Source organism: Callorhinchus milii, unplaced genomic scaffold (genome assembly GCF_018977255.1).
Source record: "Callorhinchus milii isolate IMCB2004 unplaced genomic scaffold, IMCB_Cmil_1.0 Scaffold4, whole genome shotgun sequence".
Taxonomy (NCBI): domain Eukaryota; kingdom Metazoa; phylum Chordata; class Chondrichthyes; order Chimaeriformes; family Callorhinchidae; genus Callorhinchus; species Callorhinchus milii.
The window spans coordinates 53,904,305-53,976,393 of record NW_024704745.1 but is presented as its reverse complement, the minus strand read 5'-3'; the positions used below and the strand labels follow the sequence as shown (position 1 = coordinate 53,976,393).

At 40.4% G+C, this 72,089-nt stretch overlaps 1 protein-coding gene across 2 annotated transcripts; it reads left to right on the top strand.

Moving 5' to 3' along the window:
* The first annotated feature begins 17,226 nt into the window (after positions 1–17,226).
* On the top strand, positions 17,227–71,479 carry amotl1 (angiomotin like 1). Of its 2 annotated transcripts, XM_007902043.2 has the most exons (13): positions 17,227–17,282; positions 26,923–27,078; positions 28,019–28,946; positions 33,246–33,528; positions 41,658–41,802; positions 42,627–42,719; positions 55,423–55,568; positions 59,092–59,241; positions 59,329–59,519; positions 61,272–61,388; positions 64,393–64,661; positions 65,484–65,723; positions 66,747–71,479. In XM_007902043.2, exons 3-13 carry the CDS (start codon positions 28,078–28,080, stop codon positions 66,851–66,853), a joined length of 2,610 nt encoding a protein of 869 aa, XP_007900234.1. In that variant the 5' UTR covers positions 17,227–17,282; positions 26,923–27,078; positions 28,019–28,077; the 3' UTR covers positions 66,854–71,479. The 2 variants fall into 2 exon arrangements, with proteins under 2 accessions (XP_007900234.1, XP_007900226.1); XM_007902035.2 differs by lacking the exons at positions 17,227–17,282; positions 26,923–27,078 and having other exon boundaries at positions 28,023–28,946; positions 64,396–64,661.
* The last annotated feature ends 610 nt before the right edge of the window (positions 71,480–72,089 follow it).

Below are 72,089 nucleotides of genomic sequence, written 5' to 3'. Positions count from 1 at the left end.
AAGGCTTGGAGACCCCAGAGTATGGCTGGGTACTGCTGGAGTCTAACCAGCTAAAATGCAAAGCTTGCTATTGAGAACACTACCTGGCAAGCTTTCCCGCTGCTTGTCCAGCTAGAATATAAAAGGATTTGTACAGAAACACTCCTTCAAAGGCAGAGCGGTTCCTATTTCCTATTTGTAGTTTCTCAGCAAGAACAGTACTTATAGCACTACTTTGGACTCTCTAAACATCAGCCAAGTTTCTAACTGTTATTAGGCACACGCCTAATAGTAATCCCTCCCAAAAAAACAATAATAAATTGGTCATTTTCAATCTACGACTGTTTGTGGGACATTGCTGTGCGCAATTGGCTGCCACGTTCGCCCACAAATATACAGTCAATTCACTTTACAGTATATTCTGTGAAGCGCTTTGAGACGTCTAGAAGATGTGAAAAGCGCTATATCAAATGCAAGGATTATTATATTGCTTTAAGACTTCATTGGCAATTGGACATTGACAATGAGAAGCAAGCAAGTATAAAAGGATTCTGGGACAGTGACTGGGCAGATTGTGGAAGAGTAGAAGTGAGAGGTTTAAATAAAGGAACTGGTGAATCAAAACTGTGTTCTGGATTAATAAACTATTACTAATAGACGTTAGCTGGAAGATGGAGGGATTTATCCCAGCTATGATAACACTCTCTCTCACATATACACACACCCACAGATTCTCACTAAACGCACATACAGCCAAACATCACATATCTGAGTAAACTATAATAATGAACTGTCTTCTAATAAGAATGAAATTGATACAATGGTCATTATAATGATTGACCCTTCCCTCTCACTGTTCTTGTATAAACTGGGGTAGATGCTGAATCTGAATGTGGTTAAAACTGATTTTCCAGAACTAACCTTTATTGCAAATAAGCACTTTTTAAAATTTTAATTTATGTATAATTTATTATACATTTATTACATAGAATTACATAGAATATACAGCACAGAAACAGGCAATTCGGCCCAACTGGTTTATGCCGGTATTTATGCTCCATATGAGCCTCCTCCTGCCCTTCCTCAACTAAGCCTATCAACATAACCTTCTATTCCTTTCTCCCTCATGGTGAGTATCTAGCTTACCCTTAAATGCATCCATGCTATTTGCCTCAACTACTCCTCGTGGCAGCAAGTTTCACATTCCCACCACTCTCTCGGTAAAGAAGATTCTTCTGACTTCCCTATTGGATTTATTGGTGACTATTTTATATTGAAGGCCTCTGGTTTTGGTCTCCCCCACAAATGGAAACATCTTCTCTCTGTCTACCCTATCAAAACCTTACATAATTTTAAAGACCTCTATTAGGTCACCCCTCATCGTTCTCTTTTCAAGTTTTCTCTTTTATTAGTTTTAATTTTTCCATTATGTTAAAAACAAGTGTGTGGGGGGGAGGGGGCAAACGTGACATGTGATGTGCTGTAATCACTGGTGTTGAGTATCACATCACATGTTACAGTCTCTCTCCCCTCCCCCCCATGTGTGTTTCCAACTTATTGGCCCAAGTCCATAAAAGTTGAGTCATATTGTGGATTCTAACAGTTCTCAGCCAATGTGAATTCTCCCATTTTGCTTGATTTGACACCATGCCACAGTGAAGACTTCGAGTATGTAATTTAAGGCTTGAAGCCACTTATGACATTCTGGGTGATCTGCCAAAGCCAGCTGTTAAAAGGTTTGACTAAACCAATGAATTGCCACCTTTTGACCTAATTGGTAATTTTTTGTTTGAAACAAGCTCGTTTCATGGAGTATTCTGTGTGAATGCCAAACATTCTGCCTAAGGAAGGGAAAAGCTGAAAGAAACAGACCCCCATTCACCTGAAAAACGCCTCCTATTAACTTCCCTTAGCATGGCTTTATTGTGACTGAGGACAAGGTGATAGTTGTACAGGAAATAATGGTACAGAGAAATATGAAAAAAAATGTAAATTCTGTTGCATCCCAACACCTATAATGATATGAATATTCTTAGCATTGCAAAATGTTCATGATAGCAAAAGACTGGAATAAATTAATGTTTTGTGATGTTAATATAGATTTGCTTAGATCTACAGGAGATGCAATGCTAAATGGGATAGAGAAAGTAAACCCAGAACAAAGCTGTAAATTCACCAGCAAAGCAGCAAGAAAAGTGGACACTAGCTCAAGATTGAGGGCAATTTTAAGACAGACATCAGGAAGCATTTCTCTACACAAGGAGCCAATGGATAGAACAGGTTACCAGGACAGGTGATGAAAGCCATAATGCTGGACTTAGATTCCTTTGTTGTAATGGAACAACTACAAGAAAATCCTACTTTCCTTTCTGGCAAGGCGGATAGATTTATTTTACTTCAATAAATAAAAACTCAAAATATAACATTAGTGGCCATTGCATGCCTTGCCACAAATGTATTGATTCCTCCTCTTGAAATAAGACATATTTAACTAAAGAAACCTCATACTAAATCAACATTTTGTTAAGCAAAACATTCCCAACCTTTTTTTCTGGTTTGAATATTTTTTTAAAATCCCAAACTGAATAAAATATTAGACACAACTATTTGCTTGAACTGAGTATTAGAGGATTGCAATTCCAGGATGTATTTTGTGTCCGATTGATGAGAGCAATGCCCATATTTTTTTGCTGACAGCCAGTACAACACTAGATTTACCTTATCTCAGGTTTTCTGGCTTTCTGTATACATTAGATATATGTTTCAGGAACTGTGAGAATTTTTGTCTATTTTAGAGGCTATCTTATTTAATTTTTCTCCTGTATCCTATATTCATTTACCAAGGCAAAAAACAAAACTTAAAAACTGTCCAACTGGTTGCAAGTACTTACTTATCCGGACCAAACTCCATACCTCCATCTCACCAGTTCTGGCCAGGCTCCAATGGTTTCCCATCACCGAACAGATCAACTTCAAGATCCTCACTCCCGTGTTCAAATCCATTCACTCCCTGGCACTTCCCTACCTCTCCGACCTCCTCACTCCCCAATCCACCACCTGACGCCTCCGCTCGACTGGCACCGACCCCCCCCCCCCTCGTCCCTCAGACCCTCCGCTCTACAATTGGAGGTCGAGCTTTCAGATACTATGCCTTGAAACTGTGGAACAGTCTCCTTCAATTCCTTTACCTTGCCCCCTCCCTCCCCTTTTTCAATTCTCATCTGAAAACCTTCCTTTTCGACTGTGATTACAGTCATCTTCCCCACCCAGGCTCCACCACTCTTAAGCGCTCTGAGACGTACCCTGCATGGATGGTGCTATATAAGTACAAGTTGTTGTAAGTAAGTAAGTAGCAAGAGCACATTTTTTAGTCTAGGTCCTGATGATCTAAAGACCAACAAGGTCACACAATCTGGGCAGTAACATTATAACTTGAAAAGTTATGTCTTTAAAAGAGCACCAAGGGTTAAAAAAAAAGAGCAATGTAATATTTAATAGTGCTAAAAGGACAAATATCAGTACAAAATTAAACGTGTATCATTGAACAAAGTGAGTCAGAAAAAACAGTCAGATGCATTCCTGAATCAAACATTACAAGTCTGGTCAAAGAATTGGAAAGTTATTACAATAGTGAATAAAATGTTGAGTCATGGAAGTAGAATTATGGAAAACAAGCCCACGTAAATGTAACTGACAACCAATCATACATGGAAAATGTACAACTAAAATTAACTTGAGGAGTAACTTCTTGAAAAGAAAATCACAAGGTGTGGGTGAAGAAAGAACTTATTTAGTTTTATCCCTCCAGAATACCAACCCCACCTTCCTCCCATTAAAGCTTCAAGTTGTTTTTAATCAGTATATTGTCCTGATATCAGCCGTCCTTCCTAGTAACAATCAGCACTTATGCCATTTTGGAGTATGTGACAGGTTCATTTTGAGTTTCCTTCTCTGTTCCACACAGTATCCCTCACCTACAAGTACTATACACTTTACCATAAAAATCCTGCGAAGCACATTGAAACATCTCAACAAAATGATAACGTCCCCTCTGAGGCTTTTCTTTTCAAGGACAGTCCTAATTTATCTAGCTGTGCTTCATAGATCATTCTCCAACACTGATGTTCAACAACAACTTGCACTTATATAGCACCCTCCATGCAGGGTAGCATTTCAGAGCACTTAACAGTGGCGGAGTCTGACTCTGAGCCGGGGGGGTGGGAGGGGAGGTGACCGTAAGCGCGGTCGACAAGGAAGGTTTTCAGGTGGGACTTGAAAAAGGGGAGAGAGGGGACAAGGCGGGGTATTGAGGGAGAATGTTCCAGAGATTCGGGATGCAGTGGCTGAATGCACGAACTCCAATGGTGGAACAGAGTGCATGAGGGATAAGCAGAAGGCAAATGCCAGTCGATCGGAGGTGCCGGGTGGTGGATTGGGAAGTGAGGAGGTCAGAGAGGCAGGGAAGTTCCAGGCAGTGAAGGGATTTCAAACGAGTGTGAGGATCTTGAAGTCGATCCGTTCTGTGAGATGTGCGTACAGAGTTTGGTCCGGGTCAGTATGTGGGCGGCAGAGTTCTGAATGAGCTGGATTTTTTGAATAGTGGAGCTGAGGAGACCGGCAAGAAGTGCATTTGAGTAATCCAGGCGGGAGGTGACAAACACATGCTTCCAGCATATATGTGGAAGGTTCAGCCTTTGTTGTTTTTCCTTTGAGCTGTGTTGTGAGCCAACACAGCCCCCTTATATTTAATTGATCAAAACAGTACACAGGAGTCTAACCAGAGGAACGTACAGTTTGAACATGACCTCAGGGTCTGAACTCGACTGATTTGACAATGCAGCCCAGTATCCTGTTTACTTTGTTTATGCTTTGACTCGATGCATGCCGCTGAACTCACCTCGCTCAAATCAAATTTAACGGTCCATTGGCAGATTTGGCTGGACCTTATCAAAACATACCCCTCCGCCCTCGCCACTGCTAAATCGTCCTTCTACTCCAAGACAATCTTGGAGCCCAAGGACAACCCCAGGCTCCTCTTCTCCATTACCAACCGGCTCCTCCGCCCACCCTCTCACACCTCGCCCATCCTCTCCTCCAACGCCGACTGCGAGGTGACGCTGGACTTCCTCGAAACCAAAGTTGAGGGAATCCGCTCAACTCTGCCCTTCTGTCTACTACCTCCTCCCCATCTCTCCATCATACCCCGGCTCCTACCCAAAATCCCCTCCACATCTTAAAACCTGTCTCCCCCTCCTCTCTCACTACCATTACAACGCACATGAAACTGACCACCTGCTCCTTCGATTCCATCCCTACCCCTCTCCTTACCTCCCAGCTCCACCTCCATGCCCCTCTACTCACAGACATCATAAATCTCTCCCTGTCCACTGGCACTGTTCCCACCCCTTTAAAAATGGCCGTGATCACCTGGACCCTCCCTGGACCCATCGCCGCTCACAAATTATCGCCCCATCTCCAACCTCCTTTTCCAAGGTCCTGGAACAAGTCATTGTTTCCCAGTTTCACTCCTTCCTCTCCCACCACTTCCTTCACAAACCCCTCCAATTAGGTTTCCGTGCCGCCCACAACACAGAAACAGCTTTGATCAAAGTGACAAATTACATTTTATCCATCTATGACCAGTGCTCCCTCTGCCTCCTCGTCCTCCTTGGCCTCTCTACTGCCTTTGATACCATTGACCACTCTATCCTCCTGCACCTCCTCTCCTCTCACCACAACCTTCATGGTTCTGACCTTGAATGGTTCAGATCCTACCTCTCACATCATCTCTACTTCATCTCCACAAACAGTTTGTCTACCATCTTGTGCAGTGTTCCTCAGGGCTCTGTCCTTGGTCGCCGCCTCTTCAATATCTATATGCTCCCTCTTGGTGACATTATCTGCAGACATGGGGTCAACTTCCACATGTATCCGTATGACACCCAACTCTCTCTCTCTGCCTCCACCCTCGACTCCAGGACCACAACTGTCCTGACAGAATGTCTGTCAGACATAAAGTCCTGGACGAGAGCTAACTTTCTTCAGTTGAATGTCAACAAGACCAAGGCCCTCCTGGTTGGCTCCTGTCAGCAGCTCCACACCTCAGGCGTTGACAGCATCAACCATCCATGGATGCACATTCCACCTCACTGAGCCAGTCCAGAACCTTGGTGTCCTGTTTGACCCTCAACTATCCTTTCTACCCCACATCTGTGCCATGACCTGCTCTGCCTTCCTCCACCTCCGCAACGTCACCCAGCTCCACCCCTGTCACCAAGACCCTCATACACATATTCATAATATCCAGGCTTGACTATGTAAACTCCTTGATTGTCAGCCTCCCCAACCCCTCCCTCAATAGGCTGCAGGTCATCCAGAACTCTGCAGCTTGTGTCCTCTCTCGCACCAGGCTCCGTGGCCCTATCACCCCCATCCTCAGCTGACTCCACTGGCTTCCCATCGTTCAGAGGATATAGTTAAGGTCCTGCTTTTCACCTTCAAAGCCCTCCCTGGCCTTGCACCTGCCTACCTCTGCGACCTCCTAATCCCCTATCAAACTGCCCGCTGTCTCCACTCAGCGGGCTCCGTCCTGTTTCACATGCCCCGCCTCGCCCACCCCATCATTGCCAGCCACTCTGGAACTCCATCCCGCAGTCCCTCTGATTCGCCCCTTCCCTTGCCCGCTTTAAGATCTGACTCAAAACCCTCCTCTTCGATCGTGCCTTCAATCACCCTTCTTCCCCCTTCTGCACTCCACCCTCCCAGATTCTGACCCCCAGCTCGAGTCCGAAACGAAACATTAATTGTCCAGTGCCTTGGAACATCCTCCCAATGTGAAAGAGTGTGAGTGAGTGTGTGAGTGTGAGAGAGTGTGTGTGAGTGAGTGTGAGAGTGAGTGAGTGTGAGCGAGTGTGAGCGAGGGAGTACCTGAGAGAAGCAGACCCTGCTGTCCAGGACACTGTGGGGACAGGTTCCACCCGGCTATACAAATGTCATTTTGTTGTTGTTCTTTTGTCACATTGAAAGATCTCCAAGAACTTTGCATTACTGTCAGGTGTAGTGACTGATTCTGTAGGCACCAATAGGGCTACACAAATAGCCATGAGGTGAATGGACAATTACTTTGGAGGAATATCGTCCAGGACTATTTTTGGTACGATGGACACTGAGCCAGCTGAACACTGAAGAGAGAAGTTGATTAAGTTTTGATACAACAAATAAATGAGGAGAAAGGTTTAAAACAGGAAACATTTTCTAAAAAGATCAGGTTAGATTGTGAAACAAGAGCTGGATTACCCAGTGAGCTGAATGGCTTTCTCTTAATCCCTTTCTTTTGGTCAGTTGGGTGTCTGACACATGTAGAAATCCATCATAATGTTTAACAGTAGCTAACCAAATGGGAATTATACACATCCCACATAAACATTGGAAATTCCAGGATTGTTGGAATGGAATGCACAGTATCTCCCTGGAGGGCTGCATCCTACTTACCTAAATCTGGAAAGTATTTGGCGCAAGAGCCAATGTTTGGAGATCCTAGAGCGTGCATCTATCCAGCTAAAACCGTCCAGCTTGTCATTGATATCGCTGTCTGGCAAGCTTTCCTGCTACTTGTCCAGTGAGGACCACCCTACTGGTTAGGGCTTTGGTTTGCAGGGTTAACAGGAACTGAGTGGGACAAATCTCTACCCCCACTGACTGGTCTACCCTTCCAGGTTCTGCTGATAAGCCATTAGCTGTCATTAGCTGTCCCTGTAATACTGTGGACCTGCCTGGCTCAGGAAGAGGACTACCAAGACTGCCATAGAAGGTGGACTTGATTCTGACATTCCGTTGCCAAACATGTCACCCTGGAGCCAGTTCAGCTCCAAGGAGACCCCGGTTACCTTCCGCTCAAGGAAAATAGTCACTAGTTGGTCATTTGACATCTGACAAGGCGGGTTTGAGACCTCACTAGGTACCAGGATCTCCCTGTGATCTTCCTGGTGTGCCACACAGCTCAGAATAAATGTGTGAAAGCATTGCCACCATCTTCCTGCCCACAGCTCGGATACATATGCTTCCCCATTGAGCGATAGATCCACCAGTTGGAGGTGTGGAGCTTGTGCAGCAACTTCTTACTACTTTGGAAAGCAAAGAAGATGGGTTCGAAGCCCTGCATATAAGAACACAAATTCAGATTCCATCATCTTTCACCTCAAGCCTGAGAGTTTCCTCATCAGCTATCTGACAGACATCTGCCTTCAGCGTGGTTGGAGGACCTTTGCAGGACAGCTTGTGACATGCTGAACACCTTGATGCTCTCGAGGTCCAAGTACAATGTCAGATACCAGGCTTACTCAGCACCAGCTGCATAATCCAGGTCCTTATGCGAAGGGCCTTGGCAAATAGACATGCCCGCTGAAGCAACTCCACCTCCAGGGTGCTTAAGTCAGTGTAGGCCACAGCCCTCCCTTCCTGTAGCCACTTCCATGATTGGCACAAATCCAGCTCACTGTTTGATCCTGGATTTCATAAATGGGCCAGAGGAAGCCTCTCTGCTGCATTTTATTCCTAATCATATGCTCTTATTGTGTCAAATTGTGTTCAAAACTCCAGTAACAGGTATGCCGCTAATTGATCTGATAAAATGTGTTTGAATGTTGGGATTACAGAACTAAGTCTGGAGCACGGCTGAAGTACTGATCAGTTCTCAAAATAGACTGGCATATTTTTACCAGACGGACTCTGCAATGCTGTCAAACATCTAAATATCCACTTACATTATTTAAAAACTGCTCAAACAATCTAACGTTTTGAACATGAGCTTGACAGGTTAAATAAACACGGTTAAATAACCAACAGCTCCTTACAGCAAAGCTGTCATCCTTTCGTTTCTTTGTTAGTACTGTCTGTAGGTTCATTAGGCTCATTCTGATTCCTGCCTTTTAGTTTGAATAATGGCAACTGGGTGAGGTGCTGTGCGTGACTGTGAAGGTAAGATGAGTAAAATGCCTCCAGGAGAAGGGACAGAGGGAGGAAAATTGGTCAAGTCACATTGTTATAAATAAATAGTTAAACCAGAAAGTAATACGTTTTCAGTGCTTCCACATTATCCTGCTGAAGAATAGACACTTAGCGCACATTACTTTGTTCCATAGTCTTGCCCCACACTATCTCTGTGATCTTCTAAATTCCTACCAACCTACCCCCTCCCTCGGCATGCACTGATCTCCTTCTCCATCGGCTGGCTGGTTTTCAGCCTTTTTGCCCCCATCCCCTGAAACTCTGTTCCAGTGTCCCTTCACTCTCGACTGTCCAGCACCTTGGGACATCCTCCTGATGTGAAAAACCCCATACAAATTTAATTTGTTGTTGTTACTGTGGCAGATTTCCACAGACTTCATGGCGTTTAACAAAACAATATTTTCCAGCAACTTCTTAATGTTCTGGGACCAACCTTGATAGAGCTATAAAGGGTGGATTGTGCATTAAGGTAAAGTAGAGGGAGTCATGAATGCTGGCTCCCATTCATATCCCATATCCGTTACTCCATCCCCATTCATCTCAGTGATCCAAAGAAAGGCAATTCAAAGAGTAAGAAACTAGCATTAGTTTGGCTGGTATTTTGCTTCATTCATCAAATGGCTTTTATCATACAGCCTGCAAAACATAAAATATAAACATGCAAACAAAGAATATGGATGTGATTCAATATAAAGGAAAAGGATCAAAAACACAGTTTAGCCACGGCATGTTTGCCTCAAAACTGATTACCAATAACATTGGTACTAATTAGTAATAATACTGATTGCTTACATCAATCTGTCTTATGTTTAGGTTGTTTTTGACATTTCAACAAAGGGCATGGACTCCTGTGAAGACTGGGCATCTGCAGCTGTGGTTAACTGGTTAAATCATGTTGGGATCCATCACATCGCTGACGTGATGAGGACGGAAGGTAAACTTTTAATCCTATCGTCCAACTCTACATTCACTCACACCCCTTTCGCCTAACTCACCATTCACACCACCTTCACACAGGTCACCCATTCATATTATCCGTAGTACCCACCAAGGTCACCGTCATTTACATCACCTACACACCATATTAATCTTTGGTGTGTGCACTTCTGGTCACTCTTTGGTGTGTGTGCTCTCCTCCTCTCCCTTCCCCCTTGTTCAGAGTCTAATCCCACCCCTGTACAGTGCTCTGAAATGTTATCCTACATGAAACGGGCTGCAAATATAATACAAGTGGTTGTTGTTGTGTGCACTTGGAATATAAATTTTATTTTGTTCTTTGCAAAGACAAAGACAAAAAGACAAAGAACAATACATTTACTGACAAGTGGAACACAGAAGGCACTTACAGCAAGGTTTGACATATTTACTGGGAAGAAGGAATAACCCCAAGAGTAATAGTTCTCCAATGAATTAATTCACCTCCATGTCGTACGCTTATTGCAGCAAATTATTCATAAGCTAACAGCAGGAAATTATTTTTGCAGAAATTATATGTTACATAATGCATACAGTATTTTGAAAAAGAGCTCTCGGTATTCAAAAGGGTAGGTTATCCCTATGCTTTTAAGATACAGTGTATTTACTGTGAAAGTGACACAAGAGAATGTATCAATATTACATGGAACAATCTTGTGTCAGAAAATAATTTGCCTCCATGATGGTTTTTCAATGTTCTCATAGCAACATAAAACACATGAAAGAAAACTCATGCAACTCTATTTTTCTCAACAGAACATGTCCTCTCTGAACCATTATCTCCTCAGCTGGATGACAGTCAAATAGGTGAGATGTTTTGCATCTAACAACCCTTTAGCTGCAATTCCCAGTAATACCTCTGAAGTTAACACTGAGTAATGGATATTTGTGCCAACTGTAGAACCACACAGAACATTATACTCAGATAAATATCTCCGGAATGTACAGAATTTACAGAATAAGTGAATTGAGTAACAAAGCAGCATTTGATTTGATCATAGAGTTGTCTTGCACTCTTTTTATCCTTTTTATTCTCTTTTTCAACCTATGCTTGGTATACAGAGCAATATTTCCTGAATTTCTAATTGTTACTCATGTGTGATGGCTGTAGGTGTTGTGCTGTAGGCTTTGAGGAACACAGCACATTTACTGTTGTGAAATTTACTCTAAAACACTGCTCACTCGGAGATTCCTGCATTCTTCCTACTAAACCTTACAGAAACATTCAGTCACCCTTTATTCTGAATTAAAGTTTATTTTAAGTTGTCCTTATTTACAAATTAATTATAAAAAATATTTGGCAATGAGCAAAGTTCTTGAGCCCCGTCCGTATATGTCTTTCAACCATTCTACCCAGTTCTCCAGAACTCCATCTGTATTGACCCTTCCCTCTCTGTCTTCAAAACATTATCTTTTCGACCAGGCTTTTGGCCACCTTCCTCCTGCCAACTCAGCTTCCCCCCTCCCCCCGTGAAAACTGAAAATATTACATACGATTAGCATCAGTTTCTGTTTCCACATGTTCATCTGTGCTACATATGGTAACCCAACCCAGTAGGCACTTTGATTCCCTGGTGAGAGACTGTCAGACAAAAATAGCCAAAGTATTCCTCATAATAGATATCTTTCCTTCTAAAGTTCATCCTTTCTTTAAAATAATTCTAAAAAGAAAATAAATCACGTATTTTGTTTGGTACAAGAATAGCTTATTCCTGAACCAACAAAGGCATTCAAAATGATGGGTATTTCAAATCACATATGACTGACTCATAGATTCAATTTGTTTACCTAAAGTAGTACTTGGTCCTTCAGATGAGATATTAAACTGAGGTCAAGTCTGCCTGTTCAAGTGGACATTAAAGATCCCATGGCACTATCAAAAACCAGAAAGGAGTTTCTCCCCGTGATCTGGCCATTAATTCACCAGTTAAAATTAATCATTCACTTCATGGCTGTTTTGGAGATACTGCTGTCGCATTTATCTACAAATACACAGTCACTACACTTTACATTGAAATTTTGTGAAGTTATTTGAGCCGTTTTTGAAGTGATAAACTACTATATCAGATTCAAAGATTAGTATTATTATAAGTAATATTATTGGAACTTTTTTTCAAAGATGGTTGCTGTTGTAAACATTTTTTGTTAACTTGATGGTAGCAGATAATGAATCTTCAAATGAACACTATTAAACAGGTAATGAAATAGATATTACTCCCATTGAGAAATAGCTTTAAATAGATTCATTATTGGGATGGAAGCATTGTCATCAGTCTGTGTGATACTTTAGAATCCACTAGGGGGCAGGATTCCCTATCTTTTTCACAATGGTTTCTGCCTAACACACCAGTCTGACAGTAATAATAACCCTTGCATTTGATACAGCGCCTTTTACATCAGGAGGACATCTCATGGTGCTTCAAACGATTTACTGAAAAGTGGAGCCACTGTGCATTTTGCAGGCAAATGTGACAGCCAATTTTGCATACAGCCATGAAGTGAATTACAAATTTTATCTGGGGGATCGTTGGCCAATTCACTGGGAAAAACTCCCTTCATTTTTTCAAATAGTACCATGGGATCTTTAACATCCACCTGAGCCTGACTGACACAGTACAGGATTTGTCATCATATGGATGCTTTGCATGGCACTCCAGAGTGGCTTTCTCTGTGACCAACCATAGTGTGAAGACCCCATGCAGCACCTCCTATCGCACCACAACAGGGATCTGAAGCTGCCTTGAACCTCCATCAAACTCCTAATGTGATGTCTTAACAATCCTTGTTTGATTCTGGCAAATTTTATAATCATCAAGGTATGAAATGTTATTTTGGTAAAGCAAGCAGTGTCCTACAGTTTGTACCCAGTGTCAGCCCCAAGCCCTCACAGGCCAGGTATTGGAAATCGCTCTCAACTCTCTCAATAATGAAAAGTAATTTTAGTCATTAAGAGCATTTGTCTCTTCATCTCCTCCTGGCCCATCTTCACCAGTTTGCCCTTTCCATTTCACACACAACAACAACTAGGTTAAGTCTAAAAGTACTTTACAATGGCAAAGGTGATCACTGAGCAGGAAGCGAAGAAGGGGAAGTTTGAGGGTGCTCAACAGACATGATCAAAGAAAACATTTTTATGAAGATTTTAAGGGCAAGGAGATTTTTGGAGAGCGGGGTATTAATTTATAGGGATCAAATGTGAGGGTGAGGATCTTTAAGTCAATTTACTGGGGTCTGGGAGACAAGGAGCCTGGTGAAATGGGTGTGATTGCCACTGCAGGATCTATTGTAGGAGAGGACTCCGGACTTCTGGAATTTATTATGGATAGAGGTAGGGAGCGAATGAGAAAAAGGTTGGAGAAATCTAAATTTTCACGTATGGATGATAGTCAAGTGTATTTCAATTCTGATTCACGCTCCCAAGTTTTCTTAAGAAGGTATTTGCTTTCAAAAATAATCATCTCTGCCTTAAAGTACATCCACTGAACCAAGTGCCTCAGAAATTACACCAAGAATTACCATTGAGATACAATGCAACACAGGAAATAATTTATCAACTGGCTTCAAGAAAACATTCAGGAAAACTCATGAGGCTGAAGAGCGGATAAATTATATTTCCAACATCATATGCTGCTCCCAATCTGTTTCCCAACCATACCAAATCATCAATTGTACTGATACTAGCAACATTCACTTTCATTTCTAATCAATGCTATTTTGTAAAGCATTTTGAGGAGTTTTTTTTACGTGAATAATAATCCCTACATTTTATATACATTGTATAATTCACTATATAATTGCACGTTATTATTACCACTTGTTTGCAAAGATATATAGATGAGGTACAACAACAACAAAATTACATTTATAGAGTGCCTTTCACATCGGGAGGACGTCCCAAGGCGCTGTAAATAGCCCATTAAAAATATTAATAAAGCTTTTGATCTAACATAATTCACATTCATTCAACAAAAACTATCACAAAATTGCATTTATATAGCACCCTTCACATTGGCAGGATGTCCCAATGTGTTGTATGGACAAGCATTTGCATCCAAGCTGGGGTTGGATTTGGGGTTGGGACCAAGGATGTGGGCGTGGTGGGGGAAAGATAAATGAAGGTACGGTCAAAAGGAAGGTCTTGAGATGGACGTTGAAGGAGGTGAGGGAAGGAGCGAGGCAGAGGGACTCCGTCATGGAGTTCCAGAGTATGTAGCCAGAAAGGCTGAAATTGAACATTGTCAGAATTAATTGTTCCACGTCAGGCCTTTGAACTCACAAATCCAATGTAGTGCTGAGGGTGTCCTGCATTGTTGGAGAGGCCATCCTTCAAATGAGCTTCTGTTCAGGTGGATATTAAAGATTCCATGGCCCTATTCGAAAACAGAAGAGGTTTCTCTCAGTATACTGGCCAACAATTCTCCAAACAAAAATAAAATATATAGATAATTCTTGCATTTGATATAATGCTTTTCATGTCTTCTAGACGTCTCAAAACTTTTCACAAAATATACTGTAAAGTGAACCCACTGAATATTTGTGGACGAAACATAGCAGCCAATTGTGCACAGCAGTGTCCCACAAACAGTCGTGAATTGAAGTGATCAATTTATTATTTGTTTTTTTCTTGAAGGATTATTATCAGGCGTGTGGAGTAGGGAAACTTGCCCAAGGTTTCAACCTGTCGGGAATCAAAGCCAGGTCTGTCGCTAACCACTGAACTATAAATAAAATTGATTACTCGCTTCATGGCTATTTGTGGGACATTGCTGTGAGCAAATTGGTACATTCATCTACAAAATACACAGTTGTTACACTTTACAGTAAATCCTGTGAAGTGCTTTGAGCTGTCCTCCCGAGATGAAAGGTACTATATCATACACAAGGATTATTGTTATTATTATTGATAAGATTCATGGGAACCTTTACATAATAGCCTATACCTGGCTTTCTCAGGGACTAAGTTTACATGAGTAAAAAAAATGCAATTTGATGTCAATATTCCTTTAAAACTTAAAACAAAAGAGACCATCCTGATGTTGGAGCCCACTGTTACTGTAATAATGCTATCACTGATAGTGTCCATGTGTGCTTCACAAAACCCTGTTAAACATTAGTGGCCCAGTGAAATAGTTTAGGAAGATAATAATAATCCTTGCATTTGATATAGCTCAAGATGTCTTGAAGTACTTTGCAAGATTTTACTGTGAAGTTTAGTGACTGCAAGTGATTGGAGCAACAAATTTGTGCATAGAAATGTTCCACAAACAGCCATGATGTCAGTTTTGTTTAGGGGATTGTTGATAGGACACCGGGAGAAGCTCCCTTCCTCTTTTTGAATAGTGCCAAGTCATCTTTAATGTCCACTCAAACAGGCCAACAGGATCTCGGTTTAGATATCGACTATCCCTTTTGGATGGTGTACATGTATAGAACAGGATCGAGCTCAGCTGTGCCCTAGCCACAACAACAATAACAACTTGCATTGATATCCCACCCTTCATGCAGTGTCTCAGAACACTGCAAAAAGGGAGGGCTGGATGCCGAGGAAGGGGGAGATGACAATCGGCATAAATAATCTGCAGGTGCTCACTGTTGTGGCTCACACATAAATAGTGGTCACTAGGATTACGTACTGGAAGTTGGAAGGAATAATACCCTCCATTACGAGCAATGTCTTCAGGAGAGGATAAGGGGAGTGGATAGCATCGGAAAAATATTGGCAGGAATTTTTATATTTCCGATATCTATAAAAATCTAAGTAGAGAGAAGATATTTTGTATGTTCTGTTTGGTCCAAATCCATGTTTTTGTTCCTGTGATTTAGTGAGGATTCAGTGAGGGGGAAATAGGAAGATTGTATGTACAGTTTAGCCTGAACTTGGACTCTAAAAGATTATTATTTGATTGTTGTGGGTAAATTGCTAGCCAGGCTGACACGAGATTGTGGTGAGAGCTTTGCTAACTAGCTTGTATCTGGACAAGCTGACAGGCTGTCATTAGGACTCAGGTGTTTTCCTGGGTTGGGGTTAGTAAATCTTGCCCTAGAAAGGCAAAATGATTTTGATGGATACTTTTTTTGTTGCAATAGATAGAAATTCAGACCTGGTGATATTAGGACCCAGAGATCTTGCTGAGTTGCAAAATGTAAAACCCTGATCACAATGACTCTAAGTGGCTCTTTTGGAGTCCTGTAGCTTCCCGGGAGGGTGAAACGTTGGGCAAATGTCCTTACTCGACATGTTCTGTTTACCTAACAGTAAGTAGGAACCTGGTTGTTAGTGGATTGGTGGATCGCTTTTCCGGTGGGTTGCAGGAGGTAAAGCAGTGACGGGGTTGCACTAGGACCTGGGGATGTGATGTGGGTTGCACATAGGACCTGGGATTGCAGTAGGACCTGGGGATGTGATGTGGGTTGCACATAGGACCTGGGATTGCAGTAGGACCTGGGGATGTGGTGTGGGTTGCACATAGGACCTGGGGTTGTGGTGTGGGTTGCACATAGGATCTGGGATTGCACTAGGACCTGGGGATGTGGTGAGGGTTGCACTAGGACCTGGGGATGTGGTGTGGGTTGCACTAGGACCTGGGGATGTGGTGAGGGTTGCACTAGGACCTGGGGATGTGGTGAGGGTTGCACTAGGACCTGGGGATGTGGTGTGGGTTGCACTAGGACCTGGGGATGTGGTGTGGGTTGCACTAGGACCTGGGGATGTGGTGTGGGTTGCACTAGGATCTGGGGATGTGGTGTGGGTTGCACTAGGACCTGGGGATGTGGTGTGGGTTGCACATAGGACCTGGGGATGTGGTGTGGGTTGCACTAGGACCTGGGGATGTGGTGTGGGTTGCACTAGGACCTGGGGATGCGGTGTGGGTTGCACTAGGACCTGGGGATGTGGTGAGGGTTGCACTAGGACCTGGGGATGTGGTGTGGGTTGCACTAGGACCTGGGGATGTGGTGAGGGTTGCACTAGGACCTGGGGATGTGGTGTGGGTTGCACTAGGACCTGGGGATGTGGTGTGGGTTGCACTAGGACCTGGGGATGCGGTGTGGGTTGCAGTAGGTAAAGCAGTGACATTCCTCTCATTCCGATGTGAATGGAGCTGATTGTTGAGCTGTGGCTGTGGCAGTGCTGGTGCTGGTCGCTGCTCTCCAGCTCAAAGCCATTTTCGCTGCACTATAGCCCTTATGTCGAGTCGGATTTATCTCCAGTCCATTTCTGCTCCGGATCTGTGGGAACGCAACTGCAAAGTAGACGGATGAATTGCAAATCCCTTTGTCCTGCAAACACCGAAAAAAAATACTTTGGGGACCAGACAGTGAAGGTAACAGAGTGGAGTGAGTGAGAGAGTGAGTGAGAGAGAGAGAGTGGGAGAGGAGGAGAGAGAGAGAGAGAGAGAGATTGCAAACTGGATAAGTTTTCGAAACTTTTCAGGAAGTTTGGAAGCAGTTGTATGGATTGAGGGCACTGCGGATCTGTGCAGTGTCGAAGGCTGTGTCAGGGATGGGGTTGAGTCACTCTGTTGGTTAGTGATGAAGACATCAGATGTCACAATGTTTCCACTCTTGAGTGAGTGAGTGAGTGAGTGAGTGAGATTGACATGATGTCTCCCTGAAAGGGTGGTGGGAGCAGACTCCATAGTAGCTTTCAAAAGGGAATTGGATAGGTATTTAAAAAGGAAACATTTGCAAGGCTGCGGGGTAAGAGCGGGGCAGTGGGACTAATTGGTAGCGCTTTTAAAGAACAGGCATGGGGCAGGATGGGCGGAATGGCCTCCTTCTGTGCTGTAAGATTCTATGATTCTGTGTCCCGGGGATGGGTGACTGCTTTTCCAGACTCTACACGCGTGTGCGCGCGCGTGTGTGCGTGTGGATATGTGGCCACTGAGGCAGAGAGGGCTTATCGAGCTCATCACTTGCAGGGGCAAATCCCCTTCAACATGTCAACTGTTAGTTTTCTATCTGGAAACTCCCATCCATTTATTTCAGCCACAGACTCTCCTTTCCAGCCTCCTGCACTCATAACAAAGCAGAACTTTGGGAAAGAATGAAGATTTCTGCAAGAATAAAGGTGGGGTGGGAAGAGAGTTTTAACATCTAATATTTTCGAGTGCAACTTTTCCTTTCTGCTACTATTGTTCTAATCATTAAAGCCTATTTTTCTTCATACAAAATACTCTTTTTAAGCAAAGCCCCTCGAGGTTAATTAGTGGTTGTGAATACATATCTTGTAATATTTTCATTTACATGTTGACTGAAAGTTTCTTTTTCTGATTTCGGAGAACCGTGGATGACCTTCGCAGAATTGGATTTAGTTTAAGTGAGACCTTGTACAGGATTGTGCTTGTCTGCATTCCCACCCTATCTGAACGTGCATATTTCCCCTAGTTTGGTCACTCTCTCCACAATAGCATGGTGAACAGCCTCTGATATATTTTTCAGTCTGTGTGTAGCTAACTAACTGACCAGATTATTTTTACAGTAAATTCAGTCAAATACGCATTTGTACAAATACTTTTTTTAAAAAAATTAGTTGCCCTCATCTACCAAAGGCCCTTAACAAGAATGAAGAGCTCAATCTATAACATGTTTTTTATTTGTTTAGAAGACTTTTTTATGTGTCAATCTTTTATTACTGTAATACTTTTACTACAATAATATAAAGGAGTAAATGCAATGAAATGTACTTTTTATTTATTTTTATATTGTTATTTCTCCCTATAGTGTTACTGTGTTATTTTGACTTTAGAAATACCTGTTGAAGTGCCACCCCCCCCCCCCCCACTATACACACAGATATACACACAAAATATAGAGGGTTACGTTATCTGTAAATACACACAGTTATACCACTTTCCAGTAAATACTGTGAAGCGCTTTGAGACGTCTCGATGATGTGATAAGGTGCTACATCAAATGTAAGGATTATTATTATATATCTTGATTCTCAGGTATTTATCTGTTAGGATTGCTCCTTTTCCTTTGGCATTTTCATGGTGCTCGTATTTGTTTTCCAGATAAATAAATTGCTCTATTGCCCACTTTCTGAAACATGATCAGTTCTATCTCCTGAGATGCTTCCTCAGGTTGGCATAGGGCTGGTGTAGGTTGATCTGCCTTCAGATTGTCCCCCAACCATCCCTGCCAGAAAGCACCTAACCTTTTTCCTGCTTGGTTATCCTGTCAGTTACATAATAATCCTCACATTTGATACAGCTCCTGTGTCTCCAAACATTTCCCAAGTAATTGCTATCAAACAAAGTTACTATTTTGTAGCCAAATTTGGTTTTCAGTTTGTGCACAGCAAAGTCCCACAAACAGCTATGAAATGAATGAAGAATTTATCTTCAAAGATTATTATCTGGGGAATTATTGGTCTAAGCACTGGGGGGTACTCCCTTCTCTTTTCAAATCATGTCATGGGACCTAAGCAGGCAGAAGCATCTTGGCAGAGATAGGAGACAACTACAGAAATAAACTTGTTTTCTTAAATCTCATGGTGCACTGTGTTTGGACACAACATTGCTTTACTATCCACTTAATTTGGGTGTCCACTTAATTTTTAATGTTCTTTTATAGCCCATGTTTACCACCATACATCCTCTACTGAATAGGACTGAGTCACAGGCCATGAGTCTGACCGCCAGCACTGCTGATGCTGATGCAAGATCAGTGAACAATGTACACTTGTTCTCCCTCAACCATGTTATAGATCTCCAGGATTCTAACAGAAAAGTTACTACAGAAACAGCTGTACAGTCAAAACCTGCTAAGATCATGCCATGTAATATTATAAATCATTTTAGAATGGAAATTAAATTAAAACTCTCATTGTTATCTTCCTATGGTGGCAGAGAAAGCTACCTTGTGAGACAAGACTATATTAGATTGCAACTGCATAATAATTTTACCAGGATTTCATTGTACTGTAATACTAAAGCACTGAATGAACAGTGCATAGTTCTTTTATAATTCATGTATTAATATAACTGAGACAATTTTTTCCACTCAGCTCCAGTTAATGCTGGAACCAACCAAAAGCCTTAGCCTATGATATTCCTAAGTGAACTAACAGCAGGAAGCTTGCCAGTCAGTACTTGCAATAGCATACTATGCTGTTTTAGCTTGTAAAACTCCAGCATTACCCCAGTATCCGTCTGGAGTCCCCAAGCCTTTGATCTTTCCTGCCTGCACATAATAATTTCAGAGATTAGGTGAGCAGGGTATGTCTCTTTGGCGAGGGAATGTGCTCTCTACTGCAGTCAAACAGAAATTCCCACACGTACATGGAACTCAGTCTGGTTTGCATACTCTTAGTCATGGTGACCATGTCTCAGACACCTACCTGATGGGGGGAATAAATGTATTAAATGAGGATTGTGTGCTTTTATTTCAGCAAAATAAGAGTGCTAAGATAGTCTTTTTTCCTGTCAGTTTTTTGCCCTCTGGTTCCTGTGAAAGTGACTGACTCCTTTATCCCTTTTGGTGGGGTATGAATACTCTGATACCACGCCCAAATCACCATTCTTTATAGGAACATAGGAACAGTAGTAGGCCAATCAGCCCTTTGAGCCTGTTCCACCATTTAATTAGATCATGGCTGATCTGTACCTCAACTAATTCTTTCAATTCAAATTTCGCGCTTTCTCCCCATATCCCTTAATACTCTGACCTACCAAAAATCTATCAACCTCACTCTTAAAGGTGTCGATGGATCCAGCATCGACGTCCTTTTGGGGAGAGAATTTCAGATTTCTATCACCCTTTGAGTGAAAAAATGCTTCCTGCTTTCATTCTTAAGTGGCCTGATTCTAATTGTAACACTATGTCCCCTTGTTTTGGATTCTGCCACCTAAGGAAATAGCTTCTCTGTATCTATGCTATCGAATCGCTTTATCATCATAAATATCTCAATAAAATCACATGGAATGTCTTCTAAACTCAAGGGAATACATTCCACGTTTCACAGTCTTTCCTCGTAACTTAACCCTTTTAGGCCTGGTAACATTCTAGTGAACTTGCGCCGCACCCCTGGGCAAATATATCTTTCCTGTGGTGTGGTGCCCAAAACTGAACGAAGTATTCCAGATGGGGTCTAACTAATGCTCTATACAACTGAAGCATCATTTCTTCCCCTTTGTATTCTAGGCCCTTGTGATTAAGGCCAATATTCCATTCGCCTTTTTGATTACATTTTGTAGCTGGGAACTAGTTCTTAGTAATTTGTGGATAAGGAGCAAAGAGACCCAAATCTCTTTGTGGAGGAACACAAAACCCAAATCCCTTTGCTCCTCCACAGTTCTTAGTCTCTCCCCATTAAGAAAATATTCTGCTTTAGGCTCATTGTTATCTTAACAAAGTCAGCTTTTCACTTGGAGAAGCACTCACTCTTATACTGTAAAATGATGCACCGTATGGGCAGAAAAATCATAAATTGGAAGTTGATTTTACACAGTTCGAATGTAAGGCCCCAGGCTGATTTTCTCCTCCCTAACCCAGAGGCAATAAGAACAATTATAGACCTCATGTGTTGCCGAATTGAGATCAACACGGATCCTACCGTGGGACTTTCTGGTCTTTGTAACTTAGTGTTTGACCGGGCCATGCACTTACCCAGTGACTAGACAATCATCAACAACCAATTGCATTTATATAGAGCCTTTCATGTCTGGAGGACATCCCAAGGCGCCAGACAGTCAAACTTGGCTCGATTATTTGAGTAGCAAAGTCATGAGTGAAATTCAGATCATATCCTACAGCTCGACACATATTTAGTAAGTAATGAAAAGAATCCAAATTAGCTCTGCATTTTAGTTTTAAATAGGAAGTAAATTAATACTGTGTACAGTTCTACTGTGAAATGTTTTTATAGCTTCATCTGTTCAATGCCATGTCATTAGTGGGAGCAGAATGTCATTAAAGTGTCAGCCTAGCTCAGTTGATAACTCTCTTGCTCAGGGTCAAAAGATTGTCAAATTTTGGGGCTTGAGATCATACACCAGAATGACATACCATTACAATTTTGGGTTAGTGCTGGGTTGTCAGAGATGGCTTCCTTTCTATGAGATGTTAAACTGAGGTTCCAACTGCTTGTTTGGCGGACATTAAGGATCCCATGACACTATCCTTCCAGTGTCCTGGACAACAACCCTCTCGTTAAATTGATCATTTGCCTCATGGTTGTTTCTGGGCCATTGCTGACTTCTATCTTCAAATACTCAGTGCAATTACCTGTAAAGTGCTTTGAAACATTTAAGTGCTATATCAAATATATTAACATTATTTAATCTGTCTCTGCAGCAGGCTGTAACTGGAAGGTTAAAAGCTGACCTGTTGATCTCCTTAAACCAATGTTCATTCCACGCCAATAGAATAATCTTATGCAAAATCAACTCAAACTATCTTTCTAATCACAGAGTTACTACATAGTTAATTGTATGTAAAGATAAGTTTAATATTAAGGTAATGTTAGTTAAAGCACTTGCATTTGCTAAGCCAATCATGGCTCAGTTACAAAGTGACTAAAGAATTGTGCTATATAATAGTATTAATAATCCGTGCATTTGATATAGCACCTTATCATGTCTTCAAGATGTCTCAAATAGCTCCAATCCAGGACTAAACTTTTCCTGTAATTTTGTTCACTTTAGTACACTGATTTGGGAATAAATCTTGAGAATGAACCAGAGGAAATATTCCCATTAACCAAATCTTATAGTACACCCGGTAAGCATGTTTACTGAGTATACTATAAAAAAGAACTAAGAGAATAGAACTTGGATTTTTATAGAGCCTCATCACATTGAAATATCTCAAACTTTGTTGTTAACTTTGTCCCTCTGGCTGTTCAGGTGGATGTTAAAGATCTCATGGCACTATTCGAGGGAAGGGAGTTTCTCTTTATGTCCTGGCAAACAATCCCCCAAATAAAATTGGTCACTCACTCCATGGCTGTTTGTGAGTCACTGCTCTGCGCTAACTGGCTGTTGTGTTTCGCCCCAAAATACACAGTGAATCCACTTCATGGTAAATTCTATGAAGCTCTTTGAGACATCTCAAAGACGTGATGAGATCTTACATGAAATGCAAATATTTTTCTTTATTATTTGTCAACAACTTTGTTGTCATTAAGTTGCACTGACGTTTTTGCAATATAAGTTGAACTTCATTATTTCACACAAAAATGGGCAGTATCAAAAAGGGGTGCCATTGAGGGCCCTCTGCTAAAATTAGGGTTGAGGATGTTTTTAGGGTCAGTGGAGGGAGACTTTAAATGTTTGTGTCTAACCATTTCTATATTTGACCTGGGAGTGTCTGATGGTGACACTGGGTGTCTAGAGTGGAAATGTATTCCATTCTCCAACACTGACATCAGTCACTGCATTGAGCATGAAAAAATTCATTGGAAATAAACAAGCAGTTCCTCTGTTTTCAATTAGAACAGTGTCTCATTCCTCTCAGGGCTTCTCTGTGAGGCTGAGTGCAGAAATTGACAAGGTGAGGAAATTGTGAGAGCAAGTCAAATTATTAACACTTTATCTACTCTTGTCTTCCAAAATTGTTTATTAGCCTGGCTTAGTTGGTAGCACTTTTGCTTCTATTCAGAAGGTTGTGGGTTCAAGCTCTACTTTAATAACAGTCTAGGCTAGCACTCCAATGCAAAATGCTGCATTATTGGAGATGCCACATCCTTCAGATAAGATGTTAAACCGAGATCCTATCTGCTTGTTCAGGTGGACATTAACAAATCCTCTGGCATTATTTGAAGAGAGAAGGGAATTTCTCCTGGTATTCTGGCCAACAATCCTACATTGTTGTGGAGTCCTGTAGCTCAGTGGTTAGAGCACTCGCTTTGCAAGTGAGACACCTGAGTTCAATTCCAGGCAGAGGGCGAAACCCTGGGCAAGTTTCCTTACTCCACACGTCTAATAATAATCCCTCCAAAAACCAAAAACAATAATAAATTGGTCATTTTCAATCTACGACTGTTTGTGGGACATTGCTGTGCACAATTGGCTGCCGCGTTCTCCCACAAATAATAATAATAAATAATAATAATCCTTGCATTTGATATAGCGCTTTTCACTTCGGGAGGACGTCCCAAAGCGCTTCACAGAACACACTGTAAAGTGAATTGACTGTATATTTGTGGGAGAACGCGGCAGCCAATTGCGCACAGCAATGTCCCACAAGCAGTCGTAGATTGAAAATGACCAATTTATTATTGTTTTTGGTTTTGGAGGGATTATTATTAGGCGTGTGGAGTATGGAAACTTGCCCAAGGTTTCGCCCTCTGCCTGGAACTGAACTCAGGTCTCTCACTTGCAAATCGAGTGCTCTAACCACTGAGCTACAGGACTCCACAAATATACAGTCAATTCACTTTACAGTGTGTTCTGTGAAGCGCTTTGGGACGTCCTCCTGACGTGAAAAGCGCTATATCAAATGCAAGGATTATTATTATTATTACATATTAAAAAATAATTGATCATTCACTTGACGGCTATTAGAAGGCTATGTGTTCTGTCTGGCATGTTTTCCCATAGCTTTTCCAACTTGGACCATTCTATCCAGTATGACTTTGGTTTGCAGGGTTAACAGGAGCTGAGTGCAAAGAATCCCTGCCCTTCCATGTCCTGCCGTTGAGCCAGGCTGAGTGTACTGTCATCAGCAGTGCCTTGGAATACTGCCTGGCTCAGGAACCAGGATTACCGAGACCTCCACAGAGGATTGGCTCAATTCTGACTTTCTGCTGCCAAACATAGTTATTATTTTCATTATTATCAAACATGTTGTTCGGATCTGGAATCCATTGCCTGAAAGGGTGGTGGCAGCCGATTCAATAACAACTTTCAAGAGAGAAGTAGATAGATATTTATGGGGAGAGAGCGGGGCAGTGGAACTAATTTGGACAGCTCTTTTAAAGAGCCGGCATAGACACAATGGGCTGAATGGCCTTCCTCTGCGCTGCATAACTCTATGACTCTATGTCACTTTGGAGCCAGTTAAGTTCTGAGGAGACCCTGCTTATCCCCCCCGCTCCACAGAGGAAAATAGTTATTTGCAAATTGGTTGCCACATTTGCTTACAAATACACAGTACTACACCTTATAGTAAATCCTGTGAAATGTTTTGAGACATTCTCCCGACGTGAAAGAAACTCCGTTAACTGCAAGAATTATTATTATCAGAGACTGTGCCTGCAAAACAAGCAGGAATTGTGTATCTCAGTTTATTCTTTTAACTTGGACATCTTTTGAACTTCTCCAGCTGGCTAAAGTCCTTGTTTATTTATGTGTGGAAAGCAAATCGTTGTCAAAGCTGTTAGGCCTTTTAATTCCTTTTGATTTAATGTGCTATTGTTAGTACCAGCATTTTCTATTTGTTTTGGCTCTGCACAATCCAAATATGGTCCATATTTTAAAAGCACTCTGCCATTTATAAAAGAAAGTTTTTTTTTTTAACCTCTTCGCTTATTGTTCTCATGGAAAGCATTTGATACAGTTTTTTCTTTTTCTACTAAGACATCGTCCCAAAGGTGCCGCTCTCACTACATTGCCATTATTCAACTGTGAGCTTTGACAGCGAGTGATGACAGGTTATTTGACCACAGTGGGAGGTTGGAGGGAGAGTATATCACAGCTGAGCTCAGCTCTGTCCTCACCCGGCATCCACACACATAGTTCATACACACACCCCCTACTCCCATTGCTCCCATCATACTTGAATCATCTCTGCAATGCAATAATACATTCAATAATATTTATAAAAGGAAGTCTTTTTGGCATGTCCAGGATCTATTATCTCAGATATACTGAATGATGTTTAATGCATGGGACCTAGATATCAGGTAGAGTTCTGTCAAAATTAGCCAGTTTGATATAGCATGTTATCCCATCACCAAAACATCTCAAAGGACTTCAGTGACTCAGTGAATTGCAGTGACTGTGTGAATATGAGCAACCTTGCCAAAGCAGTGCAATGCCCTCCCTCCACTGTGTTGGAGTATTTGAATTCAAAGTTCTGTTGTGGGGCTTAAGTTATATCTGGAATTTGCAAATATATTGTTTCACTTAATGCTGTTTTCCAATAGAATAGACAACCAATATATGTTATATAGTATCTAGTATGGGTCCATACATACACTAGAAGAGCAGCCAAACAGAGATTAATAAAATAAAGAGTCTGGACCATTACATCATTCAGCTGCTGTTTCATGGACAACCAGAAAACCGTTGCGTAAGGAAATCTAGCAAAATACTTAAGGGCCTTAGGGTACCCTAGTGCTCAGCACTGTGCAGCTTCTGAGGAATGTATACAGAACCCACAATCCAGACTGTAGACCCTGTACCGCATATCATTAACCAGACAAGGTTAGCCGAGCACATTTTGACTTCCACTGCCGGTAGATTGTGGTCAATGTTCAGAACCACACAAGTGCACGGGGTTTGTAGCCTCTTCAACTGCCTTGTACCAATGAAAACACAGGCAGTGATCACTCACCACAAAGTGGAAAGTATTAAAAAAGTAACTAAGAACTGAACCATGTTCTGAAGATTTAAAGCACCTGAGTAGCATATTTCCTTAATCTAAAGCAATGATAGATTTTAGGTTTGGGGTGGGGGGTAGGAATTTTACAGCAATTTTAAGGCACCGTCACTTCTAAGGCACATGGACCCTAATTTTGGAGGGGGTTTTAATGAATGAAATGCCTTAAATCTAAGTAAATTTAAGGCATTCAATTATTCCATTCAGCATGTTCACACTGGAGTGAAACTAAGATTGCAGGCATTGAAAACAACTCTAGATGATAATAATCCATGCATTTGATACAGCGCCTTATCATGTCTTCCAGACGTCTCAAAGCTCTTCACAGAATATAATGTAAAGTGAATTGACTGTAAACATGATGTATTGTTTCTATGAATTAAAACTAATTGAGAATATTGTGCTCTTCATCCTCAGATCTGCTCAGTGAATATGCTCCATGCAGTCCAAATTGGCCATTAGAAGAAAGTGGTTATCTGTATGAACAAAGACCCTACGGAGAGCATGAATTGTATCTCAAAAGGCACGAACATTTCCCGATAAGCAACGAGGAAATCAATGCAACTGAGGAAGGTACTTTCTTTACCTTGAATTTTTCAGCAGTGAGAAAGTGAACCAAAACATCTGCTCTGAATTACATACTGCACAGAAACAAGCCATTCGGCACTGCCTAGTTTATGCTGGTGTTTTTCTCCACATTTGTTTCCTCCCTCTGGCCTATAATAAGAACATAAGAATTTGCTAGGCGAAAGAAGACCAAGGTCCATCTAGTTCACCTTCCACCATCCTGGAAGCCGCTTGACATATCATGTCCCAAACTATATACTGTATCCTGAGATATTAATTTTCAGCAGAAATCTATCTAATTTGTTTTGAATCAACTGACATTTTCTGCTTCCACCGTCTCCCTAGGAAGTCTCAGTGGCAACCATACCCTGACATTTCCAGTTTTTACCAAGATGCCGCTGACACAGGGAGGGTTTCTGCACACTATACACAGAAAGCCAGCTAGTCAACACCAGAAGTGTACCGCACTTCCAACATGTGGGTCCATGATGTACCCACACTACATGTTTTATTGGACCCACAGTATACTAAATGTGATATAATGGGCCTAATTATATAAAGCAGTTCACTGGTTAGTACTGAAATGCTGACCAGATTCCTTATTAAGTTGTACTGACTTTGCAAAATTATTTGCTGTTCCTCTTGGCCTCATCAGCGCTTTGTTTTCCTTGAAATCCCACCTGAAAATTTACCTCTTCAACCAATGACTATGGTCACCCCTCCCATCGCCAGTCTCCCTTGCTCAATATCCAACTCTACCATTGTGATTAGTTCCAAGGTATTATCCTATGTGAAGATGCTGCATAAGTCCATGTTATTGTTTTGTTGTTCTGTCGATGCAATGGCAAAATTCATATAAATAGGTTTTACACATAAGAAAATTGCAATAATGCAGCATGACATTTTCTATCAATGTATAAATCTTTGGGATCTTGTTATCTCTTAGGTGTGGAGCCATCTTTCAGCCACTTACCCACAAACCTCACCTGGACTCCAGAATTTGAAATGAGAGGTTCAGAGGAAGTAGCAACAAGAACAGTTTTGCAGCGCCTAATCCAGGAGCAGTTAAGGTATGGGAATCCGAATGAGAACATGAACCTGCTGGCAATACAGCAGCAAGCCACAGGAAGCACAGAACCATCCAATAGTACCGGGAGCACGGTCTCTTCCACTGAGAACCTCATGCAGGAAGAGCCGCAAATGGTCCGCCAGTCAGCACGCCAGGAACCTCAAGGGCAAGAGCATCAGGTGGACAACAGTGTAATGGAGAAGCAGGTACGGGTCACTCAACCGCAGCAGAACATTGAAGAGCTACCAACTTACGAGGAAGCCAAAGCACAGTCCCAGTTCCTCAGAGGTCAGCAACAAGCAACCGCCGCCCCTGGTTTCTATGTTACAGAAGTTGTCAATCAGAAAGCAAGAACAGAGGGGAGACCCACAGTTAATCGAGCGAGCGTTGGCCAGGCACACAAAGATGAAGCACTTAAAGAACTTAAACAAGGTCATGTTCGTTCACTCAGCGAGCGGCTAATGCAGCTTTCCCTGGAGAGGAATGGTGTTAAGTCCCATCCTCCTGTCTCAAACAACAGCTTTCCTTCTCATCATGCCAGCAAAACCTATAAGAATGGAGGACATGGCACTGCTCCACCCTCTCCAAAGGGATTAGACCCACGAGGCCCACCACCAGAATACCCTTTTAAAGGCAAGCAACTGTTGCCTGCACTTAACAAGCCTCAGGACCATGGGCACTTTTACAATGATCCACACTCCAGAATGCTGCAAGAAGTAGCCAAACCATACCAAGCAACTCAGACAATTAGACAGGAAGCAACCATCCTGCGATATCAGTCACCCCCAGAATATGGATCAGCCAGGTAAAAAAAAATTACCTTTCTAGTCTTCACATACAAGCAATCCTTGTGTGAAATAATTAAATGAGAGTGAACGAAGTACTCTGAGCTGTATTTAAGTTGAGACTTCCCTGGAGAGAAATTTTATGAATGAAGTATCACTCCATCCTCACCAGGCTCCACTGGCTCCCCATCTCCAAAGGATAGAGTTCAAAATCCTCGCCCTCGCCTTCAAGGCAATCCACTGCCTTGTTCCTCCCAACCTCTGTGGCCTACTAACGCCACATCGACCTGTCAGCTCCCTCCGCTTATCAGGCTGTGGCCTACTCCACATTCCCCGCCTGGTCTGCCCCACCATCGGAATTCCTACCCACAGTCCCTTTGCACATCTCAAAATCCTCCTCTTCGACCATGTTTTCACCCACCTACCCCTCCCCTCCCTGCTCTCTACCCCTCCTGATCTCAACCCCCTAATCCCTGATTGTCCAGCACCTTGGGACATCCTGCCGACGTGAAGTTTGTTGTTGTTGTGAGACTGGAAATTGCTGCACAAGATACACTTCATTATTCAGACGTTTCTTTATTGAAAGCATGTATTGTATTAGGCTAACTCCAACATGATTTGCTAATATAAATATATTGCTGCTTTCTCAGTATATGTACAATTTCATAATATGACATTACATATTTAATCTTCATACAATCACAGCATTTTTAAGCACAGAAAAATAACCTTCAGCCCAACATAATATACTGGCTCACTGTAAGCTGTCTCTTTAGTTCCATTCTCCATTGGCTTTTTCCCCATTCCATTTTTCCTTTTCAGATGTTTGTCCAATTCTCTTTTTAAAAGTTACAGGACAACCCAATATAATTGTTTGCAGTCACAATCAAATTGATATGATGACTTTGTTCCATAAATCCATTGGGATCTGATTAATTGACTCTCATACCCATTGATTTCTATAGAACCATAGAATGTTACAGCACAGAAGAAGGCCCATTGTGTCTGTGATGGCTCTTTGAAAAACGGATCCATTTGGTACCATTTACCTATCTTTTCACCTGGAAATTAATCCTCTTTTGCCACCTGTTTAGTTCCTATATTGGAAACATAGGTCAATGTATGTATGGAACTCGCTACCCCAAAGGGCTGTTGACGCTCAGTCCTTGAACATATTCAAGACTGAGATAGATAGATTTCTTATTGCAAAAGGTATTAAAGGATATGGGGATAAGGCAGGGTCAGGTTATTAGCTGGAGTTAGATTAGAAGATCAGCCATGATTGAATGGCAGGGCAGGCTTGAAGGGCTGAATGGCCTACTCCTGATCCTACATGTTATGTTATGTGATTGCAATAGACTTGACATTTTTAGTAAGATGGTATGCATTCATATCATCTCCTCTTTCAATTTAAAGCACTCTAATATCAAATGCACCATCACTTGCTTTGTGGAACACAACTGATGTTTGAGCGAATCTAAGATACCTTATATCTGCTTCTATTTTGATGGTTAGCTTTTAAAAATAAGATAAACAAAATATAAAGGAATTTTGGCCTTTAGTTGATACCAGAAAAATCATGTAAAATCCTCATTAATCTCATATGGCATTCCATTAGTTATGACACAATAATAATATCTTTACATTTGATATTTTCAGGAGGATATGTCAAAGCGATTCGCAGTATCTATTGTAAAGAGTAGTGACTGTGTGTTTTGTAGATGGATACAGTTGAACATAAGAACAGGGATGTCCAATTTGGCCCATTGAGCCATTGAGCTCTATCGAATCCCAATTCCCCTCTTTTTCTCCACATCACTTAATTAGCCTTAATTTCCAGAACACTATCAAATAATGTGTTAAAAAAGAGCTTGTTAACCACATTATTTGGTGGTGTTCTGGAACAATGACTTCCACACGCTCACAGCTTTCGTTTGAAGAAATGGTTCTTTGATTCACTTTAAAATGCTTTGGCTCGAATTTTAAAATTATGTCCACTAAAGTAGAGAGAGGAGTCATTCCCTATCCTTGACAGTTCCCTTTATTATTTTAAAGACTTCAATGAGATCATCTTTTAAACTCATCTTTAGGGAATATAAGCAAAATGTACCCAGCCTAAATCCCTTTATCCCAGGTATCATCCTGATGTATCATCACTGGATTTGTTTCAGTGCTAATATATCCTTCCTAAGGTGGGTTCAGTTGACTAAGCAGAGATGTGTTTAAATTTTCAGAATCAACTGTTACAGTACAGGTAGCTCCAGGAATTTCTGGACTAATAATTTGTATTTTTGTTTGCTTTTTTAATAACAGTGTTAACTACAAAAAAAGGGGAAAAAATGTTAAACATGGATCAAAACAAACACAGCAATGTACATGGGAAAATAAGCTTAGTGTGAAATAATTAACAACATGTAACTACGATACATATTTCTTTAGTCGACAGTAGGTTAGGCTACACATCTGTGCTGAGTTAGCTGATTTCAGCTAGAATGTCAATTGGGCACTGTACTATAATTGGCCTCAGTGGGCCTGGGTTACAGAAGGAAAGGTTATCACATTCTTGCTCCTGATTATTATCCAGATTTGTGTGAATATCAGGTGAAGATAGATTGGGATGGGTTATAATGCCTCCCTCCAAATCTCTTGAATGATAGGCATCCAATGAAGAACTCCACTCTCTTCCAGTTGTTCCTTTTAGTAAAACAAATATGGAAATTAGTGTAAAGTATTAGGAAAAAACTCAACTTATCAGTCTTGCTAAGGCCAAGTCTGAATGAAAAAGGACAACAACAAAATTACATTTGTAAAGCGTTTTTCACACCAGGAGGACGTCCCAAGGTGCTGAACGGTGGGGGATCAGGAGGGGCAGGTTTGGGATGAGGGAAGGCAGAGAAGTAGGAGAGCGGCTGAAGACATGGTCGAAAAGGAGGGTTTTGAGTAGTGCCTTGAAGGAGGCATTAGAGGGAGCAAGGCGAAGGGAATGTGGGATGGAGTTTCAAAGGATGGGGGCAGAGAGGCTGAAAGCCCGGCCACTGATAGTAGGCCAACAACTTGTATATAACTTTATATACTGCCCTTCACACTGGTAGTGTCTTGGAATGCGTAATAAGTGAATGGAAATGTTGCATTTGGCCAACAGAGTAAAAGTTTCACCACTCTGACTTGTGACTGTTGTCAAAAAAAATTGGTCACTCAATCCACGACTGTATGTGGGATACTGCTGTGTGCTATTGGCTGCCGTGTTTCGCCCACAAAATATACAGTCAATTCACTTTACAGTATATCCTGTGAAGTGTTTTGAGACTTCCCGAAGAAGTGATAAGGCACTATATCAAAATGCAAGGATTGTTATTATTATTATAGTATCAGAAGGAGGCAAATCTGGCATTTAATCACTTTGCAAGCCTAAAAAATCAAAGGTGGGAAAATGCTCCATTTTAGAGGAATCCTTCCTCAGCAGGACAAGTAAAAAACAACGACACATTTATCCTTTATTCCTATTAGCATTCCACCCAAGCTCCCACTTGACTAGGGATCACATTCCATCTACGTGTACTGCTTTTGAGACTGCTTCCTATGTGAAAGACACTGTACAAGTGCAAATTATTACTATGCTGTTATGGAGATCATCTCATTGCACATGCACTTTATCAGTCAGTGCCCCATGCAACAGGCATATCACCTCTATGTATTTTTGTAATGCTAGTTTCCAAACAATAGTTTGGTGCATTGTTAAGGTGCTTTGGAGCAATTGCTGGCTATATGGAGTGTAGTGGGTATTTATGCGGTTTATAATCTGTAGCATTTTGAAATAAAATTTAGATTGGTTTTGCAAAGACTGAATGAAATGGTTTGCAATCAAAAAGATCTCAAATATAGCATGAATTTTAACAGTGGGGCTGTAATTTGTAATATTTACAAACCGGATTTGTAACATCCATTGTGACTTTCTGTTTGTGACATTCACAGTCAGTTAATCCAGAATTGGGATTGTCCAGAAAAATGCCTGAGGACAAAATGTAGAGGGGAAACCTTTTGAAGGGATCTACTGTTAATATCTTAAGTCTTTCTTTCTACAGTGTTTGTATAAGCAGAGTTCTGGGGCAGCCAGTTCCAGGAGCTGTCCTACAGCTTTCTGAAATGCTAAAATGTCTCTTCTAAATATTGTTGCAATTTGAGAGAATGCTTAATTTTTTTCACACTAAGTCCTGGAACTTTAACATTTTTCAAGTCCTAGCAAGAATGTGGAAATGTATATTCTGCTCCCATATATGATCCACTGACTTATTGAGTTTCTTGTTGCTGCCATTTTCCAGGCAATGTCAGGCATCTTTCCAGCCCCTGCCCTTGCAGCACCACAGCCCCATGTCTTCCCTGTGCTGTTCAGAAAAGAACACAATGCAACCAGCACTTGTGGTGGCACCATTACCCCACCTGCCCCAGCCCCAGCCAGCCGCCTTGCCAAGTCAGCAGCTGCCAGCCGATGCCATCGCAATCGTGGCACGAGCTCAGCAGATGGTGGAGATATTATCAGAAGAAAACCGTGCCTTACGCCAGGAGCTGGAGGGCTTCTATGAAAAAACTGCTAAACTACAAAAGGTACTGTGCGTTTTTTCTATTCTTTCACATTGTCAGCAGGCCAAGTTCCAACGATAGCTCATTGTTGAGGTGCTTTGCCACAGTTGCTGGCCATATGGTGTGGAGTTGCTGTTTATCCTGTTATATAATCTGTCGGGTTTTTAAAAAAATAATATTTCTTTCATCTATTCATTTTATTTGAAGGACCCAAAAACACAACCATTATAAATAATAGCTTAATAATCAAGGTGTATATGGAGCAAAAATAAAATGAAATAAAACAAAATGCTACACTTGATGGTTAAGTATTGACTTTGAAGGATGAGTATGTCTTGTGCTCTGCAGTCAGTACATTTACTGAAAGCAGTGTGAGGTTCTTGTGTGAGTTTATACTATAATATATCTCTCTGCTCCAGCCTGCTTCTTCATTGCTCTTTTATTAAATTCTCATTGTTTCTTATTTTCTTTCCTACTTTCTCTGCCAAAGTTTCTCCGCAGTGTGCATTATAATAAATGGCAAAAAGGTTAGGGGCCAATGGTCAGTAGAATTATAACCACTGTAGCATTGTTCTGTGTCAAGCAATGTGTTGAATATTTGTCTTGGTTTAGTCAACTCTTATGTAGAAACGCTGAATGCTGAACCTTGCATTTTCATTATTATTATTGTTTCTTAAGAGATTTGATGTGATAATTATCAAACCTTTTATGAAACACATTTCACCCCAGCAGTGAGTGTATTGAGATACAGCCTTAATCTTCCACACTTTTTATAAAGTGTGGAATTTGTTGGCCGTATTGTTGGCCAGAACACTGGGAGAAACTCCTTTCTCATTTCGGATAGTGCCATGGTATCTTTAATGTCCAGACAGCTGTGTGAAAGGTTTGACCAGATTCCAAATCGGTGTGCATTTTCCTGAAGAAGTGTCAGGTTAATAAACAGTAAGTAAGTATGCTGCACTCCTAAAGCATGCTGTGTGAGAGCCAAGTGTTTCCAGCTTATACAGTGTGCATTATAGTGACTGCCTCAAAACATTTGAGAAACTGCGTTTAAAAAGATCAAAAGCCAATAACGTAACTGTTTGTGTTGCAGCTGAAAGCAGCAGCAAGTGGAAGAAATTTGATTTCTTTACAACGTTTTTGATACAGTTTTGTGGCTAAATTGCTGCATTTGTAAACAGATTTTCAGATTTCTCTAGATGTGGCAAATTATAGTTTGGATATTCTTGAATGATTCTTGAATAACCCATGTTTTTTGATTGTACTCTGACATTATTTGTGGTGCTCTGCCATGATATCTGTTCTCTCAGTTGTGAAAAATCTGTTCAGTTCTGTACAGAGTCGCCAAGAGAGAAGTCTTGAAATGCCCTCAATCCTTGTACTGCTGACCAGTGCACATTGGAGGAGTTGAAGGGACTCTACAAAAATGGTCATTGCTGTCTGTCTTTCCCCCCAGTATCAGCCTGGCTAAGTTGGTAGCCCTTTTGCCTCTGAGTCAGACGGTTGTGGCATTTTGATAGAACTCACAAAGTCTTAAAATGACACTCCAATCCAAGTTGAGGAGATCTGCATTGTGGGAGGTGCCATCCTTTGGATGAGAGGTTAACTGTGATCCTGTCTACCTGTTCAGATGAACATGAAAGATCCCATGGCACCATTTGATAAGAGAGTGTCTCCCAGTCCTGGCCTAGATTTTTATTAAGTGGTCATCTACTTCATGACTGTTTGTGGGTCATTGCTGTGCACAAATTGGCTGCGCATAAAATACACAATCGCCGCACTTTTAGTTTAAACTCTGTGACGTGTCTTGAAACTGCCTCCCAATATGAGAGGCACTATTACTAACTACACAGCCACTACACTTTGCAGTATATTCTGTGAAGCACTTTGAAACATCTCAATGACGTGATAAGGCACTATGTCAAATGCAAGGATCATCATTATTATTATTACTATTATTATAAATGCATTGAGACATACTCCCAACATAAATGCAAGGATTATTTTCTTTTTATCTTATTATTTTCTTTCAAGTTTTTCTAAAAAAAATCTTAACAGCCATTTTGAATCAATAGAGGCATGAAATTTCAAATAGTATTAACATCAAGACCATTATCTGAAAATGATCCGCCTGTTACTAGAGGTAATCCTACATCACTCACTGCTATTTTGCCCTGAATTGGACTGAAATTCTGATCGGCGTTTCATGTAGCAACTTGGCAATGTTGGCTGCTAATAGAATTTCGCCATTCCCACGTTACCAAAGGAGCTACACATAACATCAATCAGAATATCAATCCACATGTTCTTACTTTATCCCCGTCCCTGTGCTGTAACCACTTCATCTCAATAGGATTATTGAGCCTTTTCTCACATTGTCTGTAATTTACATAAATTATTCTGGAAACAGGTTTTGGTTTTCCAGACACTTATTTGAATTTACAGTGCGGGATCCTGATAGTCATGTTGGGTCACATAAAGCAATGAATAAATTTTGTTTAAATTCTGTGCAGAGTGTTTGGCACTTAGAAGAATAAACACTCCAACAGGCTTGTTTTTGGCGTGTCTTGAATTTTCCCCATCTCTGTTTGTTTAATGTGATCCAACTGTAAAGATTCTCAAGAATTAAGAATCTTTAGCCAAACACATTAAGCAGGTTACCTGTCACCACTGAGACTTTCACCACAGGCCAACATTTTCATTGTAGGGGTCCAAGTTACTGTGAAACTATTGTCATCATAAAATAAAAGATGATTTGGGCATATATTCAACAAAGGTTACATTTTCTGGAGAATGAGTTATTTCATCAGATGCCATATGTTTTGATCACTTTAGATGAAGTGGCGTTTCGCTGGTCTTTACCCATGTCAATGAGGATGATACACACACTGGGTTATTGTTGCTAAACTGGTATTGACAGTACATAATAGCGACTGCTAGGTTTCTATGATAAGGCCATTGCAGAACTAATAGAAGTCTTAATCCATATCATGCCCAATTTCTAGTTAAGACTCAGCAAAGAGCATATAGTAGTTCAACACAAAGAGGTTGTGCAGGGTCTGATGTCAGTGCCAGGGAGAGAAATTAGTTTTAGAGTGAAGAGCGATAAGATAAGGTCGTGCCTCTTCTGTTTTGAAGAGAGATGTCTGGGAGGAGACCTGCTAGAGGAATGTAAAATGCCAATGGGATGGAGAAAGTAAACTCTGAGCAATACTTGCAGATTCCCAAAGCAACAGAACAACAACAACAAAATTACATTTGTATAGCGCCTTTCATGTCGGGAGGACGTTAACAACAAGGTTAATTGTTGTTAAGAGTAACCTTAGGATGGACACCAGGAACATTTTATTTACAGAGGGTAAATAACAACTGAAACAGATTACCAGTAGGGAAGGAAAGGCCAGGACCCTGGAATCATTGAAGAGATAGCTCAAGGTGATGGGAGGATGATGGAGTGGGCATTCTGGAAAAATGAGATGAAATAGGATGAATAACATATTTCATCTGAACCTCTCTTGTGACTCTGTGATCTATGGTTTAAACTTAGCCATTTACATTTTTTTTTCTTTCGCACAGAACTAGTGATTGATGTGTGCTCATTTTAACAAAAGGTACAACAACGTACTGAATGTACTGTGCTCAAAAAAGTGCCCAGAATCAGAAGTTCCTGTTAATTTGTCATGCTAATCTGTCACTTGAGCACCTCGCAGTATTGCTGGTCAGTGCAAGCTCAGCACTGGAGTACTGATTCACCTATCACATAAGAAATCGGAGGCCAAAAACTCAAGTTTTAACTTGAAAAATGTTCTTCCGCTTTCAGGTTAAAACTAGAGTTAAAAAGAACTAGCTTCCAAACTAAAACTGGCTTAAGAATTTTCCCCAATTCTGTGAAGAGAATCGCAAAATCTTACATTTAAGAGCAAAATGGCCATAAATGTAGCTTTTCAAAAATGTAATTGTTTGCATAATCTTTTTCAGGTATCCTATGTACCTGATTTTTTTGGTTCCCTATACATGCATTATACCTGGATGCTAGAGAACTAGACATTGCTATGCATCTTCATGTGAGTTTGCTTCTCCCAAATGAACAAGTGTATTTTCTTCTTTTTCACATAAACTTTTTGCCTTCAATATTTCTTCTCTTTCCTCCTCCCCCTCTCCTGGACATATTTGACTCAGTTTTCCTACCTCTGGGCAACGATCTCACAAGCTATGGGGGTTTTCTGGTATTTTGTCTGTCCAAATGGTATTTGTTCATTTGTGAGCCTCACAGTGAGCGCTGGCATTTTGATACAGGAAGCGATGGTACAGCAGCTGAGTCTGATGTTGGCATTGTTCAACAATTACATGCACACTGGTTCTAGGAGGTGGCTCATTTGGATGCAGGAACCTTACAGGAAAGAACAATTCAAGTCCCCATTTCTCACTCAGGTCAGTGACCGCTGCTGTGTAGTTAATGCAAGTGTTGCCAACGCGAAGTGGAGACCGAATTGGGTGTGGCTGGTGTCCCTTCCTGATTGAGCAGCTTGCTGACGTTCACTCTCTAGGCTTGCACACGAGGGCAGTTACTGGGGTGAGTTGAGCAGAGTGGCCAGCACCCAAACTGCAGCCAGCCTGACTTCAATGCTTTCACAGGGCAAGAATAACACCGCTCCTGGATACAGAGCATTTCTGATACGGCGCCTTCAGTAATCCTGCAAATTTGGATACAATGAGGTAGTACGATTTGACCCACTGTATGCTCTCCTGCTTCAGATGACCCTGGAAACATTCACAAAGCGTTGTTGCCACTGCCTAGCCGGCCTCCTGGTCACAGGGTGCAGGCTCAGTGGAATTCTGTGACTTCAGAGATGACCCCGGGAATTGCAAAAGTAAGCGCGAGCAGCCATGCTGTATTAATGTTGCGGGCGTGATAATACAGTCTCATTCTTTTTAAGAGTTAAGACATGAGCTGAACTGTATGGAAAGTATATCTTCCTTTCCCACTCCCCCATGGCAATCATTTTATTTCTATTGAATTTGTGTTTGATCGCAGTTTGGTAAACTACAGAGCAAGCGTGTTTTCCATGTCGGGGATGAAATAAATTACGGGGAGGTCATGTTGATGCAAGTTGTACATGTTTTGTGTAGAAAGGAATGGTTCTAGACAGCTGAACAGTCTTCTCTCCTTTATGTTTATATGTTTGTATACCCTTGTGGTACAGCATATTTCTGCAGATATCTTAGGCCAGACTGAACTGGAACAGATATTTGTCAGGTTCAGACAAAGTCAGATTGATTACAAATCTGTCAGACCTTTTGTTATTGTCCAGAGGCCTTGTCTAACCCACAGAATCTGGCTCCTACAAACATGGCTAGATATTTGAGCCGCAACCATATTTAGTTATGAAGTCCGGCGATCAATGTTATGAAAAGTGTGTGGGCTAAGCAGACACAAAGACCAGTTTAACTCTCTAATTTCAAGAGTGCCCACGAGTGCCTGTAATTTTCACAGAGCTCACTGCAGTGGAAACATATGGCCCTTGTAGAATCCCATGAATCTCAAGCATGGATAATTGGAATTCTTCCAAATGGCAAGAGGAACCCAGGAGAGTTCCCTGCTGCACTGCAACAGAAGATTTGGAACAAAAACTTCAGGTTTCAAAGAGGAAAGCACAACTGTACAGATAAACCAATTTATAGAATTGTTTCTCCGAAGGAGGTGTTGTAAAGGAAGGGTTGTAACAACTGTTTCTCTTCATTAGTTTGACGTAAGTCACTTTTGAAACTTCCACTGACATCTGTTTCCTGTCCACTCCCACGCTTTTACCTTGTTTTAATCCAGCAATTCTGCTTTAACTTTAAGAGTATGATTAACAGCTTAAGCCAGACACGGCTTCTGGTGTCTGGCTGAAACAGGCACTGTTGGGTCAATTGGCATCAGAGGTTCTCAGTGGGCTGAAAGAATTTTCAAAGGAAATTGTGAGGCTTCTGTTATCTTCAGTGGAACTTGAGCCCGATTTGACTGTGTTCTGCCCTCCTCCAAGATTTCTTAAACAAAAGACGCTTTAATAGGACTCCTTGTACTCGAAGGATGTTGTGGGTCTGCATTCTGTCAGTGTAACCGCAGAACTGTGTGGAGTCAGTCATATTGGCTCTGTTTGTGATTTGAAAGCAAAAAGGTGCTGATAACTCCCATTACTTTGTGGAGTTTTTAAATGTTAAATCTGCATTTTATTCGATTCTCATGATAGGTGCCATAAATCATAATTGCATAAGAAGCATGTAGGGTAGGCGATTGAACCCGATAGCAACAAATATAGACCTGAAGGTACTGCATTAAAGTCCTTTTGTCACTATTCATTGCTTGTAAGAAACAGGGAATAGTAATAGATCTTCTGAACTCAGCATCAACTTTGTCATGTGCATTTCACGTTGGACATGTTGTGCTTGTGATGTGGCCTGCACGTTCTAGTTACGGTTACATGCTGACGCTATTGGAAACAAACATCTGAAGCACCTGAAATGGCAGATGGGATGATCCAGGGTCTTTGAAATTTGATAGGCTAGAGGGAAGTTCTAAGGTGTAGTGGATCAAAGGTTCAATGGATCTGTACCACATCACATTGTTCACTATTCAATACCCGCAGGACAGAGACATCTAAGGTAAACCTTTACTAGGAATGAGATTTTATACATGTAAAGAGTAACAGATCATAAACCTTGGGGGTGTCAATAAAATCTCCACCCGAATTCTGCCAGGTGTGAAGATAAGAATCAGCTGGTAGTTAGGTTTAGGCTCAATTTCATTCAGGTAAAATGTTACATGTTTATTTAGACGAATGTTTTTCTTGGTGTTGCAATCTATCAATGTTTTTGTGTAGCGTTACTGGCTGGAATAATAATAATCCTTTGATACAGAATGATGGATACAGACAGAGTGAAACACACAGACTGAATGTAAACACAGTGAGATTATCACACTCACTCGCACTTGTTTCCTCACTTGCCCCTCCACTCTTTATCTCTCTCTCTTTCTCCCCACCCCCCCCACCCCACCTCCCTCATAGGTTTAGAAAAGGGGACAGAAACAGAAATTAAGGGAGTGTAAAACAGAAATATACCAAGTCAAACAGGAGACCGATTGACTCAAACTATACTTCATAGTTACTTTCACCCCCAAAGAATACAGTCACTATACCTCCTGTGAAGCACTTCTCCTGACATGAATAAATTATTATTAGCTATCCTGGGATTGCCAAGAGTACTTTTAATCTCACTGCCCTGCCTTATCCCCATACCTCTTCAAGCCTCTAACTTTCACATATCTATCTCCTTTCCTCTTCAAACCCACAATGGATTCTGCTTCTAATGTCTTATCTAGCAGGCAGTCCACATCCCAACAACTTCAAGAAACATAAGAAATGCTTCTATAAATACCTCCACAAGAGGATGCCTATCAGCATCCAACCACACAGTTTAGGATATGTTACTGAAATGGATTTTAATGCACTTCTTCAGTCTCCATGTTCTCCTCAACCGCATTGGGCTCTTAATGCTGCATTATTCAGCAGAGAATGGCAGACTGATTTCCTCCTCAAAATGATTGGAAATTTGTCAAAAGCAACCAGCGCAGCAATGCCCCATAAACAATCAATTTATCAGGAGGATTGCTGACTAGGACATAGGGTGAAACTCACTTCTCTTTTCGAATAGTGTCCTTGGATCTTTAACATTCACCTGAACAGACAGACTGGATCTCGGTTTAATGTCTCAAACAATGACCAATACCTCCAATGTTGCAATGCTCCTTCCAGCACTATACTTGAGTGTCAGTCTAAACTGAGTTCAAATTCCTCAACCTGAGGCCTGAATCCACAACCTCTGACTCAGAGGTGAGAATTTTGCCAGTGAGTCAAGCTTTATTCCATATAAAATCCTATCAAAGTTCCATAACTACATTTTTCTGTGGTTTAGTGATGGATATGGGTGCATAACTTCAAAGGAAGTTGTTTTGATATGCGGTCTCATGAATGGAGTCACATGCACATGTTTTAATGTTCTTGAAAGAACCAAGGAAGTCATGCGTCTTCTCTCAGTAGCCCCATTGAGTAAATGTGTGTGAGCATACACAATGGTTGACAATTGCTGAACTATTTTCGATTCCTTTGCAGTTTGAAATGGAAATCCAGCGGATCTCAGAAGCCTATGAGAACCTAGTGAAGTCCACCAACAAACGAGAGACTTTGGATAAAGCTATGAGGAACAAACTGGAAGGGGAAATTCGAAGACTCCATGACTTCAACAGGGACCTAAGAGGTATTTTTTTATATACCTGGATGTTAAAAAGAAAATATTCATATAGCGGAGTCTTACCCTCCATGTATACTAGTCTTTGATGCTTTCAATACTACTGTGCTAGATGTGTAACGAAACAAGTTTACAAATACAGAAGTTAATACTGGCATATGCAATAATTAAATTGCGTTACCACATGTGAGTGACTGTTTACCTTTTCTCTAAACAAGTAAATCACTATTAGGACTACTGTACAAAATTGTGGTTTATATGAATTAACTTTTTGTTAACAGTTTTATTTCTAAGCTCTTACTGTATTAAATCAATTCAGAAGTTTGCTCACCCACTGAGGTGGCCAATTCAGGGAATATAGTAAATTGAGGTTCAGTCCACATTGCTGACTATACTTCATGTTAGACCAACGGGGACATTTCCTGTAGAACAGGACGGTGATTTCAGGTCTACCTCAAAGCAACTCACTCAGTAGCTTTTCCAAGAGCTGACTAAGCTTTATATGTGCTTCGAACATATTCAAGTTTCCAACCATAGGTGAAGCAGGGATGTTGGCCTCTAATGTACAGCAAGCTTTTAATGAAGTTTGCTTAGTTGAAATTTTGAGCTGGAGAGAAAAGCATTACCCAATAGGGCTTCATTGGAAGGGAAGCCCTGAAATTACCATTTACATTTACAATATCTGATTCAGGACTAATAGAAAACCTTATGCAGGTAGTTTTCTTTGGTCGAACAGCACTGATTTGTTTACCTAGGGTAGCGGATTGCGCAACATCTTGGCATAAATGAATTTTGACATGTTTGAACAAAAAGGATTTCCTATTTCTATGTAGATCGCCTTGAGACTGCCAACAGGCAGCTGGCCAGCAGAGAGTACGATAGTACAGAAGATAACAAGACAACAGAGGGCCATTATATAACACAGAGTGAGTACTGAGGCATATTGCAGCAGGCTACTACAAGTCCTGCTGATGGCCATATGATGCATAAAAGGAGCTTACTATTTGTTGCAATGGATTTTTTCAAAAGTCCAAACTGAAAGGCAATCTTAATCTGATAGATGCAAATGCTTGACTTTTCCAAATGTGAAACTTTTTTACTGCATTTTTAAAAGGTGAATAATTTTATTATTTCTGTTTAATGTAAATCTGCATCAAAAGGTATTTTACGTGGAAAAATGCCAAAAGCCATATGTTACAAAAAGCAGATCGCTTTTTACTTTGGAATAACCTTTTTTTCAGTTTCTGCCCTGTGAAGCTTGGTTGAATCGTATCCAAAACAACATAGAATAACCAGATACAGTTTCCATTCACTCCAGTTCTTTGATGTAAACTTAGCATTTCTTGACAAAAATAGTTATGTGAGGATTCAGCTGAATTGTTCAATTATTCTGAAATCTTCAGCTGAAACAGATTTGTTGCTAAAGAGGAAGCTTGCTAGTACTTCTAATTATAAATTTTTGTATTTATTCTTCATAAAACCATTCAAGATTCGCATGGAGAAAAATTGAGCAGTTTCTAAAACCGTGCTTCTGTAAGCAAGGAGAGAAAAAATGGATGGGGAGAAATTTCACCAAATTACTCTATTTACTTAGCATTTCAGGGGATCCAGAATTTAACAAATTCTTTAATGCAGCCTTAATTTTGTAGCTGTTTTTCTGTATTTCTTTGAACAACCACAGAAAACCAGATTCAAAGACAAGACTGGATTTATTTTCCAATTACTGAAATATTCTAAAATACTACATTAATAGAATAAAAAATAATAAATGTTAATAGAGTAATAAATCCTTGCATTTGATATAGCACCTTTCATGTCCGGAGGCCATTTACTGTAAAGTGAAGTGGCTGTGTATTTTTCTAGGTAAGTAAATCTAGACCCGGATGGAATTTCTTCCCATAAATTTCTACATTCCGTTTCCTATCCATCGCAGACACTACCGACATGCTAAGGTTTGGTACTATTAAGTCACATTCATTAAAGATAATGAATTTGTTGATATTTAGTGGGCTATTCTGCTCTCTTCCCCATATGTAGCAGGCTAATAGATACATTCCCACCTCTGCCTGTTACTTAAGCATGTCTGTCTCTGCTAGACATGAGTATATTTAGTTCTTAGCTAGACTGTGCTCCTCCCTATGATGGTGGGATATTCTACTTCTCCAGATGGACCAACACGGTGGCATCATCTACCACCGGATATGAAGATGTTCACCCCAGCATCCAGCCTGATCACCCTCTCCCCACTCTCCTTCTAGGTCAAAGAGCCTACCAACAATTTCTACAGAAGGATGGAGAATAACAAAGCTAAATATATATGTGTAGAGTATCTTCTTTTGCATAAATCCACATCAGTGGGAGGGAAAATATAGAATCATTGGAGGCTTGTCAGGGAATGTAATGCTCCCTTATTTCATTTTTAACATTGTGACCTGCTCAGCTTCCCAATGTGCTGTATTTAGTTTCGGTTAGTGCTGTACATAGTCTGGCAGTGTCTATTTTCAGACTGGAAGCAATTCTCATATAAATGTGACTCAAGTGAGGTGGGAATTTTGTCTTGCTTGATTTTACAAAATATCAGGCTTTCCACGTGAGTAGCAGACAGAACCTTGGTTTAATGTATCAGTCGAAGAATGGTACCTCCAATAATGCACCCCCCCACTGATAGCACTGCATTGGACTGTCAATCTAGTCTAGGAGAGCTGTGATTTATAAGATATGTTGAGGTCTAACGTAAGATATTTGTAAACTGGATTTGTTCTGCAGTTTGTGACTTCCAGTTTGCAAATGTCCCATTGCAAGATTGGCGGCTGATTCCTCAAAAGTAAATCCCAAAGTAATAAAGTAAAGATAAGGCCTTCTGATTGCCAAACATTTTTCATTGGGATTCACTGTTCATAACCCTTCACCATTTCACAATCCGATATTTGTAAACCCCAGAAAAACGCAACAAATCCAGTTTACGAATGTTACACCCAATGGAGTATATTATAATGAATTGTCTTTTTTTTCCTCAAACCTTCATTGATTATTCTTTCCCCACTACTGTTTGTGGGTGATGGATTCCATTCCACTAGGATTTGTGAATGAAGGACTCAATAGAGCTGTTTATGTGTCTAAGATATCCACTTTGTAACCCCCTCCCCAACACACTTTTACAGCTGATGATAGTGTTTATATTTTAACACTGGCTGTCGGCCCATTCTCTGACATATCAACTGAGTAACATATATAGTTAACCAGTTTTGCAGCACTATAATTTAGCTTAAAAAATCTTACCCTTTATATTGCCCCTGGTTTTAGCTTCCAGTGGCATAATTATCGCCTTTGGGTGGAGTGACCACAAGTTTTAGAAAGTGGTTACACAATGATAATGTGCAACCAAATTCTTAACCAAACTCTGTTATTAACTTCTCATCTGAGACCATGGATTCCTACTAAATTCTTTGCTCATTTGGACCTGCCCAACATTTTGTCTGCATGTCAGTCAGGAGAGCAGATCTAGCAATTCAGAATAGCTGAGCATTGCATTATATTGCAGGGATCAGGAACAGATAGCAGAACCCATCCCTCCTTGTTGAGGTAGAGATCCAATTAGCTTGTTAGGAACAAGGCTGACAAATCCACAAGCAGACCTTGCTGCCATGTCATCTGAAAGTAGAATTGTAATAGTTGGTTGGAGCTGTGAGGATCTAAGGGAGGAAATTAGGAAAATACTAATAATCCTTGCATTTAACTGAACAAACCAGCCAACTAAGCTGTCTAAAATCTGCATTTTTGTCCTTTTTGTTTTCATCTTGGAATTGCTGCTTTTCCCATCTCCCACAAACAATCATGGATTGAACGACCAAATAATTTTTTTTTGTGAAGGGATCATTAGCCCCAGAAAGCATTCCGCCGATTGACTAACAGGTTCCTACTTACTGCTAGGTAAACATAGGCGTGTGGAATAAGGATACTTGCCTAAGGTTTAGCCCTGCCCGTAAATCGAACCCGGTCCTCCTTCTTGTGAGGCGAGTGGTCTAACCAATATGCTACAAAGACTCCAAGTTGCAGTGGTAACTGCAGGCACTTAAACATAAACCACATATAATGACACTTCATTATGGTCTGCAGACTGGGCTCGATTTACACCTTGAGCCAAACATAGCCATGATGTGATGTAATGTCATGTTAGGAAGGCACAAAAAAGTAAATTCAAGCTGGCCAATTCAAATAATTCTTCTTTTTCTTTTGCTTCCAGCCTCTGTATTTTTTTGTGTTCTGAGAAATTCCGATTGTAATTCAAAAAGCTGTCAGAACTGGAATTTATTAATCAAAAAGTTTGAACTCGATCTCTAGCACTAAGCCTCCCATTAGAGCAGAATATGTAGAGTGAAATGAGATTCTTGCTATGCTTGGATTGAAGCTTCACTTCCATAACTGAATGAACAGAAATAGTGCGTCCAATTCTATACTAGCACATTCCCTTGAATTAAGTTTGGATGAGCACATGTTGAGCATGCCAACAACAGCTGCGATGCTGGTTAAAGAGCTACGGTTTCTTATTGGATTATGTATGCTAGAAGCTTTACATACTTTAAATGAGCGCAGCACAGATTGAGCTTCAACTATCACACTCTAACCTGAACCACGAGAAATGCCATACATTTCTGTTTGAAGATGCTCTGGCCGGGCCCTGTGCCAGCTGTTTTTCTACAATGTCTATTGGCCTCCCATTGAACCTGTTTCTTTTATGAAAACAAGACTTAGTGGAAATTTCAGCAGGATATAATTGGAGTTTGGGGATTTCCTTAGTCTGTAAGAGAATTCTCACAGGAATGTGCGAAGTGCTCTGAGGTGCTTCTAATGAATTCAGGGAGGACGGGGGGGAGGGGGCGTGGGGTGGGGTGTAGAGGAGAAAGAGGGACATATACAGCTGGTTAGAAATCATGAGAGTCTAATTCAATCTGAATATTTGCATGTAATATAGCCAATCCTATATCTTACTGGGGGTTGTAGAAGACGTTTAGTTGAGAGGTTTGGTTTAATTAAACTAATGTAGGAATATCTCAATCTAGTATAGTACTAACTCAATCCAGGTCTGCAAACTACACTGATATGCCACAGTTTTGTACAACTGTTCAGAAAACTGCCAAGCCAGCTATCTGTTTCTTGGCTGCTGTTTTCATTAAAGATAACACTCCATTTTCAATGTTTGTTGAGTTGATCCAGTTCCGCTGAGGTTTTTGCATATAAAAGTTACTTTTTGGCTTGAGCATCTAAGCTGTCCATATTTGGATTGGCTCAGCTCGTAAACTTGGTTTGCTATATCACACTGAGAGTGATCTCTCTGGAAGGAAGGTAAGTGGGATCTTCTTGAAGTCAAAGTGGCATGCTTAGCAATGGAATGTTGGAATCGAGTCAATCCTCTGAGATGGTCTTGGTAGTCCAGTTCCTGAGCCAGGCAGCCTGCCTTATCAGCAAGACATACAGGGGCAGACTGCCATGGTCATTGGAAGCATGGATTTTTCCTACTCAGCTCCTGTTAACCCTGTACCCAAAGCCATTATGGTTAGGGTGGTTCTAGCTGGTCAAGCAGTGGGAAGCTTCCTAGACAGTGCACTTAATGGCAAGCAATGCAGTTTTATCTGATTCAATTCCAGCAGTATCCCAAAGCACACACTGGGTACCACAAGCCTAGGTTCTCATTAATCTGCACCAAATAGTGTCTGGAATTAGGTAAGCTGGATAAGTCCCTCCAGGGAGAGAGTACACCCCATTCCATTCCAGAAATGGGGATATTTCCATACTAGGGTGGAATATATATGTGGAACTCTGTCCTTGTTTAGAATGGATTTCCACACGTGTCAGACACCCTGCTGTCCAAAAAAAATGAGAGAATGAGGATGAGAAGCCCATTCTGATCTCACAACTGNTTTTTTTTGCCCTTTGTTCCTATTCTTGCTCAATTTCCAAATTATATTTGTTATCTCACCCTGATCTGATGGAATGGAAAATATTTTTGTGTTGTGTTTCCAGATCCCTTCTCACTGTTAGCTTTTCTCACCTTCAATTTCCCTCTTAGTTACAAGGAGTCATGGAGCAAATGTCTCCATACTAGGATATTCGATGTACTCCAAAGAAAAGTTTCTCTGGTATTAAACACAGATACACTCTCAGTTTGATAAATGCTTGCAATTACACTGTTTATGCCTGTAGTATTTCCCTGTAGGAAAACAGTACTAATGTTAATCAAGTGAGAAATGGCAAAAGGAATAATAAAAAAAAATTGACAACAGGATGAACTTCCACCTCCTTCTGGAAAGCACATCATGGAGCAACACCAATTACAATTGATGGGCAGTAAGGACTAGCTGGGACCGAATTCTAAACATTATCAGGACATTATACAGACACCAATGATTGGTGAAAAATGTTACGGCTGACGTATTCAGTTTTCACAAATAACTCCAAAATGTCCATTTTATCGCACTGGACTGTCAAAGGTCACCTCTCACTCTGACAGCAAAACAATGGGAGGTTTAAATTACTCTTTTCATTTGTCTGCTAGCCCAATGCCTCTCAAAATGTACAAAGGATTGTTATTGTTGAGGTTTGATTGTTTCTCTCATTACTTTTGAGTTCACTCCCAGTATCAAATACTGACTATATTTTTTTGATCAGCTGGGTATCTGGCATTTGTGTCAACCCATTACCAAGCTGAAGAGTCTCCAAGCCAATTTGCTCAGAATTGCATATATGTATGGCTTCTGTTTGTCTAGTATGGATTGTACACTCTTCCCAAGAAACATACACTCCTAATCTGAGAGAGTTTATACTTAGGTTGGCAAGAGTGGAGCATTAAGGACTACACAGAGTGTGCATTGGGTATTGGAGTCCTGAAGAGTCCTATAGCTCAGTGCTTAGAGCATTAGCTTTGCAAGCGAGAGACCTGGGTTCGATTCCCGGCAGGGTGAAACCTTGGGCAAGTTTCCTTACTCCACACGCCTGATAATAATCCCTCAAAAAAAAACAATAATATATTGGTCGCTTCAATCCACAACTGTTTGTGGGACACTGCTGTGCGCAATTGGCTACCACATTTCGCCCACAAATATATAGTCAATTCACTTTACAGTCTATTCTGTGAAGCACTTTGAGACATCTAGAAAAGCGCTATATCAAATGCAAGGATTATTATTATATTATTAATGAGTTTAACAAGCTAAAACCATGTAGCCTATCTGGTAAGAGCACTGGTAAGTTTCTCACTGCTTCTCCAGCTAGTACCATGCTAGCCATTATTGCTTTGGCTTGCACGGTTATCTGGAGCCAAGTTGGAAGAATCCCAACCCCCAGTGACTGGTCTGCTCCTCCAAATCCTGCCAATGAGTCATATTGGTTGGTCCATTATCAACAGTGCCCTGGAGAATATGGATCTGCCTGGTTCACATACTAGACTATCAGGGATGCAACAGGGAATTAGCTTGAATCCAACCTTCCTATGCTGGGCATGTCACATTAGAGCCAACAAAACCCCAAAGGGACCTTAGCCCCAAGGAGGATAAAACATTAACTGGTATATATGGCTTCCCAAATAAATATACGTTCTCCTATGAAATCCAGTCACTGTAGTGTACAAGTAAATCCTTTGAAGTACTTTGAGACTTTCTCCTGACATGAAAGGCGATTTATCAAATCCAAGAATTTTTTTATTTTTAAATGCTCCGAGACGGCGTGAAGGGCGCTATATAAATGCAAGTTGTTGTTGTTGTTATTTAAATAGAATAGCACTATGCAATATCAGTGTCTGTTTTAGCAATAGAGTGCATTAAACCCTTTTGCAGATCTTAAGGGAGCTATCACATGAAAATTAATCACATTTTGGCACCCTAGAAATAGCGCACTCCTGTTGCTTGTAAACATTCAGCTATTAGCAGGAACCCTCAGCATTACCTTTGAACACGTTAAACACTGCAGTGCTTGAGATCAGACCCAAGTCATCTGGGAAGAGTTAAATGTCTAGAGGCAAGTGGGCCACTACAGTATTAATTTATAAAGACTTCAATATAGTAAAAAACTCTAAACCAATATGTGAGCAAAATTTCCTTTTAAAAAGCCTCTGTTGTAAATTGGGATTCTGTGCGGCCCTTAAGGATTGCTTACATTGAATTACTGGATTGGTTTCTCGTAATAGCTCTGACTGGATTTTACAAGAAATTTAATTGCATTTGGCAGCAAGTTCAGGAATGCTGGTGTATTGAGTGATGAAAGAACATTAGATTTGATAGGGGCGATTCTCATTTTGTCGGTAAATCTACTGACCCTGACTGTGCCTCACTAGTCTGTAACTTTACCAACTTCGTTGGTGTGATCTTGTAATGGGATTTATTGCAGGATACAGTCTTTTGAATGTGAGGTTTATTCAGTGAGTTGAATAGTTAAAATGTTGTGGATGTAAATGACAGGATGCTGAGGTGTAGTTACTTTATAGTTCTTTTCTTACAAAATTTACATTTTTAAACAGGCTATACATTTACAGGGTTTATATGCAATTATGGAAGTGCAGGGATGAAGTGTTGTATCTGAATTATGGGGACTCTTAGCTATATGCATTGATGTAGGCAACCTGCATTAGTTCAAGATATTTCTGTTTCAAAAACTATTTAAGGGTATTATCCAGAAGGTCTGAGCCATGTTGTATGTTAAATCATGATGTAATTGACATTAATCATAATTTCTAAACAATAATAACATGAGGCATTTAAGCAAAGTTTTTCCTGTTTCATTGGTGCTGATGTGTACGTTTTATCTAATGAACTGCAATGCGCTAGTCTCTTTTCTTACATTGAAATCAAACACAGCTCTAATCTCCCAGTGGCGTAAATTAAATACATTCAACGATTTGAATTACAGATGGCCTAGCCAGTGATACCAGTCATTCAGAATTAATAATAATTAATAATAATCCTTGCATTTATATAACACCTTTCAAATCGGAGGACGTCTCAATGCTCTTCATAGAATTTACTCCAAAGATTAATGAGTGGATATTTTGACAACCTAAAATGCCTTGAAATTGGGTCCAGAGGAAGGCTGCAGGGTTGTTTTCAGGTCATCTATTAACAGGTGACTAATGGTCATCAACAGATCAGTAAATTACCAGCTTTTGGTTGGGTTCACATTACGATAGATGTTAAACATTACTCTGGGACAATGGGATTATTCACTATAACAGCACATTTAGTGTGACCCTGTGTCAGTAGCTTTGCAGCTGATGTTTTTGGTATTCTTATCAACAAAGGTTAATTTATATCATGTTCATGTGAACTTGGAGATGAGGTATGACAGAATAATTTTTTTTAGTAAAGTAATAAGGGAAGGTCACATAATAATAATCCTTGCATTTGATATAGCGCCTTATCACGTCTTTGAGATATCTCAAAGCTTTTCATATACTGTAAAGTGAATTGTCTGTATATTTTGTGCGCAAAACACGGCAGCCAATTGCGCTCAGCAGTGTCCCACAACAGTCGTGAATTGAAGTGACCAATTGTAATGTGACATACATTGTAATGGAGCATTGAGGTTAGAACAATCTGAAGGACAAATCGATAGGTTGAGTTTTTCAGTTGTTTACTGTTCTTAGTTCATTGCCAGTACAGACAGAGCTCATTACTTGCGCTTTACATGGACTAGGTACATTGCTTGGCTCATTAGATTGTGCTCTTGCTTTGAAGTCAGAAAAAGCAGTACACCCCCAGCACTAAACTGGCAATTCAGTGCATTGCTGGGGGTGTGCTGCATTGTCAGAGGAACTGTCCTTCGGATGAGATGTTAAATCGAGGTTCTGTCTGCCTGGACAGTTGGATGTTCTATTGCACTAGAAAATATAAGGAGGTTTCTCTTGGCTCCTGGCCAACAAATAAGAACATAAGAACATAAGAATTAGGAGCAGGATTAGGCCATTCGGCCCTTCGAGCCTGCCCCACCATTCGATAAGATCATGGCTGATCTTCATACCTAACTCTAATTACCTGCCCTATCCCCATATCCCCTAATCCCTCTATTTTTAAAAATCTATCAGTCTCAGCCTTGAAGATGATTCCATAAATTCACTACCCTCTGAGTGAAGAACTGTTTCCTCAACTCTGTTCTAAAAGGCTGACCCTTAATTTTAAGACCATGATCCCTGGTTATAGGTTCTCCTACCAGGGGAAACAGACCCTCAGTGTCTACTTCATCCAGCCCTGTAAGAATCTTATATGTTTCAATAAGATCTCCCCTAATTCTTCTGTACTCTAGAGAATATAGCCCTAGTTTATTCAGCCTATCCTCATAGGTCAGTCCCCTCATCCCAGGAACTAACCTAGTGAAGCTACGCTGCACCCCCTCTGCGGCAAGTATGCCCGTTTTTAAATAAGGAGACCATAACTGCACACAATACTCTAGGTGCGGTCTCACCAAGGCCCTATACAGTTGCAGCAAGACTTCCCTACTCTTGTACTCTAAACTTTTTGCAATGAACTCTAACATGCCGTTCGCCTTCTTAGTTGCTTGCTGCACCTGCCCAAACTAACATTTTGAGACTGGTGTCCAAGGACACCCAAATCCCTCTGAACACTAACACTATCTAATCTCTCCCCCTCTAGAAAATAATCTGTTTTTCTATTTTTGCTACCTAGGTGAATAACTTCACACTTCCCCACATTAAATTCCATCTGCCACCTACTCGCCCACTCCCCCAGCCTATCTGTATCCCGTTGCTATCTTTTTGCATCATCCTCAGAGCTTACTCTCCCACTTAGTTTAGTGTCATCCGTGAATTTAGATACGTTACATTCAATGTCCTCATCTAGATCATTGATGTAAATTGTAAATAGCTGAGGTCCAAGCACTGATCCTTGTGGCACTCCACTAGTCACATCCTGCCAATTCGAGAATGACCCGTTTATCCCTATAAAGTTGGTCACTCACTTCATGGCTGTTTGTGGCATATTGGCTACTGAATAACCCACAAAATACAGTCACTACCACTCAGTAAAATTTGTAAAGCTCTTTGAGACGTCTCGACAATGTGATAAGGCACTATATCAAATGCAAGGATTATATTATTATTATTGCTGCAGACTTGCTGAAGTAAATGATTGTTCGGGTTTGAATGTCCTTAATCAAGTTTGCATGTATGCCATTCAGCAAGTCATAATGCAATTTTTTAAGACTAAGAAATAATCCAATATGATTAAGGAAACTTCAGATTCAGAAATGTATAATAAACATTTTTGCTGATTGTTTTTTGTCCTCAAGTTGAGTGATTTCAATGTTGAGTAATGGAACACTTTATTACCCAGTGTCATCATCGAGCACTCCCAGATCTAAATATAGCATGAACCGATTCAGAGTAAAGCTCTTAGTAACTGCTTCAAGAACATGCCTTAATTCTCACTTCAAAGAGAATCCTGTATAGTTCATTTTTATTTCTCATACTGCTCTTCACTTTGGTTTCTCCTTGGATGAAATTGCCAATTTAATGCTAAATTATGCTGAATTGTGAGGAATTTTCTGACTTGGACCCATTAAAAACTGGTTTGAGGCCAACAGAACATGAATTCAGACAGTACCTTTGCAGTTTAGACTCGAACCTCCTGTGAAGCCAATTAACACAACTCTGAGCTGGGGGGAAGAAGTATTCTACTCTATTCACTTTTAATATAATGTGATTCTTTATTTAAACGGAGATCAAAAGATTCAGTACATTGACTAAAAGTAGCCGAATATCTTCCCTTGTGATTGCATTAGACTGGAATTATGATTTAACAAGGTGATTTGATAATTAACTAATTAAATGTAATGAATGAATGAATTAATTAAAATCTATGCTCTGCTGTTTGTTTTTTTATTTTTATTAAGCTGTGATACTCTATAATGTAATGGGTTGAAAAGATAATGGAAGAAATACAGTACAGTGTATTGAGAATGGGGTGTGGGCACATTCATCTAACAGTATTCGTGATCTTAAACCATTCATGTTTTCATTTCAATACAAATTTTATTTCAGCCATTTGCTAGAAATTAAGTTGAAGGTTTCTTTAATCAATTACTGAATGATTCTAGTTCCATGATCCATAAATGTACAATCCTTAAATTCTTTTGGGAATTTGATTGATGTTTGAAACTGGTTAATATTAAAGGGAAAGGGGAATGAGTAAGACTGTGGAATTAGACTGTCAAATGTAAGGATTATTATAGACTTGTTGACTTATTTAGAGAAAACCATCAGCAGAGACTTGCTGTGCCAAATGACTTTGCATTTTTATAGCATCCATAATAATGAATGAATGAATATGTTTAAAAATCTCAAAGCATTTCACAGGTCAAGTAAAATACAGTAAAGTATAGTGACTGTGTATTTGTAAGTAAATGCAAATACACAGTCACGACAGCAGGAGCAATTTTGCACACAGCTGTGTCCACAACCATCCATGAAATCAATGACCAATTCATCTGGAGGATTGTTGGCCAGGACATCAAGAGAAACTTTGTTCTCTTTCTCAAGTATGATTTGATACTGAACAGCACCTCTGACAATCCACATTCCCCCAGTACCATCTTGCTTCAGTAGATGGTAAAGTGCAGGCTAAAATATGTCATCTCTAATTCATATAGATTTGAATATTCTACCAATGAAATCCTTCAAAGATGGGAAACTCATTACCCGCATAAAAAAAATAATTAATGATACTCGTGATCAGCAATGACCTCACCTCAAAAAAGAAGCAAAAGAGAAAAGAAACTCAAAATAGGAATCAAAGTGATTAGACAATATCTACTATATTACCTCTCTATTTAATCACCTCTCCCCTGTTCTCCTATTCCAGAAAAAGAGTGAGAGCAGGGAAAGTAAAGCTGACTACTATGCTGTCCATGGGAGCTGGTATTCTCCTGCATAAATTGTAGTCCTGTAGCTCAGTGGTCAGGGCACTCGCCTCGCAAGCAAGAGACCTTGGTTCGATTCCCAGCTGGGTGAACTGTTGGGCAGGTTTCCTTACTCCATACGCTTTTTCGGGGGTAATAATTCCTTCTTAAAAAAAAATAATTGGTCACTTCAATCCACGACTGCTTGCGGGACACTGCTGTGCGCAACTGGCTGCCGCGTTTCGCCCACAAAATACAGTCAATTCACTTTATTCTGTGAAGAGCTTTGAGACGTCTTGAAGACGTGATAAAGCGCTATATTAAATGCAAGGATTATTATTATTAAAAATTCCACCAGAGCAATTTACCAACTCTGAAAACTTTTGTGGGATCATAATTCCAGATATAACACATCTGTGATAAATTTTCTCAGTTCTTCAGAGATTGTTGCCAACCTCTTTCCTTGTTCTGACTGTTTCCTAACAAGCAGTCTAATTTCTATAAACAATATAGTAAAATAGAGATTTCTAATCTGTGGCATTCCAAAAGATTGGCCTTTCATTTTCCTGCTATTTAAGTGCTTTATCAGACACATTTTCTAAACGAGAAGAAAAACAGCAGGTAACCCAAAACTTTCAGCTTTCCTTTCCTGCTTGAGGCAGTCTGGCTTTGGCCCAACTGACTGTAAAGCTGCCTGACAGAGAAACCCTTGTTCTATCCTCTTTTATGCAGACAAAGAGCACTTGAAGGAGAAGGAAAAGTTGGAAATGGAACTAGCTGCTTTGCGCTTAGCCAACGAGGACCAGAGAAGGCACATTGAAATCTTGGACCAGGCTCTGAATAACGCCCAGGCAAAGGTGGTCAAACTGGAGGAGGAGGTGAGCTAATCACCACAATGTTTACGCATGATTATTGCTTTTGATAGCTCCAATTGCAGTGACAGCCAGATTCAACTATGTTGGCCTCAATACACAATTGATGTTCGCCTGCTGTACTATTGCACACTGTTGTAGAGATAAATGTAATCTAATTTGCAGGACACTAAAACCATGGCTAAACAGACTCTTGGGGAGGAGATCCGGTCTGGCAAGCCAGCATTTCCAGCTCAATGTAATTACAATGCTGGTTCCGTAATTTACCAGCTTTTTTCAGTGCTGAAAGATGCTGATACCAGAATTGTAATTGTTTGAATATCATGAGCAGAGGATAGAAAATAAGCTATCTTCTACTTGCAGGATTCAAACTGGGTCAAAATGGATACCCTGGCTAGGAGAGAGGGTAACTGTCTGGAGTCTACAAGCTCGCGGGTTTACAGGATTTGTTTAACAAAAAATCAGTTTCGGGTCCAATCCAGTTGGGTATGAATTCCAGATACCTGGAGAGCCGGAGGTTTACTGTATTTGGAAACTGATTTATTGTTTAGAAATGTGTAATTGTTTCTTAAACCTTCAATGTTTTAGAAATTTGACAATTACACAGTTCACATGGAGTTTAGCATAGCACAACCAGATGCCAAGAATTAAGTCTTGACTTGAATTAATCTGGGCTATGTTTTTCCCACAAAATACACAGTCTGTCCATTTTACAGTATATTCTGTGAAGTGCTTTGAGATGTCTCAATGATGTGATAAAACACTCTATCAAATGCAAGGATTATTATTATTTAATATTTCACGTTGGGAGGATGTTTTGGCGGCCGCACATTCCAGGCAAGCCCTCGGGGGCAAGAGTGCTATCAACTGAGCCTGATAGAAAAGTAGAAGAGTGAGTTCGGAGAAGGTCACAGAAATAGGGAGGTGTTAGGACATGAAGGTTAAGGTAAGGATGAAGGTCTTGAAATTGATCTGAAGGGAGTAACACACGTGCAAGTGGTCTCACCCAACAGCACCAGCCAGTGTCAAAGGGGAAAGCTTTTGCAGCTGCTAACAGTAGCTCAAAGAGTCAAAGTTGGTCTTATTCACTTGTATATATAAATCTTACTGGCAAGATTGAGTTGTGGTTCAGATAATTTAGGGGTAGCTTGTTTCATTTGATCTCCACAGTGGCTGATCTGGAACATATACAAACCCAACCTTAAAAATAAATCTCTCGAGACGAAAGCTCTCAGTGGCTAATCTTGTGCTGTTTTGTTTGTTCCATTATTTCACAACCATGGAACATCATGTATGTTTTTAATTTTTTAGGCGTCATAGGTACTTTCAATGCCCCCTAAAGGGAACATCTTATACTTGCGAAAATTAAAACAACATTATACACTGCTCGCTACATTCTGGGACAATTATAAACAGCTATGAATCCTAGCGCAGGATGCCTCTGGAATAATTGGACCATTGCGCACTTCAGAGGCATTGACTTTGCTCGTGAAGGATCTGTAGTGTAGTTTCTACAGTTTCTAGTCTGCACTAGAGCTTCTCTTGGCTGCTTCGGCACATTTTTCTGTTGATAAGACTGTTTTTGAAGTGTAGCTACACAAAATGTGATCCCGCAAATTTTCTCATGTTCTTAGACTTAAGGTATTTAAGATTGTGAGGAATTTTGGAAAAGGGACTTAAAGTCGGATTTCATTTGGAAGCTGATTTTCCACAGCACTTGAAAAGAACTGCGGAAAAAAGGCTTCAAAATGAAAACTACGTTTTCCAAAGTTCTGCATTATCTTAAATTTTAAAACAACAGACTTAAGTCTTGGAATAATACTAAAAACTTCAGGCCTAGCTGTTCCCTTAAGAAGCTCAATACAAAGAAATCAGAACATAACTTAAGTGTAACTAACCAGATTGGTTTTAATGCTTGGTTGACCGAGGCTTAAGAAGCTTTAACAAGCAATAGCCACACTCAGCAGGTTCAATAACAGTGCTATTTACAACTTGGAGCAGAGCATGTACTTTATATTGATTCTTCTTAGGAATCCATCTCATCCTTCAGAATTTTTCTTAAGAGGAATTGTAAATCCTACCTAAGGAAATATTCAAGACTTAAATCTCACTTCCCACTAAATATATTGACTTTTATGATGTGCATTTATAATGGGGTAGCAGCAAACAGACTTTATGTCATTTACAGTAAATTCTATTTAAAAGTCACCAAGTGTTAATGAGTATTTACAAATAGCACAATAGTCAATGGATCAATTCTTATGTCATCTGTTTCCTTCTACCAGTTAAATATTGGATCCTTGACTTCTTATCTAAATATAAATCTATTTGCAAATCCATTTAACATTTGAATGTTCACAGAGCTTTCACAATTGTTGTAAGCCATATAGAATATTCGCTTGCGCACATTTCCTGGAATTAAAACAATACAGTTCTTTCTTGTGGCAAGCACTTGCATACAGAATACCATTTTACAAGACATATTTCCCAATGATGCAGTTTACAATCTCCGGCAATGCAGATATTTCAAACAAAGACTTTCTTTCAATAAGAATAAATATGCTGACCAGAACATTCGATCCTTGTACTGGTGTTGCATAATATTCAAATGAACTGAATCATTTCCACACGATCTTTGCCGCAGTTGAATAGTATATTTGGACAATATCTTCATTCGTCGGCTTTGAGTTTGAATCTACTTTTAGTGTTTGATCTTCAGGGCATTGGTGCATTTCAACACCAGTTGCTGAACACCTGATAAAAAGCTGTGCTTATTCTCAGCTCTTATATTACAAGAATAAATATTTTTATAATATTGATTGAGTGTCTTGCTTGAGAACTGGTGCAGACTTAATGGGCTGAATGGCCTCCTTCTGTACTGTAAATTTCCAGGATTCTATGAATATAGAGATATACAGGGCCAGGGGGAAATATGCTGGATGGACATGATATATAAAATAATAAAATTATTGCATTGACATAGCACGTCAAAACATCTCAAGTTGTTTCACAGAGTTTCTGTAAAGGGTAGTGGCTGTATTTATAGGCAAATGTATAAGCATACACCATGCTGTATTTCTCATACCCTTCAATCAGTTTCTTACCAAATAGCTATCTAATTCCTTCTTCAATCTGCCTCCTCCTTGAGTCAAATTGATAATAGTTTAGCCACTATTGAAGTTGCCACATTGGTGTGTTGCTCACAGGATACTGGAATAACTGAATCAGATGCTGGCAGCCACAACGGTTGACACTGGCTGTGAGCCAAATCTGTGCCATAGTCGGGGAGAGGCGTGGGGGGAATGCAGTCTTTAGACATGGACTGGCTTGATTGTAATTTTCAATGCTGTATACCTATGTATATGCTGTTATACTTGAAGTGAACGTGCTGTGTGCTGCGTCATACGTATTCTTGCTCTTGTGAAGGTTTGGACTATTGGATAGGTCCTTGTTGTGAGTTGGGGAGGACCTTGGAATTTATTTTCCACCCTCGCAGTCTTTGTGTTCACACGTTGCTATCTTTCGGCAGCTACGGAAGAAGCAGGTGTATGTGGAGAAGGTGGAGCGACTGCAGCAGGCCCTGACGCAGTTACAGGCGGCCTGTGAAAAGCGGGAGCAGCTGGAGCGGAGACTACGCACACGGCTGGAACGGGAACTGGAATCTCATCGAGTGCAGCAGGTAAATAACAATCATGATAAGTAAAAAGCCAAACTGAGTATTCAGATTGGTGCACTTTGATTCCTAAACATGGTTTATTTTACTTAGCGGCGCGGTGGCTCCCAGATGACTAATGTTCCTGAGTACAACGCACCAGCACTTATGGAGTTACTGCGGGAAAAGGAGGAACGGATCCTGGCCCTGGAGGCTGACATGACAAAGTGGGAACAGAAGTACTTGGAAGAAAGTGCAATGCGCCATTTTGCCATGGACGCTGCTGCTACAGCCGCTGCTCAGAGGTAAGCTGCAGACACTGAGAGGGAGCGTGTGTGTGGGGGCTGCCTAAGGGCAGAGTGTGGAAGATGGTTATAGTCATGCCAGCTGGCTTCACTTTTACTAGTCGCTATTATACGATTGATTGGAATTGATTTGCCACTTTATGCCCTTCAATTCTTTACATGTGACCGGGACTTGCACCAGGAGGGAATCCCCTCCAAATTGATACTTCCCACGAATCACAAGAGAGATTTAATAATAATATTAATAATAATCCTTGATTTTGATTGTTGCGACCTCTCAAAGAGCTGGGCGAAGCACGGCAGCCAGGTTTGCGCACAGCAATGTTCCACAAACAGCCATAGAGTGAGTAACCAATTTAATTTGCGAGATTTGTTAGCCAAGACACCAGTNAAAAAACAACTCCCTTCTTTTTTTCAAATCGTGCCATGGGATCTTTAACGTCCACTTGAATAAGGAGATGGGACCTCGGTTTAACGTCTCATCCGAAAGATGTTGGTAAAGAAGGCACTCTGTCTGCTAGAATGCCAATCCTTAACATGCTTGGACAATGGCTTCAGCTAAAAATTCACTATGAGAGGAAAAACAAACAACCCATTTCCTTCCACTCAGTAGCACAGCAGTTTTCCCCACCTTGTTATCTAAATAAATGACATTTGCTATGGAGAATTACAAGCATAAACCTGATGTTTACAAATAAAAATGAACCATGAGCCCTTGAGGATGATATAAGTACACATAATCATGAATAAATAATGGAGCCACGTGCAGCTGTATTGGAATTTTTACTGAAGATTCATATGGAATCACCCACACAGAGTATCACAGGGTGCTAGGACATACTGTACAACCTGTCACATGTCAATGTCCCGTAACACTCCTGAATTGAATGACCAGTTTTATCTGGGACATTAGATCACCACAAGAAACTCCCTTCTCTTTATAAGTAGGGCCGCATGATTTTAATGTCCACCTGAACAGACAGACTTGGTTTAACGTCTCATCTGAAGGACGGAACCTCTGACATTGCAGTGCTCCCCTAGCTTGGGCAGTGAGCTGAAGGTCCCAATGTAATTACTCTTTCCCTAAATCCACAATATTTCTGGGATCATTGTTGGTACAGACCAGGTACATATACCTACTTTGGCCATGTATTTTCTTGTGGTAACACCTAATTTTGTTCTGAGCTGTGTCTTTGCCAGAAAATATATCACTGTCCTTTCTTATTTCCCAAATACTAAAGTTAGTCATATTCCTGATACCTTATACCTTGGCTGCGGGATGGTTTCTCAGGAGTTCAGAATGAATCTTTCCTTTAAGCTAAACATTTAGTTACAGCTCTGTTTCTCTGTTAAACATTTGATGTCAGATAATGGTGGTCTGGTGTTTATTCACATCAAACAATAATATCGCTCTGTGATTTGCTACAACTGTTTTTGATTTCTCAGTTGCTAAGTGATGTGAAACTGATGTGAAAATATAAGCTTGGAGGGTCCCAAGATCATTGCCTCGTGTGTGCTGAATTAGCTGATCTTTGTAGGGCAGCGGTTTGGTTGCTACAGTTGAGCTCAGTGTCCATCTAGGGAGGGAGTAAAACCTACCCTTGGAGTCTCATCCCAGTGTTAGGTTAACACCTTAGGAGAAAGAGGGGGGAAATTTGAGGGTATCAAGGGCAAGCAATTCTTGATGATAAGCCAGCTGAAGACTTGAAAAACTGAAAGGAAATTTTCTAAACTGTTCGTCTCCGTCACTAGGGACACTACTATAATAAGCCACTCTCCAAATGGCAGCTACAATGACAACTCATTGGAAGCACGGATGTGGAAGGAAGAAGAGGAAACAAATCGGAGGATTCAAGATTTGGAACACAGGTAAGAAAGTGCATCTTTGGACATTTTGCACGCAGTCATGTTTCCATGCACAGGTTCAGGAGTCAAATGCCACCAATTGCAAAGTGGGGGTAAATGGGTGGGTGGTGGGGAAGGTCATTGCCAATTATTAAAGATAAAGGTAGAGATGGGGCTGGGGGGATTAAAATGTGCTGATTGTTAATGGATTCACAAATAGCAGACCTTGAAGAAACCTCAGTGTATCTCAGACTACCCCTCTGGAACTCTACTCAGATGCTGATTGATGCCAATCTCCTGTCTGATGTCAGAAGCCTCCACTGGCTGCAAACCATCCTTTTCTAAGTCAAAACAGAGATTAGTTTCAGAGCATAGATCAGAGGGTTGGCTTGAGTCAATCCTGTTGCCTGCAAGATTCCTATTTACAACTTATTTTGCAAATCTTACAAATTAAAAACTAATGTTGATAAGTTTACAAACCATTGTAGAATTACAACCAAAAGTTACATTTTAAAGAAAATTCACTTCCAAATAAGTGTTTAATGGTGTGTTACCCTGGTAATAGTCGGTAGTCCTCAGAATCTGAAGGTTACTGGGTGAATATTGTTGGTACAGACCAGTTATGTATACATACTTTGCACATGCTTTGTGTCACGATTTTGAATTCATAGTCCAGGTAGAAACTCCAATAAAGTACTTGAGGAGTGCTGTGATGTTGGAAGTACCATTTTCAGATGACATGTTAAGCCAAAATCTGCTTGTTCAGGTGGATATTAAATAATAATAATAATAATCCTTGCATTTGATATAGCGCTTTTCACGTCGGGAGGACATCCCAAAGCGCTTCACAGAACACACTGTAAAGGAATTGACTGTATATTTGTGGGCGAACGCGGCAGCCAATTGCGCACAGCAATGTCCCACAAACAGTCGTAGATTGAAAATGACTAATTTATTATTGTTTTTGGTTTTGGAGGGATTATTATTAGGCGTGTGGAGTAAGGAAACTTACCCAAGGTTTTGCCCTGACCTGCCTGGAATTGAACTCAGGTCTCTCACTTGCAAAGCGAGTGTTCTAAATATCCCATAGTATTATTCAAATAGAGAAGCGAGTTTCTCCAGGGTGTCCTGGCTACCAATCCCCCAGATAAAATTGCTCACTCACTTCATGGCTGTTTGTGGAACATTGCTGTGCAGAAATTGGCTGTTGCATTTGCATACAGATACACAGTCACTACACTTTTAAATAAGTTCCTGTGATGTGCTTTGAGACATTTTGCCTACAAAATACAGTCACTTACAGTAAATCCTGTGAAATGCTTTGAGATATCCTCACAATGTGAAATGCACTATATTAAATGCAAGGATTATTATTAGTATAATTAATTCAAACAACATTCCATCAATAGCTAGCTCCCAGCACAAATTTATTTCTGATTATCTGGAACTATCTGGATTTTTTTTTCAGAGTTTGCATTTATCAAACACGCTGCAATCTTCTGTCGGACACAATAATGACAAGCAATGACAAAGTGGGCAAGGGAAAAATATTGCAAGAGATGGAAATCTGAAATCAAAAAGCAAATTGCTGGGAACACATAAGTAGGTCAGGCAACATCTATGGAGAGAGGAAAGTGAGATAATGTTTCGGGTCAATGACCTTTCGTCAGAACTGGGTGTTATTGGAAAGGAACAGTTTATAAGGACAAACAGAGAAAGGGATGGAGAAAGAAAGACAAAGGAATAGAATTAGGTGGAGGACAGTAAATTATGAGATCAGAGAGGTTAATGGAACAAGACAAAAGAAGGCAATATTGGGAGATTATAGAAAGAAAAGATGTGTCTGAGACCTAGAGGTTGTATGAATAGTTATAGAAAAGGGGGAGGCGAGGCTAAGAGAAGTTGTGTTTAAGATCTGAAGTGGTTAAAATCAATGTTAAGGCCAAAAGTGCCTTTGAGGTAGATGAGGTGCTGTTTCTCAAGCTTGTGTTGTGCTTTGTTGGATCAGCATAAGAGGCCATGGACAGAGAGGTCAGAGTGGGAGTGGGAAGGAGAATTAAAGTGGTAAGCGACTGGAAGCTCAGGCTTGCACTTGCGGATGGAACGGAGGTGTTCGGCAAAGCGATCACTCAATCTGTGTTTGGTCTCCGCAATCTAGAGGAGACAACATCATGAGCAGCGTACGTTAGTGGAAATATATGTAAGTCACTATCTCACACGGAAGCAATGTTTGGGACCCTGGCCAATGGTATGGGCGGAGGTGGACTAGCAGGTTCTGCATCTTCTGAGCTGGCATGTGAAGGTGCCAGGGGGAGGAGAGTAGGTGTTAGTGGTGATGGAGGAGTGGACCAGGAAGTCATGGAGGAAGCAGTCCCTTTGGAATGCGGAGAGGGGAATGACATAGTGAAGATAGCTACATTTCTTCCTCTTGAAGATAGCTACGTTTCTTCCATTTTACCACTTGTTCAACCCAGTGGAAAATTTCTAGTGTCAAGGCATTTTACTTCCAGAGAGTGGGGGAAGCTCCCTCGTTGCAATGTGATGTTGCCCATCTCATCACCCTATCAGCACAGCACAAGTGTCATCTCTGCTCATTTAGTAGCACCCATGCCACTGGGCCAGACACTGTGGGTTGAAATTCCACACCGGTACTCGAGCTCATAGACTAGACTGATACTTAAGTGCAATGATGGAGTTGTGCTGCTTTATCAAGAGGGTTAAAACCAAGCATCTGTCTGCTAGTCCAGATGGACATTAAAGATCCCATGGTAATATTGGAAGAGAGAAGGGAAGGGAGTTTCTCCCTGTGTCCTAGCCAACAATCTTCCAGAAAATATTGATCATTCAATTCTTGCTGTTAATGGGACATTGCTGTGTGTAAATCGGCTGCCACATTCACCTACAAATAGTTGATCATTACGAAGTGAAATCCTGTAAAGTGCATTGAGATGTTTTGCTGACATGATATGGTGCGATATCAAGCACAGGATTTATTATTTTAATATAAATGAGACGATTTCATTTCCAGCAGGGTATCTGAAGTCACCGGCTTCAACTGCATCTCTAACAGAATCAAGAACCTCCATGCACAGCTAATTGAGAAGGACGCCATGATTAAAGTGCTACAGCAGCGTTCTCGCAGGGAGCCAGGGAAGATAGAGTCGGGGTCTCTGCGATCTGCCAGGTCAGTCTCCTCTATCTCAGGAGGCTCTGGGCTGCACTCTCGACAGACATCGCTGACCAACAGTCAACCAGCAGAAGATAAAAAGGAGGAAAAGAACTGGAAAGGAAGTGCGGGTAAGCATTGGACTCATTTTAAAATTACCTAAATATTAGCCTTTTTGTTAGTGGTGAGAAATGACCATGTAAAGAGGTTCCCCATCCCATCTTTATCCAGAGACTAATTAATGATTGGGGTAGGCTACCAGGAGGGGTGGTTGAGACCAGGACTCTGGACTCATTTAACACACAACTTAATGCTGTGATGGGAGGATGGGAGGAAGGATGAGATCAAATGGGCTTGCTGGGCTTTCTTTATCTGAACCTCTCCTGTGATCTTGTCTTGAACAATGCTGTGTGTAATTGGCTGCTGCATTTGTCTACAAAATATGCAGTCACTACAATGAAGTGCTTTGAAAGTGCTCCAGATGTGAAAGGTGCCATATCAAATGCAAATATTAATTTCATTATCTTCTTCCACTGTGATATTTTGAAGACCAGCTTATACCCGCTTTCTTGTGATTTACTGCATCTTTGTATGTGAAAGGAACATGAATCGTTTTCTGTGGATCTGTGTTAAGGGCTGTTCACTGATGTTGGCTACTCTGTGGACACATTCTTGAGAGCGTTATTGATCAAAGCATTACTCTGTGTCTCAGCACAGAGCCACACTTTATTTGCTACAAATGTATTCAGAACTTTTTTGTGTAATGTTGCAGTGTTGGAATGATTTGCTCATGACAGCAGTGGTATTTTTGGAAATTCGATCATAAAGCTGTTGATTACAAGATTTCTGTTTTACAAAATGATCATTATCTTCATCATGAATTCAGACTGGATTATAATGTGTTCTATCAAAGTGCATTGAAATGCTCATCTCTCTCTGCTTTCATTTCCTAGGGTTGCTTCAAATGAAAGACAATCAAGAAAACTCTTCACGCTCCTCACTCCAAGTATTCACACCCTCAGCCACAGTGATTTCCACACATGTTAAAACAGGCAGTAAAGACAATAGCACTCAGACGGAAAAGAGTCCTGAGCCGATTCGTCCGAGCAGCGCACCGGCCCATAGCAGAGGAAGGCTGAACAGCAGCCCTGTTGTGAGGCCTAAATCGGCCCGTGGGAATCGAGAGAAGCCAGGTAAATGGCACTGCAGATCATGAGGCTGGGTACTATTGAGGATGATTGAACCCTGACATCCATCCCAAACTGTAAGAAAGTAAGATTGTTTTTACATGGGAGGAAGATAAGAATTTGTCATCGAGATTGTTTTATACTTTTACAGTACAATTTACATTTACATAGCGCCTTTCACATTGGGAGATGGTCTCAAGAGCTCTGCACCCAAGCTAGGGGTGGGGTGGGAAGATCTGAAGAGGATGAGAATTGGAAAGATGACTGAAGGTGCTAACATTTTATTTATTACCTCAACTCGCCCATAAAATACACAGTCAATCCACTTTACAATATATTCTGTGAAGCGCTTTGAGATATCTCAACAGCATAATAAGGCACTATATCAAATGCAAGGATTATTACCATTATTCAACTCCTTAACAAAGTGATATCATTGAGGGGAGGCATTATGTGTACAGCATAATGCTCAATAAATAATTTCTGAACATTCCCACTATATTGTGCCAAGATTGATGTTAAAGATCAGAAAGGATGCTGATTCCTGCTCATTACAATGAGAGATTATACATTACAGGGAAGAGCTGGTGGGGGGGAGGAGGTGGCTTTGAGTACTTTATGTTGAAAGGGACATTGTCATAATTCACAACACTTGACAGTATATCCTGTGATGCACTTTGAGACCTCCTTCCACCTTGAAGGATGCTAAACTAAATGTAAGTTATTATAATAATAATCCTTGTATTTGATATAGCGCCTTATCACATCTTCGAGATGTCTCAAAGCGCTTCACGGAATATACTTTAAAGTGAAATTGGCTTCATGAAAGACTGAGTGAAGGTCATTTTAGCTTGGTATGAAAGAGAGGCCTCACATGATTTTATCACACTGCTTTCAGTACGATTTACATCACACCTTTTCTCTTTCAAAACAAATGAAAAAAGGTTTGCCAGAAACCTTTTTTCCAGAAAATGACAGCTCCTATATCAGAGAACTAAATCTTAACTACTGCTGCTTTCTTTACAACAGAGGTTTCCAGCTTTCATATCAAGATGCACGCCAGCAGAGGAACAAACAGCAGTTTTTTCCACAAAGCCGATTTCCCAGATGGAGATGTGGTGGAGATCCTCATTTAAAAGGAGACTTTGGAGTTGCTCAGCCTGTAAAAGAGTGAAGCTTGCACTAAGGACTGGAGAAACGTGGAGAGTATGGATTTGCGGAGGTTATGAAAAGCGAGTCTGAGGAAAATGATAAGAGGATGTTTTGGGAGGGTTTCATTTTGGTTTCTGAAATGCCAGATTATGAAAAGAATTTTGTGTCTGGATACATTCCCAAGTGGAACACAATGTCAATTAGTTGGTTATGTTATGAGGAGAGAGGGGGGACCCATGTCATGTGGGTGAGTTTTTTGGAATGTATTTCTATGGAACTGTATTCTCAAAGATACGAAACAAAAAGCACAATATTCTGAGCACCCTGTATTTTGAATCAGTCTCATTATACCTATGCACTTATTTTCTACGTGTATATAGCAGTTATCAGTGTTTTATGGCTCTTTTTGCACTTCTTTGGAAAGCAATGACCATGTGTACACAGTACACAGTAAAAGTAGAAACTCTATTGCTTTTCTATTGGATTGCAATCTAATTGTGTAGGTTTTGTGATGTAAGACAAAGGTAGACTGAAAAAAAAACAGCCTGCCACAGTTGTGCAGTGCAAGCTTCTTGTCAACAGCAGAATATTACTGGCATATTTTTTAAGGAGTACACTATGAAATGTTCAGTCCTCTCTGTGAATTCTAAGATCAGTACAAACAAATGGCAATGACTGGGATGGCCACTAATTAAGTAATATGGGTATCATGGAATTTTGAAGGCAAGCATGAAAGTCATACACAATAATAGTATCTCACAACAGAAATGTTTCCAGTATATTTGTGTTACGTGCAGTACATTGTGTTAAGTGAAAGATAAAGAACAAAAATGCAGGATATCAAAAACACAAGCACAAGTCATGTCCTACTGAATCATTCATATTGTTGCTTATCTCTCTATTACTGACCACTAATGGTGTAATGATGAGGACAACAAATACTGCATGATGTAATAAACAGCCAATTTCCACTAATTCTAGTTGGGTAATATCATACACAAAGAAGATGACAGGATTTTGTTTGTAAATACTGGCTGCTTTGGGGCACTATATAATAATAATGGTGATAGTCAATACAGATCATATTATTGATGAATAATCCAGGTCAGGCTTAGACTTTCTATGCAGATCATGGAATGAACCAGTAATTAATATTAATTATATTTATAAATTGTTCCAGGTCTTCACACAGAGTCCAGTTATTCTCTGTTTTCCAGTGTACAAGTTGCTGTTCAAATCCTCACTTAATCAGAACCAGGCCTAGTGGGTGCATTTACTCTGGAGATTTTTTCAGTAAAACTGTACAGTATTTAAATTAAGATGGAGATTTCTGGTAGGTTGCAGACCCTTTTGATGGCAATTAACAAATCAAAGCCAGATGTTCTTTGGCTCAAGCAGCAGCTGGACACAGTTTGTTATTCCCTGGCCCATTGTATTGCACGCCGCCGGTCTTGTGTACAGTAACTATCCGTCTGGTGTACTCTGCCTGGTTGGTATTACTGATTGGTGTCGTTTGTGGGTCCAGCTGAGTCTTCATTACAAAATGCAGGCTGAATCCAGTCTACCCAGCTGAGCTCACGTAACTGGACATAGGTACTTCATAAACAGCTCTGAAATAATCCAACACTTTTTCAGGTAAGTTTCTCAGCTATCAGCTATGCCAATTTTATTTTAAGACAAATATACAACACAGATTGCACACCATTAGGAAATACAAAAGCCCTTAATTTTAAAATTGTAAAAAAAACTCAACCAAATCAAATCATACACAACAGTATTTATTTGATAAGCATAACAATTTAGTAACTGAAACTGTAGCCTCAATAACTAATTGGAGATTTTCTTTTCTTTAAAAATAGTGGGGGTGGAGAGGAGGTAAATAGCTGGATTTTTTTTTGCCTTTGTGCAGTATTCAGAAGGTCATGACCTTCAAGTTTGTAAGTCAATCATCCAGCCAATTTGTACATCAGTACATAAAGTACAAGACCATCGCTGCTTAAATAATGATTAATCATCATGTAACACTTGAATAATAAAGAGGTGCTGATGTCTGACTGTGCCAGATAATGAGATCTACATGCAGTTTTATACCAGCAACTTATCTGTACATTTGAGCTAGCATTGCAAGAACATTTCAGCCATGGTCACTGTTCTCTGTGAATTTTATACTCTTACAGCATTACATATTTAGATATTTATTGAAAACAAAACATTAAAAGCAGAAAATGCGGGTGGGAGGTGTTCAGGGAGTCATAAACAAATGATTTATTAAGTGTCCCAACTCCAGAACAAGCAGGTGAGAGGGGGCATGATGGTTTGACATACAATGGGTTTAATTTTGGAGGATTTCTTTATCAAGAAATACCACAAAATAAATCTCCCATTTTCCACCTGAAAAGCTTGGGTTTGAGTCAAACCAACTGATCAAAAAAAAACTTACTTTTTCTTTGATCAGACGAGTGTCTGACTTGCATTTGTATTACAAAACATTTATCGCACTGGAGTCTGGAATCACTTCACAATATGAAAATTAGAAATAGAGGGAATGTTATGTCAGAAATCACAGCAGTTAATTTGCATCAGGCACATCAAGGACAACAGTGAGGTGAGCAGCCAATTCATCTGAATTATTTGGTGCCAATTTGGTTGATGGAAACATATCAGATGAAAGTTATCTCTCCTGCCTGTAAGATCCTAGGTCGAATGAGTATAAGTAGAAGCTCAACTACATTTTTAGCAACTGCAGGTCCACAGGACAGAACTAGCCATAGGTGGGTGTCAGCCTCAGAGAGCTGGTGTGTGACAGACCGATGAAATGAGGGCTGGAGATAAGGCACATATATTAGGAGAGAAATTCTCCTTGGACTTGACTTGGAATTTTTGCCTAGCGTTAAAAACATGCATATTTTCGAAAATTCTTAAATTCAGTCTTATGTTTGTGGCTTATTTTTCTAAGGTCTACAGAAAACTAACTGCAAAATTAAGACTGAATTTAATAATGGTACAAAATGTGCATGCTGTAAAATGCTAAGGAAAGAGTCATGAAGCATAAACCCAGTTGGAATTTCTCTCCTATAGTAAGTGTAGAACACATATAGAGCTCTTAGTCTACAGCTGGCTGGCTTATACCTAGTCTGGGAGTGCTTGTCCAGAACAGACTGGGTATATTACCCTTCACTGTGTTCAGCTGTGCTCTGTAATTAAAACTCAGCAGGAACTAGGAAGAGCACCTTTGAATTGGAAACAGAAATGGGAAGAACTACATTAGATGTAAGCTGTAATTACCCTGCCCAAGTCCGGCATTGATTGGTCTGGTGTTGTTGCTGGCAATGGCAGTCTGAAATGAGAAAGTGTTCCATTTCCCAATGCAGACATACTTAATGAGCATTAGATTCAGCAGAGTAAACATTTTCACTAAAAATAATTAAATTTCCAACCCCTAGAATATAGTGCAGTAAGTATTTCCAAAAATTGAGAACTGTAGTAGTTTTCAAAACAGACACAGTCATCTATTAAATTACAGTTATACAGTAGATGGTCATCTAGCACTTGGATTGGCCTGTCATTTCAGGAATATAGAATTTAAAAAGTATATATTTTATCCATCAAACATAAGTTATTTCATGATCCCTGACTCCTTATCTTTGGCATATGAAGAGACATTGTCCTATTCCATGTGGCATTTGATGGGAAACGGTGACTGACTTAAAAAGCTACTAATACTGTAATTCTGATGTTGTTAGAGAATAAACAAGATTAGGCTTTAGAAAAAACTAACCAGGCAAATGCAGCACAATACGGTTTATACATGTATAGCATCTTTCATGTTGAGAAGCCATATCAAGTGATATTTCTAACCAATTTGCTACAATTTGCATGCTCTTTCACTAATATCAAAGCTTGCCTGACATAGTGGTTATATTTTAAGAGAGAACATCAATTGCACAAATAATCTGAATTTCTTAACTATTGTATTGAGGAGAGGTGCAGAGAGCTGATGTTGGCTGTAACATTGTACATTTGCTAATGTTTACCTTTTAATTATTTTGCTGAGTTCATTCCAGACAGCGCTTTGGTTTTTCTTTGGATGATTTGTAAAAATGTTTGTATTGATGGTACACTTATGAACAAAACTATTGTTATAGAGGAGAAGGCAATGGCTGGCCAGTGCTGTACAGGTGACTGATCGTATCAAGGGTATGTTTTTGTACAGTAGTCAATGAGGGAAAAAAAGGATTTGATGTCACAAAGTGAATAACTATGTATCTCAACCAAAATTTTTCTTTTGCTTTTTGAACTTTGGCTTTAATATTGTATATAATAAATGCACAAATATGCAGTATGTTGCATTATTTCTTCCAAGATAATTTTATTTGGTTTCCGCAGTGGCTCACTGAGTTTATCCAGCAAGTAGCTGACCCATGGAGGCTGGGAAAGTCCCAGATTCAAAATTCAGTTTGCACTGAGTTTGGCTGAGGATGTCGGGAGAAGATAGGATTGGGCTTGACTTTCCCCTGTCTCAGTCCATATCCCATGGTCAACTGCTAACATCCACTGACTAGCCACAGTTAATAATATGCATTTGGTATAGTGCCTTTCACCTCTGAAGGACAACCGAAAGTGATTTATAGGATATGCTGTGAAGTGGAGTGACTGTATATGTAGGGAAATGAGGCAGTCCTATTGCGCACAGCAATATCCCACAAACAACCATGAAATACATAAATATGACCATTGATGAAGTAGTGGAGGAAGACCGGTGCAGTGGAACTACACTTATCCCCAATTACATTGCAATTTCTCAGAATTTTACCCAAGGAGTTACCTGAAGCAGCGATTGTTTTTACGTAGGTAAATGGAGTAGCTAATCTGCCCCAATAATGCCCCCCCCAAAACCATTGAGGTGAATGATCAATTAAATGGTGCTTTTGGTGAATTTAATGAGGGAGGAAATTATTGATTTACAGATTTACAGTTCCTTGTTCCAGCCTTTAATTGAAACGTGCATTTATCCCAACATTCCCAAGCAGAATAGGTGAGCAGCTTGTCTCAACAGGCAAAAGGCTTTGCTACAGTATTTGTCTCCTAATTCGATGACTAATTATCTGCCTAATTCCACAATGTGAACACTTACTTCCTCCTCCCACTGTAACAATCATCTGAAGTCAATAAACAGATTAGTAGATGAACAAGAGATTTAGCAGCAGTGAGTTGTTGAAT

Excerpts from the sequence above, each read along its gene's own strand:
- amotl1 (XM_007902043.2), top strand. The coding sequence starts at position 28,078 with ATGAGAGGTTCAGAGGAAGTAGCAACAAGAACAGTTTTGCAGCGCCTA. Across the intron at positions 55,569-59,091 it reads TGGTCAAACTGGAGGAGGAG|CTACGGAAGAAGCAGGTGTA; the intron begins GTGAGCTAATCA and ends ATCTTTCGGCAG. Across the intron at positions 59,520-61,271 it reads GCTACAGCCGCTGCTCAGAG|GGACACTACTATAATAAGCC; the intron begins GTAAGCTGCAGA and ends CTCCGTCACTAG.